Source organism: Vigna umbellata, chromosome 10 (genome assembly GCF_029865625.1).
Source record: "Vigna umbellata cultivar VRB3 chromosome 10, Vumbellata_1.0, whole genome shotgun sequence".
NCBI lineage: Eukaryota > Viridiplantae > Streptophyta > Magnoliopsida > Fabales > Fabaceae > Vigna > Vigna umbellata.
In genome coordinates, this window is record NC_142174.1 from 21,440,685 (window position 1) to 21,511,399 (window position 70,715).

Consider the following 70,715-nt stretch of genomic DNA (forward strand, 5'->3'; position numbering starts at 1 on the left):
CGTTCCTGCTGGGTACACGATGCGAAGCTGTTGGGCCTGATTCACGTTAGTCTCTCGATTGTCCTCTCTCACTCCAATACCTTCCAACACAGTGCTTACCTTGAATGCTTCATTTTAGGAAGATAAAAGAAAGGGTTGAAACCAACACCTTGAGTGCGTCGAAATACTGAGTGATTGTGGTAGAAGTGGGGTGGGAACCAAATCAAAGATGAAGGCGCGGCCCAAAGCGGAGTTGAACTTGCCGATTAGAAGACCCACCTGAAAGTAAAATCGGAGGTGGTAGTTAGTTAGATAGATATTTGGGAGAGTGAGAGTGTGACAAAGATGGCATTGGAGAATGTGCCTCCGATGGAAGTGCGGATTGGCTGGGACGATCCTCCGCCAATTTGAGTCGGGTTTCTTCTCCGCCATTGCTGATTATTCAATTGTTACTGTCACTAACAAGTCCAATACTTCATAAATCTGAAACACGTGAATCACCAGTTTTATGCTTCAAATTCCGGTCACTTCAATCCTTGAACCCTAACTGGGTTGCCTTGTTTATGCAGGTTCAGACAATGTTTTCCCCTTTTGGTAAACCCTCCAATCAATTTCTGACGTCATTTATTTAACATCTCCAGATTTTAAGAACCACTGTACATTACGATAAATACAATTTTTAATATATAAATTATATTTTTAAATTGATGCTGTGAATTGTTGGATGGGTTTCTTCTTTGGAGCGCGATTTAGGGTTGTTGTATTAGTTCTGTCACGGTTGGAGGCGGCTTGCAATGGTGGCGGCGGCTTGCGCGAGAACGAAGTTGAAAGGGAAAGTCGCGGTAGTGGAGGAGAGGAGGAGAAGAGGGTGGTGAATGGAGGACACTTTCAATCTCAGAAACGTGGCACAGCGTGAGAAACGTGGCAGAGAGTGCAGAGCGTATCTGGACATCGCCGTTTGCCACATCTACTAAAACTTAACGCCGTCCATTTTTAAGGACTAATACTAATAGTTTCAAAACTACAAGGACTAAAAACCATCAAAGTTTCGAGTAGGGACTAAAATCAAAATCGTGTGATATTAAGGGACGAAAAACATATTTAACCCTATAATTATTAATTAAAAAATTTTAAATAAATAAAAAATAATTTTGATTAATAAAAGTATTTATGAAAATGTTATAGTTGATTTAAATATAATTAAAAAATATTTGATAAAATATAAAATTTATTAAAAATATGAGTATAAGATTTTACGAAAAAATAAATTTTGTCTAAATTTGAATAAAAATAAAATTGTTTTATTTTGTTTGTGATTAAAAAAATATAAAAATTAAATTATGACTTTGTTTGTGTGTGAAAAACTATTACTTACACGTCACAATGGGTTATGTCACACAATTTTAATCTGACACGTGGACTTTTTCCAAAATAATAATAATAATAAAATAATTTAAAATAACTATAAAATGACATGATTTAACATGATTTGTAAAGTACTATAGAAAAATGATCAAATTGTATAAATCTTTTACAAATTAAAATTAAAAAAAATAATAACTAACTTAACATTTTTAGATAAAAATAATAAGTAAATGATTAATTAAACTATAATAAAACTTTTAAATGAAAAAAAAAGATACACTGTTTAAAACCATTATTAAAAACACAAACGTCATTGTAAGAAAACTTCAAAGAAATTTAGGAAATAGGTGATATAAATGCTACATTTTACTAAATTAACTCTGTAAAACACATGATAATAATAATAATAATAATAATTACTATTATTATTATTGTTATTAATTGAATATATGAAATTAGGCTAAAAAAAGTAATTGATATTGTTAATAAATGTGAAATAAACTCTCCACATATTGAATTTTGTTGGATCCATTATTCATGGTTCATTTTCATTTTCGTCAATTAGTTATTTGTGGTTATAAAGCATAATTGTTTTGTGCTATACTAACTAGTGAAGAAGCAGAAAAAAATGGCTCAGATTTCAGTTTGGGTTTCACCCTTTCGCCACCCTGTACCGATGGCCCTCGTCGCCGTCACTTCGCCCACTCCCTTCATATTTTATCGGAACGTTAAACCGCTTTCTCTCTCCTCTCCACTCTCTCACCTCTCTCTCTCACCGCGCTTTCCCAGGTCTCCTTCTCGCCGCATCCGCGCCTCCGCCGCTGACGACGCCGGCAAGCCGGCTGGGAAGATCTCCGACGAGTGGGGCGAAGACTACGAGCCTGAAGCCGAGGCGTCATCGTCCAAGCTTCCCGACTCTGATCCTCCCAAGGACGAGGACGAATGGCAGGAAGGAGCTGAAGCACCCGACGCCGGCGGATATATCGACGGTGGGAACGGAACTCCGGTCGCTGAGGCTCCGTCGGAGGAGGGAGTGGATGATAAGGTGGAGGGACTGAAGCGTGCTTTGGTGGATACTGTCTATGGCACCGAGTTAGGGATTCAAGCCGGGTCGGAAGTTCGTGCTGAGGTGTCCGAGTTGGTGACTCAGTTGGAAGCGGTGAACCCTACCCCTGCCCCCGTGGAGGAACCTGCCCTTCTCGATGGGAATTGGGTGTTGCTGTAAGTGTGAATTTCTTTAGGAGTTGTGGTTTTTGTGTGTGTGATTATATCGTGTTGTGACTATAGAATGTCTCATATGATTTATGTATCATTGCGTTTTGAATGAATTGTCTTCCAATCATAGATTAATAATGAGTGTTTGACTGAAGCAGTAGAAAAGCGTAAACAGATACTACCAGTATTCTGTGGCCCTGGTAAGAGAGGATTATAGGATTTAAACATGTTTTAAGTCGATGAACGTCTGGGGCTATTTTCAGAAGATCACCGTTTCTATGTAATTTGGTTAGGTAAGTTTGGTTGTGCTATGAAGAACTGGAAAAGTGCTCTGCTACAGTGCTTCATGGTTTACATTTCTGTGGAACTTTCTTCTAGTGTGTCAATGGGGGCGTGATCCATGGTGCTTGAGACAGAGGAGAGGAGGGGGGTACCTGCAGAGACTTTGATGCTCAAGTTACAATTTTATAGAATAGCGGTTAAGGTAGTTAGAATTTGGAAGACTAAAGGCTAAGGTGTATGGATAAAGTATTTGACTGAGGTCGCAATGAGGGGTTGGTGGCTCTTTCATCATGAGCCTGTCACATCTCTCACGGGGGTTTGTTGTATGATGTAGGATTTTTTTTCTTTTGACTACAGGGCTGCTTTATTGACAGAGAAGGCTCCCTGGTTTATGGCCAGATGACTTTTGTTTGAGAATGGCAAGCCTTTATCATCCACTACACAACTAATTGATAGGGGAGAAGAAGAGGAAGTTGTTGAGCCAAGATCGTTCTTCGTCAACCTAAACCTCTAAAACGTACAAAGGGCGTAATCATTGATTCTTTATGGCACAGAAGCGTTGTATCAATTGTTGATTGGAGTTTACAGGATAACTTCTAACGGAATTGTTGTGACTGCTGGGAAAGCATCGAGTTATTATTTTGTCCTCTTTGCATTTGTGGTTTTGGCTTAAAAAGTTAGCATCAAGATTTTTAGAATCGAATAGCTAGGGCTCAAAGAATAACTAGATTAAAGTGCGTGAGTGAGAAGCTGTTGCAAAAAAAAAAATCAAACTTCTAAAAGTTTTGTTAGATAGACGCTGCAAATCTACAAACTCTAAGGTTTTTAGTGTAATGATGGTTTTTCCACCGTCGTTTAGTTGAAGGATTTAATGAAGCAACGTCTACTAAACCGAACTATGTGGAAAAAGAGGTTCGCCGTTTTGGTGCTAGAAATGACTAATTTTTAGTCATTTAGATGGTTTGGGTGGGTCCATGCAAAACAAGCCCTCAAGAGAAACCCTAATTCGACAGAACATGCTTTAGCCCCCCTCTTCCTCCACCAGAGTTCCTTTCCCACTGGGAAAATTGTCTGATTGCTTTTTGCCTGGAAAATTATTTATTTGAGGTCCTTGACCAAAATCTATTATCATTATCCAGCCCTGGAAATGGCTTGCAACCAGCAAGTCGAGTTTGAAAGGAGAAAAGGTCATGGGGAAGTTTTACTTGAAAGTGTTAATGTTAGTATTGCAGTATTCAGAACCAAATGCCGACTTAATGAACTAATTAACCACATTCCACAGGGAAGAATGATAATGATTTTCTCTGTTTCTTTCTATTTTCCTTTTTTTATCACTATATGAATCTTAGAAGGGAGATTGCCATTTGTACTTTGGTTTCTTATATTTTCGAGGGTTTTTATTGGATTCATGTTTAGTTTAAAGGGCACATTGCTGGCTGATTAAAATTGAGGATAATAATCGGGGTAACTACTTACAAGTAAAATCTTCTACAGGAAAAACTCATAATTACAAACCCTTGAAGTGTTTCTGTTACTCCAACACTTAATGTTCCTTTTTACATTAAAATAAACTCAGAATCTATTGTAGTAGTTCTTAATTAAAGTCATTGCTTCTTTATTTGTCAAACTGTTTTCAGGTACACTGCGTCTTCGGAACTGCTGCCTCTTCTAGCAGCTGGAAGATTGCCTTTGTTGAAGTTGGACAAGATTTCTCAAACAATTGATACCAGTAGCTTCACTATTATAAACTCCACAACACTGTCTAGCCCTTTTGCATCTTTGTCTTTCAGTGCATCTGCCTCATTTGAAGTTCGAAGCCCTGCAAGAATTCAGGTATTCCCTTGAAAACATTATTATTTTATGAATGTTAAAGACAAGGTAGTAAAATGACAAAAGGTTATGGGGGTTAACATCTAAAGGTGAAAGGCACCAAAAGTGCCTTTCTCATTGATTTATTATTTTAATGTTAAAAGAAGAGTAAATATTTAACTATAAACATTAGCTTACCATATAAATTAACTATTTGGGCCATAAAGGTAATGTTCACAATAAAAATTAAGATGTTTCACTAAACCATGAGTTGGTTGCGCCAAAAGTGTCAAACCCTAATGCAAATTAGATGGTTATTTTACAATCTTTGGTAACTGATTATGGTGTTTCACCTGAACCTAAAAGACATGTCTGTACCGCTGAAGACAGTGATTTGATCAGCAAGACTGCAAGAGGTGCTGACGCTTCACCTTACTTCCTCAACTGCTCATTTTTATATCTTTGACTCTATTGGTTTATTGGCTAAAGAAAAAGAAAGGAGAGGTTAAAGGACAGTCTGTGCAGCTAATATGATGTCAAAAGAAAAATACTTACTACGTTTATCAAATTCCATGCTTTGTAATTTGCTGGTACTTGAAAGAGTTCATCCTTTTGTAATTAAGTGGTAAAATATATAGCCGCTTCAATTCTATCTCGCAAATGTGATATTTATGATGCTTATTGTTAATGATATTGCAATTCTTATGCTGCCAAATGTCGTATATTACTCTATAATTTGATAAGTGTGCATATGAACTTATTTTATTGCAGCGATCAGAAAACTCTTGTTAACATTTCTGAATGCAAGCAGGTCACTTTTAAAGAAGGTGCAATACAACCTCCAGAGATAAAGTCTAAAGTTGACCTACCAGAAAATGTGGACATCTTTGGCCAAAAGCTTAGCCTACAGCCTCTGCAACAATCCCTTGGTCCACTGCAAGGTCTGGTGGAAAACATATCGCGGGTCATTTCTGGTCAGCCAGCTCTCAAGATTCCCATCCCTGGCGAGAGGACAAGCTCCTGGCTTCTTACTACATATCTTGACCAGGACTTGCGAATATCAAGAGGAGATGGTGGTCTTTTCATTCTAGCCAGAGAAGGAAGTCCCCTTCTTGATCCATAGGAAAGTAATAGTAGTCTTTCTTCTTCTCCCATCCGTCCCCGTCCCTAAGAATAATCTTAAAGGTTTATTCAAAATGTCTCAATTCTTTTTCCTATAAATTTATATTTAAAAATGACGGGTTATGCTTTTCAGCTGCAACTCTACAATATATAAACTATCGGAAAGACAGTGTCAACCCCCTATTAGCTTCGGTGAAATATTGAATTGGTGAGGGAATACGAAATCGATTTTATGAAGCTACTTTTGAGATTGAGACTGTGTTGTCATAGTTGGGAGCTAAATTAAAATTATATGCTTTATAACGGAACGTTATTCATACCTTTCAAACGGAAAAAAGAAAAATCACCGGGGAAGTTAGTAGTTTTCCCGACAAAATTTATTTTGTTAGAAATTGACCTTATGTTTAAGGGCTCATTTTTGTGTTGTGTGCAATGTTATTTTTCAGAAAAGAAATCCGTCAATAAGACCAAAAGAATGGAAACATTAAAGCTTAATTTTTATGTCATCATTTATGTAGAAAACATAATCTGCCATACATAATCATCCCGAACTAAATGTATAGGAATTGATGACTATGTAGATGATGCATAGTTCCTAATGCCTATCCGTTTGCCAGAGAAGTTAAAATTGTTAGCATTTATCACGTAGCACTTAGAGAAAAATCTGAATCTCGTACCAACTTCTATTGAAGGGTATTTTTAAAATATATGAATACATTATAAGAATAAATACTTTTTGGTACTCATCAGCTTAACCTTTTCGGGCTTTGTTAGCCTCTGCTCAAAATCGCTTCATAGCAAATTCTGGCGAGCAAAAAATAAAACTAGAAAACCACTTTCCCGATTCCTGCATTTGGTGACTTAACAATACTTGCTATGTCTCCAACTGTACTTTTGCGTCAGAACAGTTAATAAAAGGGTAACAAGTGAATGTCACCTCCAAAGAAGAATGCATTAGAATATCATATAAACTCGATTGAATAACATATTATGTACCTGTATTTGCATAAACATGGTATGCCTAACCAGTTGACATAGAAAATATCAGACGACAAGTAGCACAAACCAAATTTGCTGGGAAAAACAAACTAAAGAACAGCACAATCTCCATATCATTATTCATTCAACAGAAAAATTATCCATTGTATTAACAACTAGTTCTTTTACTAAAAAATAAAAACAATCGCCTAACCGCTGGTTATCCAAAAGGAAGCCTGATGAACTATACAGAATACAAAGAGACAACAAATTCGCGTAAGCCACCACCATCATTTTCCACAAGGGTTAGTTATGCAGCATCCACTGCATAATGTCCTTCCTAACAACACCCCCTGACAAATTTACTCTATAATTTGATGCCACAATTTGAGGTGTAGAAAAGCTAAAGTGCCTGCCATGGATGGTATTCCCAGGAGGATTTGGCCGTCGCATCACTCTCGGACCTGTTGGATAAGGCACTGACCTTGCTGAGGTAAATAAATTCCTATCAGAGTCCCTCCTCAACGTCCCAGAACCTTTGTGATTGGAACTGCTACCTCCTGCGGCATGCTTTCCAATGTTTTCTGTGGGCCTAACACCATTCGAAGGTGGTGGACCACGAATCTGCGCCGATGGTTTCATTCGATCCAGCCACCGCAATATAAAGTTCCCGAAATTCCTACCTACTTCTATGTCCCTATATTGAATGTTCCGATGCACTTTGATTGCTACATCAAACACGCCACGGGTCCGTCTGCAATACACCGTAGAGAAATGTAAGTCCCTAACATATATTCGTAATTTCATGATAGAATCTACGCTTGGTTATATATTTATCAGCTAAAAGCAATTGAATGATCATTGATTAATGATTATCCTTTAAAACCCTGGATCTGGAGGTCACAAAGCATTTTCTAAAAGCAAACAATCCTCACAAAATCATTTCAATTTCCAAATATCACAACGAAAAAAAGTCATTTATTGCAATGTCGAACATGATTTCGCCGCGATTGATCTCATTTTTTTGTGAAAAAAAAATAAAAACACAATTACTGCCTACGGTAGATAAGAGTAAGAAAAGCATTGGGAATCGAAGAGAGGAACGAACCTGTGAAGAAATTGGCGAAGTTTAGGGTACTTAGGGCTTACGATCCTGCGTTGAATCCTGAGAGCGAGCCTGTATGTTCGTTTGAGACCCAAGAAATACGCGGTTCCGAGCGTTATCTCCCACAGCACCATTGAAACTCCTCTCTCTACAACTTTATTCCTCTCTTTCGATTTTCTAATGTTCTGGAACACTAATCTTGACAATTCCTTTTCGTCTTGCCGCCCAAGATTCTGTTAACCTTCTCATTGGGACTTCCAGAATTTTCTTTCGGTGACGCTTGTTCTTGCGTTTTTCATTTCCCCTCCTCTTCCTCCCACTTCGGCCTTCCATTTTTCCTTTCCACCTCTCAACTGTACGACCTTCTTCATATGGGCCTTCCAAATTTCTAGCTCAGCCCAATTTCCAAAATTAATGTTTTTGAAAATTACTTTTCACACCCATGGCTTCTTTGTGCACCTAAGATACGACAATATTTAATATGAAGTCCTGTAACTTAAAGATAACAATGTTGTGTTTAAAAATGTGTGAAAGACTAAAATAAACTTGAAAGTGCACATGTGTAAGGACTATAATAAGTGGTTTCTATATACAGGACCTAAAATTTTAAAAATTATACATATTGAAAACATGTTTCAGTTTTGTATTGATTCATGCACTCTCTCTTAACGCAATGAAGACATACTTTTATTGGGTATTTTTATAAATTGTGGCCTTTTTCTGTCAGAATTATTTAAATAAATGTACAAGAATTGTATGGCGTAGAAGCTTAGCAAAATAAGAAGTAGAAATAGCAAAGCCTAACTTATATATTGGGCCTTATGTCGGTGAAGCCTATTTTAGGCTTGACTAACAAATAAACCTAATTGTCTCTTGTTTCTCCAAAGGTCGTATAATTGTACTCTTATATCATCAAAGAGGCAAACAGAAAAGGGCAAAAATCTACCGGCATTTACTACCAATAATTTCTTTAACGTGCTCACATGCCACAAACTTAAAAGAACCTAAAATAGAAACGAACGTATCTAATATGATCTAATATTTCAAAACTAAAGTAAATGCCAATATTATATTTTTATTTCCCTAGGGATAAGTGATTAGGTCATTTGCTACGCTAACATGCCAAACAGGAAATACGTTTCATCCAGCTAATATTTTATAGCAACACATTATTTACCAAAATCCAACAAACTCATAAAACTAAATTAAATTTATTTTAATATGTTAGAGAAGTTCATCAAATACATTGTGTAAGATAGTATTAAAAATAAAATATTAAAATTATTCTACATTGAATTCTAATTTAATTTGATTTATCCTAGCGCAAAGACGTGGGAGAACCAAAAGAGCATCCCAAGCTGAAAAGGCGAAAACAAAGAGATGAGTAAAGGAAAAGGAAACACAATTAGAAAAAAGACAAGCAACTCAGCATAAAAAAAATAATAAAATAAAATAACAATAAAAGAAAAGAAATGCTTGAAAATAAAATTCATTCACAGTGGAGAACAAACACAATCTCTATCTCTCTCGCGCTGTCTCTATCTCACTCCCGTTGTTTGTAGCAGCCACGATGCAGAGACAATCCCTGGGTTCACCATCACCCAAACTCCCCAAACTAGAGACGCTCCTCTCCGACGAAGACGATGCTCCCAAACCTCACCGTCTCTCCTCGCCTCCTCCATCACCGCACAAGTTCGTTCACTTCATTCCTGTCCTCACTCTCCTTTGCTTCTTCATCCTCTACCTCTTCTCCCACGCTCCCTCTCCATCAGGTACTCCATCACTCATCTATTATTACATATTATATATATATTACATACTTCAATTTCTCAATTTCAAAATCCCTCACATCTTCCTCCTCCTCTCAGACTTGAATCATTTCTCCAGATTCAACCGCTCGCCGTCGCATCATCTAGGTAAGCAAACGCAATGCATTTCGAGATTCTTTTTTATTTTCAAATTATTTTTTATTCATGCATTTTTATCGATCTGTTTCTAGATTTGCCTGACAAGATCGGCGGCGACATTGGACATTACATGGATGTAAAACGAAGCGACGTTTTGGCGATCCGAACTTTGCAGCAGATTCCGAAGTCACGCTCTCACAGAAAACTCGCCGATTATTAAGCTCACACACGTGCTCGCTTCTTGCCTTCCGTAATCGTTCCCTCCATTCTATATTCTTGTTCATTGTACATCCATTCGCTTTTATTTATCGCTATAAAAATTATAATAAGAAATAAAAATCAATTTCACCTGCTCAGATCCTCCATTGTTTTGTTATCTCTATTTCTCTGCTAAGAAAATGAGTGAGTGAGAGTGTTCATCGTGTTGTGTTTCGGCGTAAGATAGCGAGCGTGCGCCCGGTGAGTGTTGGATACAGCTGGAGTTGGGGACCGTTACTGCATCCTCAGTCTTGGGTTGCGGTTAAATGCCAGCTGGAATTCGAAGTGTTTTTTTTTTTAATGAAGAAGGGAATTGAGGTGAGGTTTTGGCTGAAACGGAACGAGTTACCGGTGGGTGCATGGGAAGTCCGTGCAACCCGGCTTGCTTTGAGGCTAGGTCCACGTGTCATTGTACGGGGAAGTGTAATGGCAAGCAACGAACAGGAAAAGTGCTATAGGTGGCAAAAGTGTCGGTGCTTGAGTGAAAGACTCATGAAATAAATCAGTGCTTGCTTGGACTCATTCTTCATTTGTTTTGATGTATGTTATGTGTGTGTTTGGATGAAACGTGGTGGTGGCACGAATAATGGCGAGTGAAGTATGTGTATGATCAGATGCAGACGATGATGGCGTGTGTCTGGTACGTGGGGCATTCCTGGGGGTTTTGATTGGCTGGTCCCTAATGATATTCAAATATGGATAGGATAGGCATGATAGAATATATCATCACATCAATTTAAAGATATACATCGCTTTTCTGTCTGTGTAACGTTTATATGGCATTCACGGGAAGAAAACACGTATCAATATAAATAGTCCAGGAACCCTGAGATGATACCAGAATGAATTATTATTATCAATATAAATAGTTTTAAGCTGTTTTCATCATTTTTAAATTGTTCATTAAGTATTTCTTTTATTTTGTAAAAGAAATGTATTTTGATAGTATAAATAATTAGCAAAATTAAGGTAGATTATGTAAACTTTTAATTTATATAAATAACACTAAGTGTTTAAAAATTACAATAACAACATATGTTAATATCAATTTCTTTTTATTTTATAGATTTAAGTAAAACATTTACTTTAAGGATATACTGAAATGTACGAATTAAGTTTTCTGAAATAAAAAATAATGAATTTGTCCAGTATTATTTTCATTCCTGAGTAATATTTAAAATAATAAAATTACACTAGTCTCTCTGAAGTATTGACTATTTATTAATTTAGCATATTTTATTAATGTTTGGAGAGTATTTTAAAAGATGTTTCGATATTAATTGACAGGACCTATCATGTTTAGTAAATTATTTAGTTTACAACTATTTATTTAAGTGAATGATAACTTTAAAGATAAATTAATAAGTTAATAGCTATTTAAAACTTGTATAAGTGGTAATGCAAGAAATTATAATAATATTATTAATGCATAAAATAAAGTACGAAAAGGCAGTAAAAATAAATTTGAAATTTATCCGACCTACTTGGTTTTACACCAACTAATGTTAAGATCATGTAATTAGTGTAAAAGTGTCTTAGAATATTACACAAGCATTAAAAACTGATTAATAGACATGTATAATTGTTGACTGGCTACATCGCCCATTTGGCAAAAGAGTCCCATTCTGGAAGAAAAGATTGAGTGAAATGGGTTTGTCTAAATTTTTTATACTTGTCCACTTTCTACAATTTTCGTACAATTTGATGTATAGTGAGTGGACTTGGTCAAAAAAAAAATAATATATATATATATATATATATATATATATCACTTGGCTATTCTTTTCAACAATGGTCATCATCACAAATACATTGACAAATTGAAATTTTACTAAAACTTTATCGTACTGCTTGATAATTTCTAAATAAATCTACTTGAGTAATATATATATATATATATATATATATATATATATATATATATATATATATATATATATATATATATATATATATATATATATATATATAATTACATAACATTATGTCGAGAATAGCCGTACATGAAATACATTATTGAGGTTATGTAGTGACTATATCCACAAAGTCATGTGGCGAACATAACAATGATGCAAAGTTCTTCCCACTGACATCTATGTTGCAATTTCTTTTCTCAAACGCACTTTTTTCTATGTTCACTTTTTAGTTGGAAGTGGGGCTAAAGTCGAAATTTGCGTAACGATTAAGCTTACTAATTTGTTCAATTTAACTCATTGACAATTAAAAACTTCCTCCTATGATAACATTTCATCATTGATAGATTTTATATCTTGTTTGTTTTGTCTCTTCCAAACTCACTGCTTTCATCTAATATGTATCCACTGTACCCACCGCAACTTTTCCTTTTGCATTTATTGAAAATTAAAACTTGATCATGACATCAAAGTATAAATAAAAAAAAATGGTCCATACGACCAACTACACTTATCACCAAAACAACAATTTTCTTTATTAAATAAAACAATGTGGGCCATGGCTTCACGAGAGAATTTGGCAAAACTATATAACTCGTGAACATGGACATTCAAGAGGTTGTCTCAGCGTTTAAAAGATATGGACATTCATGTTCCTCCGTTTAAACGACAAACATATAATGCGTAAAAGTTTGTTGATGTCAAAATAGTACTCACTATTTTAATATAAAATTTAAAATGTTAAAATACACATATGCTGTATATAGACTAGTTAAAACTTAATTGCAGCTTATGAACTATATTGTAATTAAAGAGTAGTTAAAAATATTCTTTTTGGAGTAACAACAGTTTCTTTGTGATGTTGCTGAAATTACTCATAGATGATTTGGGTTCTGGATCGCATGTGGTGGAATGGACAAAATGTATACATAGAACTATGGTTAATATCGAAAACGCCAATCATCAATCAATCGAACGGTCTAATTTCAAAATCAATGATTCTTTGAACCGAATTTTTTTTATCAACTACTCTTGAAGTGAGTTCTTCTAAATTAATCATCTTTTATCATCTCTTAGACATCACCTATAACTGCTATCGAACAATATAGCCAACCAATTACAAAATGGTCGGATTAACAATTAAGTAACAAATCAACCTGTTAGTGGTATAATTGAGTTATGATTAGATCAACCAAAAAAAATAAAAACCCATAACAAACTTTTATAAAAAAAGTTTAATATATAAGTTTGATATAATATGCATATAACATGCATCACTGCATTAGTTGTTGACTGATCGATCATCTAGTGAAATTAACATCGAAACATTTTTTACAGATACTACCGAAGCGGCGGTTCTTGATGGACAAGAGACTTTAAAAACCTAAAAGACAATAAAAAAAACATAACAGAACAAACAATTTGAAAATTGACACAATCCAATCAGACTAGGTGATGACCCGACACTCATTCTACTACATCCGAACAATTTAGACACAGAAAACTCAAAATCAAACAACTTAAACTTTGGATAACACTCTAACACACAAAAATCAACCATACTATGTGTTAGAGACCAACCACAAACCCATTTCCAACCATCTGAATCAGAATATAGGGTTAAAATTACAATTGTATATAAAATGGTGAAGTAAAGTTTGGGACAATGTTAGAAGGAGAAGGAAATGAATCCAATTGTATACAAAGAAATTAGAGTTAAAGAGGAAAAAAAATTAGATTTTGTAGGAGGAGTCACGTCATAAAGTTCTATTATTTTACTTTATGTGATTTCATCTTCTTGCAAATTTTATTAACAATACAAATACTTTATAAGACTCATTTTCAATGTAAGCATAGTCTTTGCAAGATTAAAATATTTTCGTATTTAAGACTCATTATTAAAAAAAAATTAAGACCCTTTTCAGTTACTTCAAAAAATCTTTTTAATAAGGTTCCGGTTTTAAACTTAAAATTATGAATGACTCTTCCATTTGAGATCATTTTCATAGGTATAATGGAATATTGTAGTTGTTACTCAATTTTTTTTAAGAAAGAGGAGTAGAGAAAATATAGGTAAAGTTATGAGAATTTAGTATGGAAAATATAATAAAATATAAAACTAAGGGTTTAAACCCTCGTATCGTCTTCATATTTGTTGGGGAATCTCAAGTGGGTCATCGTTTTTTTAACTGTCTCAATCGGGTCCATATATTTGTAAAATTGAGCCAATTAAGCTCTGTTCGTTAAGTTTTCATAGACGACGTTAAGTCTTATATTACGTGAAATTTTTTATTTAATTTGTTATTAAATCTTGTATAAGTGTTATATGACGTGTTATGTTATATTATTTAATTGTTCAGCGGAAAGGACCCTACGCCAACAGCGACAGTGATGGTTATTGACGGTGGTGAGCGACGACGATCGAAATTGTTGCGGGTGGCACCCTGGTAACACAGTGAAAAATAAAACATTAGAGAAATTTGAAAGCTTTTGAGAAAAATAAAAAGGAAAAATGAATTGAATCAGAAAAATGAAGAATTGAATTGGAAAAATGAAGAGAGAGGAAGAAAGAGATTGATAAGATATGGAAATTATGAAATGGAAAAGAGAGATTTTGAAATGAAAAAGGGAAAAGATGAATCTGAATTAGGGATTCTGAAATGGAAAAGGGAAAAGATGAATCTAGAAAGGGAAAAGATGAATTCTGAAATGGAAATGAGGAAATCTGAAATGGAAAAAAAATTAAAATTTCGGGAGAAGGTGTTTTCAACACATGGTTCCGGAATCTTCTTCCACCCTATCATCCAGAGAACGAAACCCACTTTCAAAATCGAGTTTTGGAAAAAACCCAAAAGGAAAACTGGGAAAGATCACGGTAGAGGCATCGAATTGCTACGTATTCGGGCTTGTGGGAGAGGGTTCAAGGTGACACTGTGAGGGAACTTCGGACGAGGTCTCTTTTTAGTGATTGTATTATTATCTTGTTCTGCTGCCATAGTAGTTGTTTCTCTTTCAACAGCCAAAATCCCCATGTCTGTTGTAGACTCAATACCAAAATTGTCGTAAACACCAACATCTTCATGCAGCGTCCCATTGTAGAAAAAATGAAAAAAATGGAAAGGGTTTCTGAAAAAGAAGAGAAGCTTTGGGACGGTGGAGGAACGAATGAATTTGATGATTATAGATATGGTTATGTGTGTGAGGACACAACAAAGTGACTAGGTAGGTTAGGGTTTGTTGAATAATGTTTGGTTTGACCAAAAAAAAAAACCCGCGATTTGAAGATTAAGAAAGTAAATTAGAAGGATGAAAAGGTGTTGATATTTTAATGATGTTCAAATAGGCAGAAATAAATTTAAAGGGGAGTAATGGTGATTTTCAAAGCAGTTTCTGCAGTGCTGAAGCCATGGAAACGAAAGGAGTTTATGTAGTGAGAGAGATCAGTCACCGAACAACAGAAGAAGCAGTGATGGTGTTTTGGTTATAATTTTCCCGGTTGAGCCCTGTTCCCTTTTTCACTCAGCTAATTAAGTTTATAAGTTTATTTTACTTGTGTTTTCAAAAAAGTTAAATTCCACTTAATATAACAGTTTTACATTAGTAGATTAAGTGTGCACCACGTCTGCAAATTTTGATGCCGTTTATGAAAACTTAACGAACAAGGCTTAATTGGCTTAATTTTTCAAATATTTGGACCCAATTGGCTCAATTTTACAAATATATGGACCCGATTGAGACAGTTAAAAAAACGATAATCCACTTGAGATTCCCTAACAAATATGAGGACCATTTGAGAGTTTAAACCTAAAATTAAGATACCATTAATTGAAATTCAGTGTGAAGGATGTGAAATGTGAAAATTCAAGTATATAGTTTTTTTCATTCACAAATATTAATTATTATTGTTATTGTTGTTGGTGATGATAGTGTAATAATTGTTGTTGTTGCCAGGATTGTACTGTTACTGTAAATATTATTTGAAGTTTTTTTTTCTTTTGTTTTGAAAAATCTAATTAAATCATGTTAAATTTTGCATTAATTGGATTGAATTTTGTAATATATTATTAAGAGTGAGTTTAAGTATGTCATTATAATGTAAGAAATTTCTCATGTTGTATTGTATCCTTATTTCTATCAAATAAAAAAACACTTAAGTTATTGTAAGAACCTAGAAAATATAGTAATAGAGTAGATAGGTGTATTAAAATAATGAGACGAACATTTTACTTTAAAATAATCTTATAGTATAAATAGAAATTTATAAACGCGTCTCATTACTTTAAGAACACTCAATCTCTCTAAAACACTACTCCCTATTTTCTCTGCCTTCTCTTTATTCTCTCAACTGAGTTGTCTAATTGACGATCAGGAGGTGCCTAGACATTTACGACGTAGAGGGCTACACAATTGACTGATCAATTTCTTGATTCTAGCTGGTAAGCTATTTTTCCCCTTTCTCCGCATGTTCTTGAGTCTTGATCATGCAAATTGTGCTGTTGCATGTGTCTTGTAGCTTTCTTCTTCAATTCTCAGCTTAATTTAGGTTCTAAGAGTTGTTTTCTATCACCAATTGGTGATTTGTAGGGTTTCCTAGAGTTACCTTGTAGTGCAAGCATCGTTTTAGGGGTTTCTAGAGTTGGGTGGTACTTCTCTGAGGTAAGGAAAGCTGGATTTTTTCTCTGTTTAGTTAATTATATTATGCATGTGTGAAGAGTATGTTAGTTATATATATCTGATGAGTTGAATTGTTAACTTTGATGTTATAATGAATGTGCTTATTGTGGCGGTTGTAAGTGTGTGTGAAGAAATTATGAATATGAACTGTTTGGGATGATGATTCTGATGTTATAGACTAGATGAAAGGTAAAGATCTGGATGAAATGGGTTTATGAGAAAGTTGAGTGAAGTATACTGGTTTTTAGGTAAGTTTTAAGGAAGTGGAGTAGTGAAATTTTGAATTAGGAGTTATAGGCTGTATTAGTAAGTTAGAATAGGTTAGATAGGTCAATTAGGACTTGCTTAAGTCCTTAAGTAGGTGAAAATAGTGCCAAAAGGGGTAGAATGGGATTTGAGTCTCTAAGTTGATAAAATTTGATGTTTTAGAGCAGAATTTGATCCATAAACACTATAGATTGAGGTTAGGAAGGTTTAGAATCACTTAGACAAGACTAATTAGGTATATAATACAATTTAGGAGTGTTAAAAGTTGGAAAAAATAGATAGAATTGGTAATTGGGGTCTGAGTTGCATAATTCTACAAATTTTTATTCTGTAGATTATGCACACTCGTTGTGCGAATAGATTCGCATAGCGAGTCGCTCTAGCAAGATGCCCTCTGCCAAGGGCATTCGCACAATTAATTGGTGCGCTGTGCGAATGACTTGAGAGGTTTGCTCTTTGCTTGGACATTCATGCAACGAGTTGGGTCGCTATGCAAATGGTTGAGGAGGGTTGCTCTCTGTCTAGTGATTCGTATGGCGAATCAGGGCGCTATGCGCCTGGTTGGGGTCTGGGACTATTACCAATTTTATTCGAATAGCGAAAAGGGACGCACAACGAGTGGTTGGGAGGGTTGGTTTCTATTTGGGCTTTCGCATAACGACGTGGGGGCGTTATGCGAGGGGTTGAGGTCTGGTACCTTTGCGAGTTAATTCGCACAGCGAGACAAGTCGCTATGCGAGAAACTTATGGTTTCGCCTTGCGAATTGGGTGCGCAGAGTGAAAGGTCTGGAACAATTTGCTCTTTATTGCTTTGTATTGAGTTGAATTAAATTAATTATGGCATGTATTGTGAAGTGTGTTTGAAGGTGTATGTCAGTATATAATTGAGAATTATTATGAGTGCAATTACAAATGAAAGTATGTGATTTAAAGGGGTGAATGTAAGTTTCAGTGCAGGATCTCTTGGTGAGATTCCAGGTTGTTTAGAATGAATGTAGGCACTCAGTCTTGGGAGTTATCCTGAAACTCCAATGGTCTTTCATTCTCAAGTAGAGAGGATTGAATCATGTAGTGAGGAGTAGCAAGAGGTCTTAGTCATGGGGGCTTCCAGTATGCCTCAAGGCCCGGAACAGACTAATCTCGTGAGGGTGGTAGGGTGAAACCCATTGGCAATGACTTTGCAAAGTAGTAGAGGCCACCACGAGTGCATGACCCGCCATAGCTCGATAATCATTCTAAGCCCAGACGAGTCAAGTTTAGAATATAATATGATAGGATGTGTGATTTAGTTGCTTTGCTATAAATTATCATGTGTATGTTATATGCTATTATAATGTATGTTTTCTTGTGTATCTAGCTTACCCTTCTGCTTGTGTTTGTATTTTGTATGTGTAGTGTTTTTCTTTTGCAATGATCATCCTATGGATGTGAGCTTAGGGATATGAAGTGTCTTTGGAGCAGACTTTGGAGGGAGATAATGCGGTTGTCTAGTTTAGTTAGGTTGTCCATTTTATTTGTATAAGTTTTGAAATACTCCATTATATATAAAATTTTAAATTTTATAGCCATTTTGAAGGACTGTAAGATTAACTCTTTATCTGCAAATCTTTAACTGTTCTAAAATATTATAATGATGACTACTATTTTATATAATTTTTACTATATATATTTTGGGATGTTACAATTATCACTCTAAAATAAGTATTTTTATAAATATTTTGTCTAATATTCGAATACAAACCTTTTCCTTATTTGATACAAAAATACTTAGAAAAAACCATAAAAAATAAAATAAAAGTTACTAAACACATAGTTTTGATAACCACAGACAACTTTAAAGAAATGAAAAATGAATTAAAATTATGTCGAAACATTTTTAATGCTTCTCAATAAAAAAATTATAAACTAAATTCCTAGAGGTTAACATTTGCCATGAACGTCTAATAATTAAAGATGTTGGGAATAATAGCTTTTTAGATCAGTTTTAAGTTTTCTAATTGAAACTTAAGTAGGATAGTTACTTTCTCTAAATGAAATGCTTTTTCACAAGTAATGATTTAATTATATTCAAAGTTGTATAACTACTTTTGGATGAATTAAACCCACTACTTTTAGATTTAATGAAATTACGTATGATATTTATATCCTTTTTACATTATTCATAAAAAAGATAAAAGTTCGTGAAAAAAAAAACTACAGTGAGTAATTATTAATTAAATTTCAACAGGTGTGATTATATTTTAACAAGACAAACATGAATCAATTTATACATTTTAAATATAGTAAGTTTTTTTTGAACTAATTTATTTTTAATTGTTACTACTTTGATGTCAAGTTAATATTTCTGATCAGACGAAATTATATTTATTTTTCTAATTATATGAACACTTTTTTAGAAAAGCTATACATTTATATTGTAAACAAAATATCCTATCACAATCCACAGCGTATCATATTTTAAGAAAAATCTTGATTTTTTCAATAATTTGTAAATATTAGTAATCATATTATAGACATTTAGAAATTGGGAACATACCTCTTATAGCCATTGCTATATATTAAGCTCTATAATATTTTGCTAATAATAAATATAGAGTATCTTAGTATTTAGAGAAAGAGAGTAATCTCCAAGTTTCAACCTTATCTTTGAAGTATGTGAATAATAGATTATTTTTAGATAGATTATGAACTCTTCTTAATTACTATACCATGATAATAATAACAACCCTCCATTAATATAACAATAATTAAACAAGCTTATGATAGCTATATTGTGAATAATTTCGTAATTTCTCTTCATTACAAAATAATTATGGACAATCAACTACAAAATAAATCTCATAATATGAGTTAAATGATATTTTCTTTTCAACCTGATTATCTTACAATTGTTTTCTTTTTGTGCTACTTTCAACATAATCATCAAACTATAAAATTTCCAATTATTATTGATCAATTAATTTTAATGTCTCATCAATATTAATCTATCCAATCACCGATTTACAACATAAAAAAAATCTCAAATTATATTTAAAAAAATTAAGTATGAAAGTTTTCATTTGACAATGCTACTAAATGTAAATATTGTTAATTAATATACTGAAAAGATTACACGTAAAAAATTATATTTTATTACTTCTTATAAGACTTTAATTTATGTTATCAGTATTCGTTTTATTATCATCAGTTTATGTAATAATAAAATTCAAAACCAGTAGAAACAAATTACTGCTTACTATTATTGTAAAATTTAATCTGTGTTTTTATTTTAATGATATTTTTTATTTAAAACAAACGCTAACAAGTTTTAAGAACGTTATAAATGAATAATATTTTTTTCCTATTAATTGAAATATATATGCATATACATATTTTATATTATACAATAATTCTGAAGAGTTAAATATAACTAATATAAAAAATTGTCAATAATTTAAATTATTTTTTAAAAAAATATATAAAATATTAGGAACTTAATTTCAAATTCAACTATATTTATTAGTTTTGCAGTCTCCACGACATTGATTAGAAGAGAAAAAAAAAGTAGCATTTTGGTTCTGTATTTTTGTTTCAAAATTATGTTCGGTTCTTGTACTTACAAAGGAATGAATTCAATCTTCCAATTTTAAAAAACAAGGGGTTCTAATATTATTGATATCTAAATTTATTTATATCTAAATTTAATATTTAGTGAGGATTAACTTTACCGTTAGAAATTTTTTAGAGGACTAAATTCATATAATATGTATTGTTAATGCTTTATTTAAAAAAAATTTAGTCATGATTTTTTACCGTAAAAAATTGATAAAAAAAGGATTAATTTCACAATTTAAAATATACGTAAACAAAATTAACAAAATAAATATAAGGATCAATAATATAATTTAACCTTAAAAAAATCACTTCGATAATTTCTACACTTTGAAAGATTAGTTTTGATGAGTAATTGACACTTTTTGTGATTCTGAGAGACAAACTAAGTAGTGGACGCATGGTAAAATTGATGTATCAAATTCTACATAATTTTATACTTTCATGAAAAGAAATGACATCAAAGTATTTTCAAAAGCACTATTTTATATTTTTATTATTATTTATTCAAATTAAAAATTTTCTGGAGTTTCATTTTTAATTTAATTAGCGGATTTTGGTTTTATAAATTTTAGTATTTTTTTGTTAAACAATAATATGTAAAGAAAATCAGGTATAAAATATATTGTTTGCATATCCTAAGTGAAGTGTTACGAAGCAACAAAATGATATAGATAAAGTTACACAGGCTAAGTTTCTCAAAACATGATATGGTGCAGTTGATGGGAAATTTAACAAAAGTGCTTGATCTCTTATAGTGACGATTCGGGAATTTGGACACATCGTGAACATTTTCTCCTTCTGAGGCTCAATTTAACCAACAGAAAATTATAGTGTATATCCCAGCGAGTGTTGGATAAAGCCTCTTTCTGTGTTGGGAAAATCATGTATTTTCATCTATCCTTGTATATACTCGTTATTATTAATTTTATTTATTTTTGTATGATTTAAGCCTTAGCGTACTTCATTTTCTATTTCTGCTAACGTAACCCCTTCGTTTCTTAATTATTTATATATTTTTTACACGGGCTGTAGTTCTTATTTGTGTGTAGTTTCAATTCCTCCCCTCTTCTCGACTACTACCACCAAAATAAACAGGAGAAACAAATTATTTCACAGCTAGGAAACTATATTATAGAAGAAAAATAAATAATTGCACTCATGTCCAACCGTAAATGAGTCCTACATTCACTTCAGATGTGAAAAAAACAAAGGTCGTTAATCATCCTGAAACACTTGGGGAGAGGTTCGGATAAAGTCTATATGTACATACAAAGAAGCTAATCAAAGGATCAAACCCTGAGCAGGAGCAGGCTTAGAAGGCTTCTGCTCACTTGCTTCTGCTGCTTTGGGTGCCTCAGAAAGGACTTGTGCATGCTGATCTTCCACACTTCGTTTCTGTTCTTCACTCTCCACTTTCTCTCTAGTCTTCTGTCCTACTTCCCCAGCGGCCTTAGAAACCTTACTAAAAGCACCTGTGACCCAGGATGCCCCAGTAAGCACATAGCGATTCTTCATTATGGCAGAACCAGCATTGCTCACTGTCTGTTCTGCAGCTGCAAAAGCTGATTTGGTCTTTTCTGAAACCTGAAACTTTTGATCCACATCTCGAATTCTATCACCCACAACTGTAGCACCAGCACTTATTTTCTCACTAAGCCCAATTTTCTGATCAAAGGATGCAACTTTTGCTGAGGCTGTGGATGATAACTGGTGCTTCTCGTCAAAAGCTTTTGCTTGGTTGACAGCATCTTTCCCTAAGATAAAGCCCTTGGCTAGCATGCCAGAGACCACATCCTCTGCCTTCTGTAAAGCAACTTCAGCACCACCAGGAGTTTCACTGTCCTTTTCCTGCAAAAACATTTATAGTTGTAAGACCAAAACAAGAAAGTTACTTGCGTACAATATTTAATTAGTAGTTAGAGGGTCTTAGCAGGACTCACAGGACTCACAAATGATTTGAAGGCAGTGGGTGGAAGCTGGTAATCTGGATCCAGAGTTATTGTAACTGACATATCCACTATAGTTGCTCCCTGAGAAAAGTGAATTTAGGTCATATTTGGTCATACATTGCCAAATTGAACATGTTGTATGTCATTAGTGTAATCACAAGCAATTTAATAGCCACATAAAATAATACAATCAGATACATGTCCCACAGTGTGAATTACAGCTAACTATCCATACTTCAAATGGCTATTCTTTTGAAACAACACAATTTCAGATTAGCATCAGTAAGATTGTTGAATAAACCGCATCAAACTCCATTTGTATTCAATCTCACTATGGAGGATGATTGAATTTTTTCAATAATTCCATTGGAAAAGGTAATGTTGATTCAAAGCAGAAAATGAAAAATTTCCAGTATTAAGGAACACTGCAATATCTTCAATCATCTAGAATTCCATAATTCTCAAACAGAACTTTTTTCCGGGTAGCTCAATAATACAGCCTTAAGTTTTCAAAAAGCTGAACATTTCATCACAATGTATGCCTTGTAGATAATGACAAACAATTCTGTAGCTCTAAAGCTTGAAATCTCAACACTAATAATGAATGTGACATTTTTTGTTGTTGAAACAAATTTAATATGATACAAACATTAATATAATGAGAGTAAGTGTATTACCGAAAGCACACCAATAATGAATGTGACATTTTTTGTTGTTGAAACAAATTTAATATGATACAAACATTAATGTAATGAGAGTAAGTGTATTACCGAAAGCAGTACAGCAGTCTCAGCTCCATGCGGTTCCTTGAAGGTAATATAAGCAGTTTGGGATCGTTCATCATGGCTGCATTAATATACATAAATTTATGATTTGTAAAACAAAAATTAGAAATAAGAACAACCTACAAAGGGGATTCATGAAACAGAGCAAAATAACTGACCTGCGTAGTTCAACATATTCAATGTTACCAGAAAATGAAAAGAACTCCTTAATGTCTTGTTCAGTTGCTCCCAAGGAAACATTAACGACTTTGACCGTTTTTATCTGAGAAAATAATACAAGTATTAAACCTCTGAAACCTGAAATTATAGAATACCCTCTTCTTCATAGGCAATAAATTTCTGAAACTCATAAAGGACAAATTCAAATTTCAAAGCACATTACTCAATGAAAATACTTACTATTAAAGATAAAGCTTCTTATGGTGTCTCATGTAATAACTTACAAACATGTCTATAATTTATTTTTATAATCTATGTCTTATGAAGCCTTAAGTAAACAGAAAGTTTAAGAACGAAGTGATTCATAAAATGATTTTGAAAATTGTAGTAGTTTTTTTTCCACATTCTCCCACAGCTAAGAACATGCACCTACATACAGCCTTTAAAAGGATGTGTCATTATTGTGTGCATGTTTCCAACAAAACAATTTTATTTGAAATTTATTATCTATAGCATGAACATAAAATTATTTCACAATCAATCATCCCATATATGAAGTTTCCAAAACATCTAGAAAATAATTCATAGCATCAGTTTTCGTATTTCACAAAACTTAGAGTACCTATGGTGATCTCATTGAGTGGTTCCCACAGTTTATAGTATGTTTCCTGTTTGATTTGGATTGAGTCTAGAATAAGAATAAATAAGTTTAGTGGCTTGTATCTTAAGTCTTAACTCATCATAATACACATGACAATGTTATTCAAGGTCTCCTTTCTCTCTTCTTCACTCTACCTCCTTCCGTAACTCCTTCCCTAACTAAATCCTATTATTTCAACAGAGGTGATCTACCATTTCCAATTTCTCACGATTCAATACTTTGTCATTTCCAAGTAATTGCATTCCCAGAAAGCCTTATTCACAACTAAGATGAATTTTTCATTCTCATATCATGCTTTTTTCATAGGGCTCCCAGTGATGGGAAAAAATGTCAACTCTTAAAGAAGTAATAAAACATATATTATGTGAAACAATCAACATGAATAGCTGTCTGGGATCCCCTCAATCTTTGTTGCCTACACACAGTCAAACTTTTCATATCAATATCTCGTTAAAGGGAAGTTAACCATGATACAAACCCCTAAATTTTCACAAGCATTCAAAATAACACTGCAAAGGACAAGCAAGAATTCTCAGTTCTATTCACTCAATACACCGAGACTGTTTTGCTTTAAGCTCGAAATCAAACATTGAGTACCATTCAAGAAACAATTAACTGCACATCATTCCAATCATGTTCTCTACTTTCAGTAACTATGTAATGCAACAGTTATGAGTCCTTCAAAGTTCTTTTACCCAAAATAGAAAACGCTAAATAATCGCTACCAATCAAAATACACAAATTAAACAATCAAAATATAATGTAAAAACATTTGAAGGTTTAAATCCTAGCCATGTAAGATAAATTGATTGGTAGAAAAGCCTAATTAGCATGTCAGAAAATCTTAAATGCGAGACAAATTCGTAAAATACACTTGCAGATTGAGAGGCAGAAGCGGTGCGATGAGAACTCACCGACATCGGAAATGATTTCAGATAGAACCTCCAGTGACCGGAAACGCCGCGTAAGTCAGCTTTGGTGGTGTCGCAGGTGGTGTTACGAGGAGCGATGCTAGTGAAGATGAAAAAATGTTTCGGGATTTAATAGCGATTCAACACACGTGAATTGCTAGCTCGGTTAGACTCGCACGTGGAAGCTTAGAGGAGCACGTGCCTAGTCGTGTGTTTGATGATTTCAAACTAACAAGATTTTGCGTAAATAAACTTACAATTATTGAATATTTCAGACCATTTCTATCATAAGTTTTTGTAAGTTTGATGAGCTTGATAATTTTTTAGACGAAGTTTTTGAATAACTGAGAAAAGTACTAAGGGAAAAAAAGTGAAAGAAGATGAAAATAAACATGTTGAGGTTGCCTTTAATAATATGAACTTTAACTCAGGTTTTATATGGTATAAATTACACATTATTATAATGGGGATTGTGAAATTAAAAGTTTTATAATTCAAAAATAATTATCATCTCGTGATCTTTCGGTGTGTGTAGAAACACCTTGCACAATTAGGATTTTTATTTTATAAAATAAAATAAAATAAAATCCTTGAACATTATGGTTGTGGCAAGCATGAAGCAGTTGACATGTATCATTATGTATGCATGTGAGTTTGTCATGGGTTTCACGAACACTCAATCATCGTACACCACATACATACTCCAAAGAGGTGGTGTTTTTTTATAGTATATAGATCCAATATTCTGATTGCTTCCAATCTTTTCCATCTAAGTTTTAGCTTTATAAAATTAAATGTGTCATTTCTAAGATACTAGTTTATAAATATAATATTATCTGAAGTGTGTTCATATGTTGTTCGTGGAAAGTATTGCACACTACATGTATCCTAAGGAAATATAAGTAGGTATAAGTATGAGAAATTTGATAATTAAAGATAAAATTAATTATAATACGTGAAGATAAGATTAATTATAACATATAAGTGAATATAAACATAATATTAGAATTGAACAATTATATGACTGTTAAGAATTGACTACCAAAATCATTTTATGTATATTATTTTTTCTGATTAGAACCACTTAGAATAGTTGACTACTTATAGTTAGTTCTACTATTGTGCATCACAGGACGTTTTGTATGAAGGTGTTGTGCACTTTGGAAAAACTGGATATTCTGGTGAGCATAAGGTAAATCCTACTTATCCCATTATTTTGGGGCTTAAACCCAGGGATAGTAACTGGTAAAGAAAGATGGATGTATGTTGAAAATTTATGAGTGTTTGTTGTATGTTCTTTTTTCTGCTATCAATGCAGATTCATTATTTCAAGCATGAGTAATTTTTTAGAATGACATGTGATGGTTGTGAACTATTAAATTTTATAAATTCAAGTCATTATATATATATATATATATATATATATATATATATATATATTTAAATTTAATAATTATTTTTTTTATTATTTATTCAAATAAAAATTAAATATAAACAATCAGATCAATAGGTATTATGTAACATCCCAATAAATGATAATTACCATAGATCAGAAGTAAATTACATTTACAGTAATTATAGTGCAGTCTTAAGATTTACAGTAGCTGCTCTGAAAGGAAACAGCACATTCAGCAATTTACATCAACTGCTCACGCATTTTAAACTGAATGTGCAGCACTTTACAGTATTTAGAAATTCATAAAAGGTACAAAACCAGTTACTGGACAAACGTTCTGCAGAAATATACAGTCAACGTCCCAAAATGCTATACAGAAAGACTAAATACTACTAATACTGTATGAACAGCGCTGCAAAACTATACACAGAACTATCAAAAATACAGCACTGAAAAGTGCTAAAGCTAATACAGAAACGGGTCTCTACTGCTCAGCTTTAACTTCAACTTCCACAAGGTTGGCATCCTCCAAATTTTCTTCTTCCAGTATAGTTTCAAGGGGTGCCTCACCATCTGCTCACATCCACAACGGATGATCATTGCATTGACAAGACGGACATACAGAAACAGTAGACAACACAAGGAAATTGCAAGGGTAAGCTTAGGTAATTTAATTCAATAAAATCAACATAATTTAACTTATAAAATCAGTCATACAATTCATACAACATTAAACACATATCCATTCAAACAGTAACTCATCCAATTCTCATAATTAAAGACTGTCCGGACTGTAAGATCCATGTATCTACAGGCGTTCTTTGCACCCGGGTGATGTAGTAACTGGGATACCCTCAACAGCTGCCACCCGAGGTTAACCCTTATCAGCCCAAGTACTATAAGGACTAGGGCCTCCTGCCATTCCCACGCATGAACTACTCTCCTCTACATGAGGATGAGCAATCATGGAATATCAGGATGAACAGCCATCAGTAGCTTAATCCATGGTCATACTACACTACTTCTCATATTCACATCATGGAGACGTTCCTCCTTGGAACTGCTCTTTCATAATCCAATCCAATAAATCCATTCCAAATACCATTCGCATATTTTCACAATTTCTCTTATTCAAATTTTCATTCTGTGTTCACTCTCTTTATTTTAAAGAACGTTCATCACTCAATAAATAGGGACGAACATAATACAGTACTCAAACATTCACGTTTCTGAACAAAAGAAACGTACCATTTATCAACTTAACTACATTACAACACTTAATAATTGGAAGAAAACTGATCTGAGAAGAGATGAGTAATACTTAGAAGAATCTTAAATCTAAAGACTCCAGGTAGAATCCAAAGGATAAAGCCAATAAGAAATATTTAGATAAACAATCAAATGTAATTGAATTCAGAAAAACAACACTGCCAGTCAAAGGCTGAACGTTAATTAACAATTTGAACGAACGTCATATACGTTCGCTCACGAAGCAATAATAAGACGAGCGTTCAATTATAAAAGCAAACATTGCTCAGGACGAACGCCAGGTCAATGACCGAGCATCAAATAGAACGAACGCACATAGAAACGAATGTGCACGGAAACGAACACGCATGGGAACGAACGTTCAGTATCAGACCGAACGCTAACTGGGACGAACGCTCAATCTAAGATTGAGAGTTCATTTGGACGAACGCTCAGTATAATACTAAGCGCCCCTTATGACGAACGCTGGTAAACAAAACCGAGCGTCCTAACTATACTTCACTTTACATTTTTAATGGTTGGACCCGCTAGGCTAAGCCGAACGCTCACCTAACTCTTAACACCAACAACGCTCGTTCTTGATCAGGTCCTTTCCAAAGGAAAGAGCCCTTATTCTAAGTGATATTCCAGGGAAAACCGAACGGTATAAGACCGTTCGATAACGAGCGTACATGATCAATCAGAGAAGATCAGATTTCCAGATTTTTCAGACACTATACTTCACAGTTTTTATACGATTTGTAACTTAGAATTTTCATCTTCACCATAAATCTTATACATTACAGAATTCATATTATCTCCTCAAACTATACAGAGTTTTCCATCTTTCCAGTTCAAACATATCACCATCAACATACAGTAAAAATCATCTTTCCAAATTATACAGAATTCAATCAAATCTCAACTCATACATATCATTCTCTGCATACAGTTCAAACAATAACATCATCCACATACATTTCCAAACTTTATCAATCATATACAACCAGTACAACAGACTCGTACATGCATACTCCAAAATTCATACAATTCAAACATCCAGTACACTTCATTACTGTCATAAACATCAACCGAGTATTAAATCAAATTACTCAAGCTTCCCTTACCTGTTACTGCAGTGTACTTCCAATTGCTCAGAATTTCACTCTTTCACTCACGGCTTTCTATCCAGAAATTCACTGAACCACTTCTACTAAATCTAATACACCAAAAATCATAACAGATCAGACTTCTAATCCTGCATGCAACCAGAATTTTGGTTCGCATGAACTAAGTGGACAATTGTGCAGAAACGAGAACTTACCAGTTCAGTTCTCAATTCTGTTCGGATCAGAATAGTGCTCACGGTGCAGGGAAACTTTCTCCTATGTCTGAAATGAGATCAGAGGGTTTGATGGTAAGTTATCTTAAAGAGGAGATGAACAAGTGCAGAGAAATTTCAGAGAGAATTTGAGGTTAGAATTTTCGAGAGAAGGAAGGTGATTGCATGCAGAGAATGGGAAGAGTTTTCCTGAAAATTTACTTCCTTCTTTCACAGAAACTAACTCCCATTCTCCATACACCACTTGTCTTCCATTATCATTCGCAGAGTGCTTCCACTGTGACACATGGCAGACACATGCAGTGGGAATGTGAGTGGATTTTGACGTGGCAAAACGCATCATAAGAGTGATCAGAGAGTGGTTTTGTGTGCTAATTAAATCAGGTTCTCACATTCCCCCTAACTACAAAAATTTTCGTCCTCGAAAATTCTAAAGCTTACCAGGGAATAGATGTGGATATAATTCTCTCACAGCTTCTTCAACCTCCCATGTTGAGTCACCAGTCTTTGCATTCCACACCACTTTCACAAGACGAACCTCCTTCCCTTTGTAAAGTCTGGTGCGGCTGTCTTCAATGCAGACTGGTTGCATCTCCAGTGTTCTATCTGGCCGAAGTTGGATATCTTCTAACTCCAATACGTGTGATGGATCCGCTATATATTTGCGGAGTTGAGAGACATGAAAGACTGGATGAAGGTTGGACAGTTGAGGTGGTAAAGCCAATTCATACGCCACTGCTCCAATCTTCTTCAGAATTAGATAAGGTCCAACATACTTGGGAGAAAGCTTCTTTGGACGAAGGACTCTTCCCACACCAGTGATTGGATTTAACCTCAGAAACACGTGATCTCCAGCAGTGAATTCTAAGGGTCTTCTTCTCTTATCTGCATATGATTTCTGCCTGCTTTGAGAAGTCTTCAAACGCTCTTGGATCAGTTTCACTTTCTCTGTTGTTTGCTGGATTAATTCTGGTCCAGTGACTGCAGTTTCACCTTCTTGGAACCAACACAAAGGAGTTCTACACTTTCTTCCATAAAGAGCTTCAAACGGTGCCATTCCTATGCTTGCTTGATAACTGTTATTATACGTGAATTCCACAAGCGGCAGAACCTCATCCCATACTCCCATATGATCTATAACGCAGGTCCTCAACAAGTCTTCAAGAGTTTGGATGGTTCGTTCAGATTGACCATCCGTCTGAGGGTGATATGCAGAACTCATTTGAAGTTTGCTTCCCAATTCTCCTTGCAATGACTGCCAAAAACGAGATGTGAATCTCGTGTCTCGATCTGATATAATGCTTGAAGGAACTCCATGCAGTCTAACAATCTCATTAACGTACAGCTTGGCCAAGTTTGTCATAGACATCCTTAAATTAACAGCCAGGAAGTGAGCACTCTTAGTCAATCTATCCACAATCACCCAAATTGAATCATGGTTTCGGACTGTACGTGGCAGATGAGTCACGAAATCCATAGAGATGCTGTCCCACTTCCATTCTGGAATTTCCAATGGCTGCAGTAATCCTCCTGGTCTTTGATGTTCAGCTTTGGCTCTTTGACAAGTTAAGCAAGAGGACACAAAACGTGCAATGTCACTCTTCATACCAGGCCACCAGAAAGACAAACGAAGGTCATGATACATCTTAGTCATGCCAGGATGCATGCTAAGACGGCTGTGATGTGCTTCCTCCAATATGATTCTCTTCAGCTCGCCATCATTAGGGACACACGTCCTTCCCCGGTAACGCAACATGCCATCTGTTCCTGCATTGAAGTCCTTATCTTTACTCAAACTGAGCGCGCTTAATATCTTCACCAGCTCTTCATCTTCACGTTGCTTCTTCCAGATTCGGTCAAATACATCACTGGAAATTCTGAGATTACAGCATCTGATAACATCCGTTCCCAAGTCAAACTGCAATCTTAGATCTCTAAAGCTTTCCACCAAATTCAGCTCCTTCACCATCATTGCAGAGACCCTTACGGCTTTCCTACTCAAGGCGTCAGCCACCACATTTGCTTTCCCAGGATGATACAACAATTCGAATTCATAATCCTTCAAGAATTCAAGCCACCTCCTTTGCCTCATATTCAACTCCTTTTGATCAAAGAGGTACTTGAGACTCTTGTGATCACTAAATACTTGAAACGTTGCACCATACAGATAATGTCTCCAGATTTTTAAAGCAAACACGACTGCTGCCAGCTCCAAGTCGTGTGTGGGGTAATTCTTTTCATGGACTTTCAACTGCCTGGAAGCGTATGCCACTGCCTTTCTTTCCTGCATCAGTACACAGCCCAAGCCTTGATACGACGCATCACAATATACTTCAAAAGGCTTGGCTGTGTCTGGAATCACCAACACAGGAGCACTTGTTAATTTCTTCTTCAGTTCTTGAAAGCTTTCCTCACATCTATCTGTCCAAGCAAAAGGCTGGTCCTTCCTGGTGAGGTAAGTCAGAGGGGCTACTATCTTAGAAAATCCCTCAATGAACCTCCTATAGTAACCAGCGAGTCCCACAAAACTCCTAACCTCCGTGACTGAACGTGGACTCTCCCAATCCAGCACTGCCTTCACCTTGGCTGGATCCACTGCAATACCACCAGCAGACACAACGTGTCCCAAAAATTGGATCTCCTTCATCCAGAATTCACACTTTGAACGCTTGGCATACAGCTCTTTCTCCCTCAACACGCCCAAGACAATTCTCAAGTGGTCTTCATGCTCTTCCACGTTCTTGGAATAGATCAGGATGTCATCAATAAACACCACAACAAATTTATCCAGGTACGGTCTAAAAATTCTGTTCATATAATCCATGAAGATTGCAGGTGCGTTAGTCACTCCAAAGGGCATCACCACATACTCATAATGGCCATAACGAGACCGAAATGCAGTCTTCTGAATGTCCTCCTCTTTAACTCTGATTTGATGATAGCCCGACCGTAAATCAATTTTTGAAAATACGCAAGCACCATGCAATTGATCCAGCAGATCGTCTATCCTCGGCAGTGGATACTTGTTCTTGATGGTCAGCTTATTAAGTTGCTTATAATCAATACAGAGACGGGAGCTGCCATCCTTCTTCTTTACCAACAATACAGGTGCTCCCCACGGTGAAGCACTTGGACGGATGAACCTCTTGTCCATCAATTCCTCAATCTGTTTCTTAAGTTCCACTAATTCAGCTGGTGCCATTCTGTAAGGTTGAACCGAGATGGGTGCAGCAGTGGTCACCAAGTCAATCGTGAATTCTACCTCACGAATGGGAGGTAAACCAGGTACTTCATCCGGAAAAACATCTGAAAACTCATCCACTACTGTTCTCCCTCCACTGTTATCAATATCAGATGAACACCCCATCTCATTGCCTTCATATGTCATGATAAGGAAACAGCTTGCTCCTTCCATGATGTCTTCCTTTAACTGCCCAAGAGTGATTGACAGTTCTTCATCTTCTTCAGCTGGAAAGACTAATTCCTTCTTCCCACAGTCAATGAGGATCCGATTGGTAGCCAACCAATCCATCCCCAAAATTACTTCTAAGTCCTGAAGGGGTAGGCAAATGAGATTAACCTTATATCTACGCCCCTCAACTTCTATAGGACATCTTACACAAACTGTAGATGTCTTAATCCCACCAGCTGCTGGGGTTGACACCACCAGATCAAACTGTAACTCGCTCTCCACTAGCCCCAACTTCTCAACACATGCCTTCGATATGAAGGAATGAGTTGCCCCCGAATCATACAACACATCACACGGTTTTCCAAACAGTAAGCAAGTGCTGGTGATGAGTGTACCTGAACGAGCAGCTTCAGCACCAGTAATAGCATACACCCTTCCTGTTGCTCGAGCACGTCCACCTCTACCTTGTTGAGCTCTTCCAGCATTTGGCGGTCTCATTACCGCACGGCCTCCCATATTACACTCCTGATCCGAGTGTCCATTTCTCCCACATTTATTGCAATGCTTCACTCCAGTCAATTGAGGACAAGCCCATCTCAAATGTGGTCCTCCACACTGATAGCACGTTAAAGTCCTTGGCTGTCCAGTTTGGCCAACAGTGACCAAGGCCTGTGATCCACCAGATGATTGAGTTGGACGAACGTATGGGGATCTTCTTACGTTCGTATTGTTTCTGGATACAACCTGCCCCCTATTCAACTGCTGTTTCTTCTGTTGCTCGGCCTCAGCAACGTTCTTCTCCAATACCTTTGCTCTTTCAACCATGGCAGGGAAAGATCTGATACATAAGCAGGATATTAAAACCTTCAAATCACTCCTCAGCCCATTTTCAAATTTCCTGCACTGCCATTCTTCACTGGTTGCCATGGTATTAAAACGGACCAGATGCTTGAATTTGTTGGTGTATTCTGAGACAGACATACCACCCTGTACCAACTGAAGGAACTCCACCTCCTTTGCAAACCGCACACTGTCCGGGAAATATTCTTCATAAAATTTTGCTCTAAAAACCTCCCAATTAATGGGATTCTGCGCGTCCCTCATTATGGCTTTCATACTCGCCCACCAGTGACTAGCCTCACCGGTTAACAAATATTCTGTAAACGCCAACCGGTTGTCATCTGGACATCTTTTTGCATCATAGATCCGTTCCATATCCCTCAACCACTGATCCGCTTCATCCGGCAGTCCTTTCCCATTAAATTTGGCTGGGTGGTGTTGTAAGAAACTCTCCAAACTCCATTCTGCATGGGGTGCAGCATTAGAGGAGGAGGCTCCTGGTGTGCCTCGGCCAGCTGCCAAGATGTCCATTAGTTGTCTTTGCGTTGCTTCTGAGTGAACACGAGAAGCCTCCATACTTTGCATTGCTTCCTGGTTTTGCCTCATCAAGGCAGCATTCTGCTCAACCAAAGTTGTGTTTTGTTGTTGAAGCCTGTCTATGACTGCCTCCAACACACGAGCACTAATTGGTGCATCAGATTCATTCGGCTGAGGTGGGGGAGGAAGTCTAGGAGCCATTCGTTTTCTGGATCAGAGAAAACGTACGTTAGCTATGTTCAAGAGTTAAAATTTAATAACTCATCAAACACATATCAAGCACACAACGAAAAGCACAGTGCACTCATACCCTATATGTCCTTAAAAGAACAAAACTGCTCTGATACCAATAAATGTAACATCCCAATAAATGATAATTACCATAGATCAGAAGTAAATTACATTTACAGTAATTATAGTGCAGTCTTAAGATTTACAGTAGCTGCTCTGAAAGGAAACAGCACATTCAGCAATTTACATCAACTGCTCACGCATTTTAAACTGAATGTGCAGCACTTTACAGTATTTAGAAATTCATAAAAGGTACAAAACCAGTTACTGGACAAACGTTCTGCAGAAATATACAGTCAACGTCCCAAAATGCTATACAGAAAGACTAAATACTACTAATACTGTATGAACAGCGCTGCAAAACTATACACAGAACTATCAAAAATACAGCACTGAAAAGTGCTAAAGCTAATACAGAAACGGGTCTCTACTGCTCAGCTTTAACTTCAACTTCCACAAGGTTGGCATCCTCCAAATTTTCTTCTTCCAGTATAGTTTCAAGGGGTGCCTCACCATCTGCTCACATCCACAACGGATGATCATTGCATTGACAAGACGGACATACAGAAACAGTAGACAACACAAGGAAATTGCAAGGGTAAGCTTAGGTAATTTAATTCAATAAAATCAACATAATTTAACTTATAAAATCAGTCATACAATTCATACAACATTAAACACATATCCATTCAAACAGTAACTCATCCAATTCTCATAATTAAAGACTGTCCGGACTGTAAGATCCATGTATCTACAGGCGTTCTTTGCACCCGGGTGATGTAGTAACTGGGATACCCTCAACAGCTGCCACCCGAGGTTAACCCTTATCAGCCCAAGTACTATAAGGACTAGGGCCTCCTGCCATTCCCACGCATGAACTACTCTCCTCTACATGAGGATGAGCAATCATGGAATATCAGGATGAACAGCCATCAGTAGCTTAATCCATGGTCATACTACACTACTTCTCATATTCACATCATGGAGACGTTCCTCCTTGGAACGCTCTTTCATAATCCAATCCAATAAATCCATTCCAAATACCATTCGCATATTTTCACAATTTCTCTTATTCAAATTTTCATTCTGTGTTCACTCTCTTTATTTTAAAGAACGTTCATCACTCAATAAATAGGGACGAACATAATACAGTACTCAAACATTCACGTTTCTGAACAAAAGAAACGTACCATTTATCAACTTAACTACATTACAACACTTAATAATTGGAAGAAAACTGATCTGAGAAGAGATGAGTAATACTTAGAAGAATCTTAAATCTAAAGACTCCAGGTAGAATCCAAAGGATAAAGCCAATAAGAAATATTTAGATAAACAATCAAATGTAATTGAATTCAGAAAAACAACACTGCCAGTCAAAGGCTGAACGTTAATTAACAATTTGAACGAACGTCATATACGTTCGCTCACGAAGCAATAATAAGACGAGCGTTCAATTATAAAAGCAAACATTGCTCAGGACGAACGCCAGGTCAATGACCGAGCATCAAATAGAACGAACGCACATAGAAACGAATGTGCACGGAAACGAACACGCATGGGAACGAACGTTCAGTATCAGACCGAACGCTAACTGGGACGAACGCTCAATCTAAGATTGAGAGTTCATTTGGACGAACGCTCAGTATAATACTAAGCGCCCCTTATGACGAACGCTGGTAAACAAAACCGAGCGTCCTAACTATACTTCACTTTACATTTTTAATGGTTGGACCCGCTAGGCTAAGCCGAACGCTCACCTAACTCTTAACACCAACAACGCTCGTTCTTGATCAGGTCCTTTCCAAAGGAAAGAGCCCTTATTCTAAGTGATATTCCAGGGAAAACCGAACGGTATAAGACCGTTCGATAACGAGCGTACATGATCAATCAGAGAAGATCAGATTTCCAGATTTTTCAGACACTATACTTCACAGTTTTTATACGATTTGTAACTTAGAATTTTCATCTTCACCATAAATCTTATACATTACAGAATTCATATTATCTCCTCAAACTATACAGAGTTTTCCATCTTTCCAGTTCAAACATATCACCATCAACATACAGTAAAAATCATCTTTCCAAATTATACAGAATTCAATCAAATCTCAACTCATACATATCATTCTCTGCATACAGTTCAAACAATAACATCATCCACATACATTTCCAAACTTTATCAATCATATACAACCAGTACAACAGACTCGTACATGCATACTCCAAAATTCATACAATTCAAACATCCAGTACACTTCATTACTGTCATAAACATCAACCGAGTATTAAATCAAATTACTCAAGCTTCCCTTACCTGTTACTGCAGTGTACTTCCAATTGCTCAGAATTTCACTCTTTCACTCACGGCTTTCTATCCAGAAATTCACTGAACCACTTCTACTAAATCTAATACACCAAAAATCATAACAGATCAGACTTCTAATCCTGCATGCAACCAGAATTTTGGTTCGCATGAACTAAGTGGACAATTGTGCAGAAACGAGAACTTACCAGTTCAGTTCTCAATTCTGTTCGGATCAGAATAGTGCTCACGGTGCAGGGAAACTTTCTCCTATGTCTGAAATGAGATCAGAGGGTTTGATGGTAAGTTATCTTAAAGAGGAGATGAACAAGTGCAGAGAAATTTCAGAGAGAATTTGAGGTTAGAATTTTCGAGAGAAGGAAGGTGATTGCATGCAGAGAATGGGAAGAGTTTTCCTGAAAATTTACTTCCTTCTTTCACAGAAACTAACTCCCATTCTCCATACACCACTTGTCTTCCATTATCATTCGCAGAGTGCTTCCACTGTGACACATGGCAGACACATGCAGTGGGAATGTGAGTGGATTTTGACGTGGCAAAACGCATCATAAGAGTGATCAGAGAGTGGTTTTGTGTGCTAATTAAATCAGGTTCTCACATATTATCTATATCCGAATAACCTAATAATTAAAATGGTCAGATTGGATTTTAAAATATAAATGTGAGTTATGATGGATTGATTATATCTTATTGAAACTCAATTCTTTAATGTTGTTCAGCTTTATAAGAAACTCACCTTAAGGAAAAATTTATTGAAAATGTAAATGTGAATTTAAATACCACGAAAATTTAAGTATAAATCTAAATTTCACTAAAAATAATAATTTTGAGTCATTATCTTTTTAAGTTATAAGTATTGTTAATTTTTAATATGGGTTAGACTAAGATCTTATTATGGCATGTACTGGTAAAGTTTTTTTTTTTGTAAAAAAAAATCATGAATTGTATTAAAAATCATTTTAAAAGTAAAATATATATATATATATATATATATATATATATATATATATATTATGATTATAATATAAAAAAAAGTTGTTGAATGAATTAAACTTGTCTTTTATAGAAAATTGTTAAAATTATCGTAATTTAATTAACTTTTATCTGTTCTTTTATGTGGATATTTTTGTGGCGATAAAAAATAATAAATATAATTAAATTATTTTTATATAATTACTATCTCAATGAAAAACACTTATCAAAGCATAACAAACAAGATTATAATAAAATATATGAACAAGTTACAAAAATAATTTACTCTCTATTAATTATTATAACTATACAGTAAAAATATTTTCAATTTGACATAGTTTAACTGAACTAAAAGAACAGATAATAGACTACTTAACAAAATATGCAGACAAGGACATTTACAAAAATCAATCTTTCTTATTAATAAATACATAACGTTTTCATTTAAATAATAATTTCAATTTTTAATACCATAGAGGTACGGATATAATAATCTATCTTATTATTATTATCACTTCTTACCATCATATTATTATTATTATTATCATCTTTTTTACATTATATAAAGATAACTAACGTTAACATTATTCTTAAATGTTTTCCTGTTGTTGTGAGTGGTAGTGTTGTAACAAATGAATTGTTCTTTTTATCTGGCATGATTACACAATTCTGAACTACTTTCTTTTGTACTTTCTTTTGTACTTGTAATGGGCAACTATTGTTGTTTTAACAATATCAAACAGGGTGTTTCTTCCCGCACCTCTAACACTTCATCTTGTATCTCCAACTTTTTCAAAAATAACTTTTTAACCTTAGTAAATATTTTGTTTACTGTTTTTCTTTCTATTTAAAGTAATCCTATACTAATTTAACTCTGCACCATTTTAATAAAATTTTTAAAGGTTTAAACCCTCTCTTGGTCCTCATTTTTGTATGAAAATCTCAGTTCGGTTCTCATTTTTTCATCTGCTTTAATTGGGTCATACTTTTTGTAGAAATGAACACATTTTACCCTAGTCGTTAACTAGTCTAAGACGACGTTAAACTTATCTGAGCTGTATTTTTTCTTTTATTGACGTGGCATTGTGCACTAAAATTGAATGACTCTTGTGTTTTATCCAGGTGGACGACCAAGCCCTAACATTTAAGGGCATTCCCTCTCATCCAAAGTATATTTTCGTCTTGGGAAAGAAGAGGTTCGTCTTTCGTCTTTCGTCTTCGCCAAGCACACCTGTTGTCTTTCGTCTTCACCAAGCACTGTGGTGTTGAGGTGTTGGTAAGGATGTCTCGTTCATCTTCCTCTTACAAATGTTTGGGTTCGGCCATGCAACATGTAGTGGTAGTCTTAGGAGGTTGGGTACAAAACCAACATGCTTCTGTGGTCAGAATGCAGTGTTCTGTATTGCGATAGGGGAAAAAATTTTGGGGTTGTCCTAACTTCAAGGTCAGTTTTACATAAGCATAAATGTTTGTCTATTTATTTGGGTTTTCACGAAGGAGTGTGTGTTCTTGTTGAACAGGGTGGGAGTGAAGAGTTTGTGGGCTGCAACTTCTTTCAATGGTGCATTGAAGAATGAAATGAAGGAAATGGGCTGAATGTAGAAGAAAGGAGTGGTAGTGTAAGAAATGAAGAAGTGGGTGTGATGAGCATGGAACACAGTGTGTTGCAGATGGAAGAAAGATATGGTGAAAAGATCATAATGGCTTTTATAGAGAAAAGTTTAGTTAAGTTGGAAAAGTGGTTGAAATTCTTAGTGGGTATGATCTTTGTGATATTTGTTTTGAATGTAATTGTATTAGCAATGTTGCTGAAACTTGGTTGATATATTGTCTCATTTGATTTCATTGTTGAAACTTAGCTTTTATGTAATGTGTTTATTTATGAAGGTGAGTGATTACAGTGATAATGTGTCTGATTTAATTTCTTTTAATTATATTGATAATTTAAGTGGAATAATCATAAAGCAAAATCATGACTGATTAAGTGGAATAATCACAAACATCATAAAGCAATGAGAAATAAAGATCATGAGTGATAACGAAATTGGGCAATAATCACTTTGTCATAACCAAAATCCTTGTCTTACATCATAACAGAATGTGTTCAAAATGATAAGATCATTGTCTTACATATCCAAAATACATCAACTTTCATATCCAAAATACATGAAGATTACATCATAACAGAGTGTGTTCAAAATGATAGAGCAAACATTTGCTACAAAATAAAAATAAGTTCAGTACATTAGATCATTCATCAGATTATTCATCAGATACAGACATAGTTGTTTCGTGAGTAATAGGAACTTGTGTTGTTGAAGGTTGGCTAGGTTCTGGTTGTTCAGGACATTGGTCAGTACCAAGAATAGTAGATTCTTGAGTTATTGGAACATCTGTTGGTGGAGGTTGGGTGACTTCTGCTTGTTCAGCAGATTGGGCAGTAGGAACCTCTACTGTTGGAGGTCTTTGTAGACAACCTTTTTTATTGTGTCCAAGTTCTTTGCAGATGGCACATACTTTTTTGTGCCCACCCTTTCTTAATTCAATGTCATTCTTCTTCAACTCCCAATCCTCCAGTCTTCGTTTCTTCTTGAGCCTTCCTGGCATTGTCCTCTTCTTTGGTGGTATATATCTGAATAGGGTGTAACCTACCAAACATGTTGACCATTGATAGGGTTAATAATTGTGTTGTAAGTCTCTTCATAGGTAGACTTCCTAAAGTAGTGCCGATGTATTTTTCTGCATTTATATTAAAAAATTTCATTGCATTTATGACATGACTACAAGGAATGCCAATAATTGCCCATTTTCTACATGTGCAGTCCATGCTGTCAACATTCACAACAAATTGTTGCCCAAACACGAAATGAAATACCTTACCTTATACGTTCAATCAGAAAACCAACCACGAAACGAAATACCTTACCTTAGTTAGCGTCAACTATCGGTAGGATTCTCTTCGTCTTGCCTAAGATTGCAGTTGGTGATCATCTTCCGCTTCGTCTCGCAACAAGGAAATGAAATCCTCAATTCCAATTTCAAATCCCTAATTTTGATATACCTAAAGTGAATAAAGGAAAGTAAATAATGTCACATCACCACTGTTTATTTAATCAAAACACTCCACGTAAATGAGGAACATGCATCAGCACATTCTCTCTGCACCACGTGGCCTTAATTTAACGTCATCTGAGACCCGTTAACGGTTAGGGTAAAATGTGTTCATTTATACAAAAATATGACTCAATTGAGACAGATGATAAAATGAGGATTGAATTAAGATTTTCATACAAAAATTAGGACCAAGGGAGAGTTTAAACCATTTTTAAAACATTGTCTATTATTTATAATTTAATAACTATTTAATTTAATTTAAAAATTTAATATTATATAATATTTTTTCATATTTTAATAATGATTAAAATATGATTTGTATTATATAATAATTATATTACAAAAATTAAAATTAAAATTAAAATAATTAAAATAAAAGTAATAAAAATAAAAAAAATTCTATAAAAACTAATTTAATATATATAAATATATTAAATTAATAAAATAAAATTTTGAAATTTTTAGATTCTTATTTATTATTTTTATTATTAATTCTTTTAATATTACTACTATAATAATATAAATTATATTTTAATAGTTATTTAAAATATAAAATATATAAAATAATATTAATTTTTAAATTGAATTAAATAATTAATAAAATATAAATAAAAAACAAATTTTTATCGTCGGAATTGGAAATCCAATAACATAGTTATAGATACCAATATCCGATGACATTTTTTTTAAATTTTATTTTCTATTTAAAATTTATTAATAATTTAATTTTTCATATAATAATTATATTACAAAATTAAAATTAAAATATTTAAAATAAAAGCAATAAAAATAAAAATAATTATATAAAATCTGATTTAATATAAATATATTAAATTATATTAAAATATTAAATTAGTAAAATAAGATTTCGAAATTTTTAAATTTCTTAATTATTATTATTTTCTTTGTTTTTTTAATATTACTACTATAATACTACAAATTATATTTTAATAATTATTTAAATATAAGATATATTAAATATTACAAAATTTTTAAATTAAATTACATAATTAATACGGTATAAAAAAAAAACAAATCTTTAAAAACTTTTTGTCAGAATTGGATATCCAATAAAATAGTTATCGGATACCAATATCCGATGATTTTTTTAAAATTTATTTTTTATTTAAAATTTAATAATAATTTAATTTTTCATATAATAATTATATTAAAAAATTAAAATAAAAATAATTAAAATAAAAATAATAAAAATATAGACAATTATATAAAATCTGATTTAATATATAAATATATTAAATTATATTAATATATTAAATTAATAGAATAAGATTTCAAAATTTTTAAATTTCTTAATTATTATTATTTTTAGGTTAAATATATTTTTAGTCCCTAAACTATTAAACGAATTTGTTTTTAGTCCTTCTTTCAAACTAAGCTACATTTTCATTATTCTCTTTAAATTTTTCTTCTTCCAAAACTAACAGCGTTAAAAATCAGTTGAGGTGTCTAACGGTAATATGTCCCATTATTTTTTTTCTGACCCTGAATCAATTTTTTAGGCTTTTCTCCCTCCCTCCCTCTCCCTCCTTTTTCACGCCCAATTTCTCTCCCTCTCGATCCGCAACACGCCGTTTCTCTCCCTCTCGATCTGCGACCGGTGCAAATCGAACTCAAACAAGTACCCTTGCTGCATCAAATTCCCAATCACAGAAAATGCAGAACCCGGTTGAAATTGCCTGAATTGCGAGACACTTTACTCCATCCACTGCCTCAATAAAATAATTCCACGTCGGCGACAACAACACCGTTTTTTCGGCGAGGAAGAATCTCAGCTTCGGCAGCCTCGGTCTTGTGATGCCGCAAACGTTAACACAAAGGTCGAAGCCCAGAGCGGCGACACCCTCCGCCGCAGGAAATCAAAGTTGCAAGTGCCAGCACCGGACAATCTTTGCTACGACACAGTTGCAGGGTTCATGGATGGAGAAGGTCAGAAACGTCATCACAGGCCAGAAGACCACGTAGTCCCAGGGAGACGCGGCGCAAGCGGATTCCGATTCATTCACTCTGCTTCGTTAATTCCTTTTAATTCCAATTTCGCCTTGCTTCTCCTTTCTAACATATCTCATAAAGTGTTATTACATTTTCTTAACCTAGTAAGATAATGATATTATTGATATCAGGTTTTGCGGTGGATGAAAATGAAGAATGCAAAAAGAATTGGCGCTTTTAAGGAGTTCATGGTTGGACGAAGCAGCGAAGCCACTTTTTCCTCTGCCTTCGAGAAATACGAAGCCATAATTCCATATCTTGGGGTTTTGGATAAATTCATGCTTCACGATGTTTATTTATGTATATATTAATTGATTTGCGATTTATTCTTCTGCCTTTGATCCTTTTGTTTTGTTATCTTCAGAATCTTCAAACTGCTCAAAAGCAAGAAGCGGCAAAGCATTGTGGCGGCAAAGCGGTTGTTACAGTGTGTGGGTGTGGGGTGAGGGACAAATCGACAAGGCAAGTCGTAGCAGTGGTAGGAGGAGAAGCTGGGCGTTAAGATGCAGGGAAGAAGAATGAGGGAGATGGAGAGAGAAAAGCCGGAAAGATTGATTGAAAAAAATGACGTGGCATATCACCATTTGTCACTTTAGCTGATTTTTAATGCCGTTAGTTTTGGAGGATAAAAAATTATATTTTTTTAAAAAGAACGATCAAAATGTAGCTTAGTTTGAAAAAGAGACTAAAAACAAATTCGCTTGATAGTTTAAGGATTAAAAACATATTTAACCCTTATTTTTATTTTTATTTTTTAATATTACTACTATAATAAACTATATTTTAATAGTTATTTAAGTATAAAATATATTAAATAATATTAAATTTTTAAATTAAATTAAATAATTAATAAAGTATAAATAAAAAACAATGGTATCGGAAATAGAAATTCGATAACATAGTTATCAGATACCAATATCTGATGACTTTGTTTAAAAAATTATTTTCTATTTAAAATTTAATAATAATTTAATTTAAATGAAAAGGTTATATTTTAATAATTATTAAATTATGAAAAGATATTAAATAATATTATATTTTTAAATTAAATTAAATAGTTATTAAATTATAAATAAAAGATAAAGTCTTAAAAATTTTATTTAAAAGTGTGTAGAGTTAAAAAAGTACAGGAGTAGGATTACTTTAAATGGAAAGAGAAAAAGTAAAAAAAAATATATACTGAGGTTAAAAATAAATTTTTAGAAAAATTGGAGGTGGAGGATAAAGTAGTGGAGGTTCACGATGAAACATTATACCAAACAAGCTACGAATTCTACATATTTGGGCCACTATTATTTGACTCATCTAGCTCCCCAGCCTGGACCCGTGAATTATTCATATTTGGGCAACTTTAATTGTGTTTAAAGTAGCATACTCATATTATTTGCTATTTTGGGGATTTTGTCTATTTTCATTCAAGAACTAAAAGGGCCTTTATTAAAAATAATATAAAAGTGTACTAAAAGGTCACGAATAAAGTTTTTTTTTTTTTATGTAAACATAATGTTTATTATTTGTCATGAATTTACGAGGTTATTTATGTATTTGAATATTGTTTTAAGAAAGACTTTTAAAAGTTTTGGTTAAGGAGTGATTTTTTTTCTTAAGTTGTATGATTTTTTAAGTTAATGAATAGTTTTTTAAAATCTTAAATAAAAATGATTCCGGTGCTTGTATTTTTATAAACACAACTTAAAATTTCTCATATTTTTCGTGTTCTATTATTTTTATTTTGATAATATAAGTGATTTAATGTTTTATTTTCATAAATAATATATATAGTAATTTTTACGATGAATTTGGTGTGATTTCTCTTACTTCGAATTTTTTTATTTTCATTTTTTCTAATAATTTTTGACATAATATAATTTATTTATAAACTTTATAATTATATACTTTAAATTTTATAATTATATATATCTTTTTATTTTATATTTTATAATTTATTAGTTTTAATTTGGTTTAAAAATAATTTGTTAAATATAATAAATATTTAAAGAAGATATCGTCACTATAACTTTTTTTAGTAAAATGTGAGTCTAAAATAATTGTCACTTTATATAATTAAGAATAAAATCTAATGTTATATACTCAACTCACATATTTTAAAATTTTAAAAATTCAATGAAAAAATTTAAATAACTTTTTTTAGAAAAAAACTTAAAACATGAACTACTTAATAATGTCTCGGTAGGTCCCTATTTTCGGCGTGAATCTCAAATAGGTCCCTTTTTTTTTTGGCGTCTCAATTGGGTCCCCATTTTTGTAAAATTGTAACAATTAGGGGTCTGCCGTCAAATTGGACAAACGGCCGTTTAATTGTTTCTTACGTGGCATGAACAGTGTTTTCAGTAATGACACGTGGCATGATTCCCATCTGACACGTAAGAAACAATTAAACGGCCGTTTGTCCAATTTGACGGCAGACCCCTAATTGTTACAATTTTACAAAAATGGGGACCCAATTGAGACGCCGAAAAGAAAAGGGACCTATTTGAGATTCACGCCGAAAATAGGGACCTACCAAGACATTAAACCTATTATAAAACTTAGTCATGATAGAACGACATTTTTTGAATACATTGGCTGATTAAAAAAAGCAGAGAGGAAAAGTCCCCATGTTATTATAATCTGCTCCGCTGGAAGGAACACGTGTTTTGTGGGTCCACGTGGACGTGCCGATAGGGAATTACAACCAAGAGTTCCATATTTTAATTTATACCGATGAAATCCTCACTCACTCATCATCACCATCCAACATTCTTCAACTCTCTAAATCGCATTAACAATTTTGATCATTGCAAACTACAAATCTCGGTCTCCGGAATTCGCCACATTCCCCCAATCCACGTATCCCAAACACTAACTTTACTTCCCTTCTCAATTCCAGAATCTTCTCCTCCAACAGAGAAATAAAACTTAGGGTTACACATAGTTATTCAGTTAATTAATCATACAAAAATGAGCTTTCAGGACATCGAGTCTGGACGGCCTTTTGCTTCCGGGCGCAACCTGATCAACGGCAAACAAGATCCTACGCAAGCGGTGGCTTCTGGCATATTTCAGATCAACACCGCCGTCTCCACGTTCCAGCGACTCGTCAACACCCTCGGAACCCCCAAGGACACGCCCGAACTCCGCGAGAAGTTGTAAGATCATCATCATCGTCGTATCTTCATTCTCTCTTTCTCTCTATCTGCCTCGATTTTGTTGTTTTGATTGATCGGAATGCAAATTGCTTGTCGTTTAAGACATCGATTGGATTGAGCTTTGTTGCTATTACGGTGATGTGGCTGACGCGTATTAGCATTTTGCAGGCATAAGACAAGACTGCACATTGGACAATTGGTGAAGGATACTTCGAATAAACTTAAGCAAGCTAGTGAGATTGATCACAATGCTGAAGTTAATGTAATGCTTTCTACTTTAATTCAACATGCAAAGCGTCTTAGACTTGTTTTTGTCTTTATCAGATTCTGTAATGAATGAGCTTCTTTGTAAATTATTGAGTTTATTGCTTAGCTGGCACTTTTATATAACGCGGTCAAGATTAAAGGAGTTTTGGGGTTTACTTTTGAGTGGATGCATGTGTTGTATTTTTGATAGATTATTATGTAATGAATTATTGGTGGTGTGATCTTGAGTTTTTTTTTCCTTGAAGGAAGAAGTGGCGTTCAATGACCTGTTTGTATTTGCAGGCGAATAAGAAGATAGCAGATGCTAAGCTTGCAAAGGATTTTCAGGCGGTGTTGAAAGAGTTTCAGAAGGCTCAGCGTCTTGCAGCTGAGAGGGAAACAGCTTACACACCTTTTGTTCCACAAGCAGTTCTTCCATCCAGGTATAATGAACTGTTTTTGTATTGTTTGAATCAGCCAATACATGTTATAATATGTCAACAAATATTATTAATTTGGTTTTATTGTTGTAAGTAAAATATTCTGTTTGATTAAATTAAGCTGTAAATATTCTGTAAATTAGAGAACCGGTCTTTACTTCTCTGAGAGGATCATAGGAAGATCTATTCTTTTTTCCCATTTTGTAATCATCTATTTCGGCACATTATTATCCCCTTTCTATAAGAGACAGTTTGACTGAAAAATTATGCGCATAACTATTTTCGTAGTTGGAGTTTAACTATGTATGAGGCAAGATGCTCCCTGTGTTTGTGTATGTGACTTGTATATAGAAGCAACTTTATTGCTTGAACGTTTGGAACAATGAACTACAAGGTTTCTTTTGGTGAACAGTTGTGTTTCTCTAGTTACCTGTTTGCTGTTGTTTCTAATCTTTATTACCTATTCGTAGACTGCTAATGATATGGACTTTCCTTCCTGTTTGCAGCTATACAGCTGGCGAAGTAGCCATTAGTTCTGATAAGACTCCTGAACAGCGGGCCCTTCTTGTCGAATCTAGAAGGTGATTTCTCTCATTTATAGTGAACGAGTGATTTGCAGATTTATTTTCATGAGATTATTATTTTTCTTAAAAGATTAAGAGCGCTACTTCTACTATGGATACTGGATAAAATTGCAACATACTGGCAAGATCCACTTATCATTTGATTTAATTAAAAACTTAGCATCAAATTATTTATCTGAAGGTTGCTTGTCAAATTCAACTAATTTCACGTTTCATCTGTAATGGCAAAGTGTCGTCTTCTGTTTTTTCCTTGGTGTGGCAAAAGGATTTGGTGATTTGATTATGGGCCGGTCTACCACATTACTAAGTTCGATAGAAAAACTAACTGAACATGAATTTGTAATATTTGAACACACTAATTTTTAAGTTTGACCATTTGCATTATTTTATTTTCTAAGCTCTTGTATTATTGATGCCACACAGACAGGAAGTGTTATTCTTAGATAATGAGATTGCATTCAACGAGGCTATCATTGAGGAAAGAGAGCAAGGCATTCAAGAAATCCATCAGCAAATTGGTGAAGTGAATGAGATTTTCAAAGATCTTGCTGTGCTTGTCCATGAACAAGGAACAATGATTGGTAACTTACTTTTTCACCCATTCGCTTTTCTAAGTGCATATATTCCTGTATTAAATCTATTTTTAATGTCTAGACTTGATTACGTTATTTTTATGTAAAAAATTTCCACTTCTGTAGATGATATTGGGTCCAATATTGAGCATTCTCATGAAGCAACTGCACGAGCAAAATCTCAACTTGCCAAAGCATCAAAGACGCAAAGATCAAATTCATCTTTGGTAATATATAATGTCTCTTATTTATTATTGGGATTTTAGGTTTAGATCCCCTTTGTGGTCATCACATAAATTTAGATGCAGAATTTCTTGAATAGATATAGATGTTTTGGGGGCTAAATGAATTGAAGCCTTCATAACTTCAGTTTGAACTTTCGAAAGGCTACATAATATGAGTAATATTTATAAAAAGGACAGAGGCCTTGTTTTACACAGTTTAAGTCGATATTTTGGGCTTTGGTCGCCTCTTGGATGGTTTTCTGTTTCCATGGTGGATACCATTTTTCTTCGTGTTGAGATAGGAATTTGTTTTAGGGGGCGGGGTTATGGCACGGTGGTGAATGATTAATAATATAACAATTTCCTTATGTTCAATTTCTAATTATGAATGACGGATACAGTGTATTGTCCTTTGATCCCACCTATTCTTTATCCTTTTAAATCTTTATATATTTTTCTTTGTTAAACGCGAATGTTCTTGTTTGTTTTTATATGTAGACGTGCTTGCTTTTGGTGATATTTGGGATCGTGCTTCTAATCGTCATCATTGTCCTTGCTGCTTAGTCAAAGACTCAATTTTATTATGAATTAGATGCACTATTTACAGAGCTGCAGATAGGATCTCCCTCGCTGATGATTAACTCTGAGTGACGATTTACCAGATCTCATGAATGACCGGGACCTTGCCTCATCTGGTTTCAGTACGTGACGTGGGAATATTAACATTAGTGTATCGTTATTTTTCTTTCGGGTATATCTTCTCGGTTCTTTGTTGGTGCTTGGGCTTTTTAAGGATGTGTCACAACCACAACCTGCTTGTTGTGTTGGTTTTTTTCCTTAATAAAAGAAATATTAACGTGTTCTTTTACCTGTGAATGCAAGTTGAAAGATAGCATTGTTAACTCTACTTGGCAGTATCTATATAATTTATTTATTTTTATTTTCCGCCGTTGGAGCTGTGGGCTTCCTTTCCCGAATTTGGAACTTTGTAATCGTTCTACAATTCTCCGACTAGTTATTGATTATGAATTCTTAAAATTTTAATAAAATTAATTTTAACTTATAGATATAATAATCTAATATATAAATTACAGTATATATATATATATATATATATATATATATATATATATATATATTGATTTACTTTAAAAAGTTATTTATTATTTTATAAACTAAGTTAATCAATTCGATTGAAATCTATTTAAATCGTGGATGCTGTAACATCCCAAAATACAATAATAATCATAATTTAGAATTAATTACATTGCATAATCAAATAATGCAGTCTTACACTAAAAAGAAAACAACGATCATAAACTGAACGGCTTTAAGTACAGAATTTAATACATTAATACTGAGGTAACAAGAGTTCGGGATGAACGGTTTTACAAAACCAAATAACCGAACGTTCAAAAATCAAAATTAACTAGCTCTCATTTATTAATAACCGGAAGCTCTCTAAGGCTCGGCCTTGACTTCCACATCTACCAGATTCTCCTCTTCAATTATATCTTCCAACAAGGCATCTCCTTCTGCTCACATCCACACGGATGATCATTGCAATTGACAGGACGGACGTACAAGAAGACAACACAAGGAAACACAGGGTAAACTTATGTAATTTAATTCATACATCAACATTTAAAGTAACATTCCAAACAACACAAGACTATAGTTCAACATGTATAACCATACAAAAATATCTCTAGACGGACCGTCCGGACTGTATGAATCTGTGTAGTTATAGGCGTTCTTGCACCCGGGTGATGTAGTAACTGGGATACACTCAACAGCTGCCACCCGAGGTTAGCCCTATCCAAAGTACCCCTAAGGACTAGGACCTCCTGTCGTTCCCACACATGACCTACCCCCCTCTACGTGAGGACGAGTACTCACGGAACATCAGGATGAACTGCCAGCATTAGCATGCCCACAATCATACTTTACAAAATTCCATATTCATCCATACATGAGTCGTTCCTCCCTAGAACGCTCGTTCAAAATCCACAAACATTATTTCATCTCATATATGTTCATTCCTTATAATTCTTCACTTTAATATCATTTTCGTCTTCCATTTCAATTTCATAAAATAACGAGCGTTCAGCCCTCTTCATAATGAGGACGAACGTTAAAAACGAGACCGAGAGATCATCGTTTCAGAAAAGAATAAAACCGACATTTAATATTTAACGAACGTCATTTACCACTTGAATCAGTTGAATGAACTAACTCTAAGAAGATCCGATCAATACTCCATAATAATTTAGGTACAAAGGCTCTAGGCTGAATTCAATTGGATAGAGGCACCTCAAGACGATTAAATGACCATAGCGAGAACAGTTCAATTATAGAAACCGACTGTTAGTCAATGACGAAACGCGGTACACGGAGTTACTGAAATTTGGACGAACGCTATTTCCACCCGTTTGGTAAGTAACGACAAGGACGAGCGTTCGGTATAAGACCGAGCGCCACTCGTAACATACGCTTTGGGTCAAGACCCATCGCGGAGTTGTACTCATAATAGAAATAAAAATAAAGGTAATATGAGATGGTGAAATTAGGATTTAGGAATAACTGAGTGTTCAAAGGTATATTTATAAAGTTTCTCAACTCCTCACATAATACTCAGGGCATCTACGTTTGGCCGAACGCTCAAACGTAGCACTAATACAAGAGGGCGTTCGTCCTTAACTAGGATTCTTTCCGAATGAAAGAATCCATTACCAAATCATTTTCATTAGAAAATCGAACGGTCAAGGACTGTCCAGTAACGTACGTACACACTCATAAGGGAATTTCTTATCATAGTCAATGTTATCAAATTTCAGTTTTAACATATAGTCTCACCCATCTATAATCATACCATATTCAAATAATCATATCTTATATCATTAAATAACAGAAATCTCATACAGTTCATGCATCATAACATAGCCCCATTATTTTCATATCCAAATCAATTCAACGAACGTTCATGCAACACATATTCATATAAATTAAATTAATAAGCTTCCCTTACCTCTGAGCGTGAACGAACGTTCTCAGATATGGGCTAGGGTTTTCCTTCTAACAGAGGTCTCAACGTTCTTCAACACGTTCTACAAACTATAACTAACATAGACCAGACAAATACTCAGAATGATAGATTCAACTCATGCAACCAAGAATTTGGGTTTGCATGTTACGGAAAAAGGCACGAATGGAGGAAAGATGAACTTACCAGTTCAGAATCTTAAACTGATCGGTTCAAACGATCGTCCTCTACGCCGGAAGTGTAGAACTGGTGCCGGAATATTGATCGGAGGAGAGAAAGGGTGAGTTTTCTTAGAGAGAAGATAGGGTTTCTAGAGAGAAGAAGGAGGAAGATGGAAGATCAGATTTTGGAAAGAGAGTGCATGTAGAGGAGAGTGGAGTGTTTTTCTGAAAATCAAAGTTTTGCTCCACAGTCGAGAACGAACGTCCCCTCTTCAGTCGACACCTGTTTTCCACTAACTGATTTCCGGTTCTCCTTCGCTTGACACCTGGCGTTCATCATCTGAGTGTCGAGCCTCCCTCTTGACACGTGAATTCCACTAAGGACACGTGCTTGGATTTTACTGGTTTCTGACTTTTGATTTTTGCTGGGTCTGACACATGCTAAATGAACGACACAAGAAGACTCGCTTTAATTTAAATCAATTTTTTTTTAATTTAACATAATCTGTAAATTAAATAGACTGCTTAAATGAATATAAAAAAATTACTCAATTTAATTTAAATCACTCTTTTTGTAACTTAGCTTGATCCGGGTTATTTTGGATTCATTTATAATGTAACCTTATTTGGACAGTTAAATTGAACACTCCATGTAACCAAGATTCAGAGGATTCACGCCATTATCATAATTTTAAAAAATTATAACAGTCCTCAAATCTAATTTTATAATATTTCAAAAACAGTCCTTGCAATTCATCTCTTCCTTTACCACCTCTCCCGTGAACCTCTTTTAGAACTCAATGTTCTGCCCATCTCTAGTTTTAGAAATCAATCACGTGCATAAGACAGAGGATTAGATGTTTACCTATAGAAGTTCATAATGTCTTAAAGTGATAAACTATTCAGATTGTAAAGTTAAGAAATTCATATTTAAAAACGTCTTTCTTTTTGTTTGACTAGCGGTATCATTGGAAAAGTTAAAAATAATATGTGATTACTATTTTTACTATGAAGGTTGAGTTTGGAGTATGCTTTGATAACAATTCAAGTACACGGAGACATATCCATTTCGTCAATAGTTATTTATTAATCTTATCATTTTGTAATTCCTTCACTAATTAATAAATAATTATTACTATTTTTTATAAATTTTGCTTTAGGATTTTATTTTGCTTTTGGATTCAATAAATTATAATGACAATTTCTTTTTTGTTCAACATAATCAACAAAACAAAAATGTCAAGAACTAAAGAAAATATTTCATTTAACACCAAAACCCTCTATACCAAAGAGTTTTTGTCCATATAACCAGCTGATAATCGATTACAACCATGGTGTAATCGATTACCAGAGACATTTTTACTTATACAGGGTGAAGTCGTGCCCCTTACACGACTTCAGCACGTTGTAATCGATTACCAAGCATTGTAATCGATTACAACGCCTAAAGTCATTTTTGGGTGCACGACTTCAACTCTGATCAATGCTATAAGGTGAAGTCGTGCATGGGGGGCACGACTTCTTCATTTGAAGTCGTCTGGGGCCCTCCACGACTTGCCTAATTTCGTAATTTGAAATTTTTTTGCCTAGATTCGTAATTTCTTCTTCAAATTTGCCTACATTTGTACAAAAACTGTTAACAATGAAATCATTGCTAATATATACATACATCATTGTTATAATACTTATATTATTTGTTTAAACCCTCGGATCGTCCTCATATTTGTTGGAGAATCTCAAGTGTGTCCTCGTTTTTGCAGTTGTCTCAATTGGGTCCATATATTTGAAAAATTGAGCCAATTAAGCCCTGTCCGTTAAGTTTTCACAAACGGCATTAATAGATGTTATGCTGTATTTTTTTTAGATGGCGTGACATTGTGTATTAAATTGAATGAGTTATGTGTTGTAGAATCAACAATTCCACGTGGAAAAATAAATTTTTTATGGTTGGTAGCCCTAACATTTAAAGGGAACCCTTGACATCCAAAGTGTTATACTTCTTGGTCTAGGGGAAGAAGAGGTCGTGGAAGCACTATTGAGCTGAGGAATGTCTCGTTCATCTTCGTCTTGCAAATGCACGGGTTAGGGGCTTTCAATAGAGTAGTGGTAGTGGTAGCAGGTTGGGTGTAAAACCACTTGCTTTTGTGGTCACAATGCAATGTTCCACATTGCGAGAACCCCTAAAAACAAGGGTAAAAAATTCTGGGGTTGCTCTAACTTCAAGGTAAGTTTAATGGAAGCATAAATGTTAGTTTTATTTTGGGTTTTGATGAGGGAGTGTGTTTTCTTCTTCAATAGGGTGAGAGTAAAGATTTCGTTGGCTGCAACTTCTTTTAGTGGTGCAATGAAGAAGGAATTCATGAAGGAAATGTGCTAAATGTAGAAGAAAGGAATGCAAGTGCAAGAAATGAAGAAGTGGGTGAAAGTTTCATGAAGATGGAACAAAGTCAGATGAAGATGGAACAAAGTCTGATGAAGATGGAACAAACAAATGTTGAAAAGATGAAAATAACTTGTTTAGAGAAAAGTGTTGTTATGTTGGAAAAGTGGTTGAAGGTGTTAATGAGGATGGTCTTTGTTATATGTGTTTGTAATGTAATTGTAATATTAATGTTGATGAAACTTGGTTGATTTGTTAGTAGAATTTTATGTATTGTAATTTGCTATTTGTAATGTTATTGTGTGTTTTATTTGTAAAGGCGACTGATTAATGTTAAATACTATCTGATTTGATTTCTTTAATTATAACGGTCATTAAATACAGGTATGATCACTTATAGTGAATAAGGTAAAGAAAGTGCAAAAGAAACATCATAAAGCAATGGTCAATAAACATCATACAGGAATGATCATCAGATCAATAAGAAATGGTCAATAAACATCATAAAACATTGTCTTATAAGCAAAAGAAACCTGATAACAACATTGTCTTACATTATCAAAATACACCAAAAAAACTGATAAAACATTGTTCCTTGATCATTAAACATTACATCATATTTAAAAGACTGTCTTCAAAATGAAAGTGTAAACATGTTCTACAAATTAAAGATGAGTTCATTGATAAGAAGGAAGCACAGCAGATTCCTGAGTAATAGGCACATATGTTGTTGGACCTATTGTGACTTTTGTTTGTTGAGTAGATTGGTTAGTAGTAAGCACAACTGTTGGAGGTCTTTGTGGACAAGATCTTTTGTTGTATCGAAGTTGTTTGTAGAGAGCACATGTTTTTCTGTTCCCACCCTTTCTTAATTCAATGTCATTCTTCTTCAACTCCCAAACCTCTAGTCTTCGTTTCTTCTTGGACCTTCCTAGCATTGTCCTCTTCTTTAGGGTAATACATCTGGATATGATGTAATTTCCTAGACATGTTGACCATTGATAGGATAAATGATTGTGTTGTAGGTCTCTTCATAAGTAGACTTCATAAACCAATGTCCAATGTAGTCTTCTGCATTTAAATTCAAGAATTTCATTGCAGTAATGACGTGAGTGCAAAGAATGCCAGTAATTGTCCATTTTCTACAACTGCAATCCTTGTTGTCAACATTGAGAACAAATTACTCCCCAAATTGAGAAATGTGTCTGACTTCAAATAATTTATCTGATGACCACCTGTCATGAATAAAAATTGACAACACAATTAACAACACAATTAGCAACAAAGTAGTGATAATGTGAACACAAGTTAATTGTATGATTAAAGTTACATTGGTAACCAATATCTGGTTAACCATGATTCCTTTTGAAATTTGTTCAGAACCTTAGGGCAGATAAAACCTTGATATGATGCCATCTTTGTCTGTTGGTAGCCCATCTATTCATAATGTAAACCCTAATATCTTTTAACATGGTAATAATTGGCTTAGATCTAATATGAACTAGCACACTATTGAAGCCCTCACACATGTTGTTCACAAAAGTGTCACACTCTGATGTAGGGGTGAATCTAGATCTTAACCAAAACCTGGGAGAAGTAAATGTCAGTAAATATAATTGTCAAATGTGAGTATATAAAGTATTTATAACAGTGAATACATACCTAGGTGGAATGACGATCAAGTATTTAAATGGCTCTAAATTGACTTCTTTAATTTTCCTCATTTTAGACTCCCATTGTTGTGGATAAGTGGCTGTTGTTGCCCTCCACGTTAGACATTTAAGGTCTTTTCCAGGATATTTCTTTCTGAAGTTTGAATACAAATGTCTAATACAAAATCTTTGTTCTACCCCAAATAGAAGATCTTGAATAGCTGACAAAAGACGTTAACATTTTAAAATAGTCAAGCCAGCTGATTTATATGTGAAATATATTCTAATTAACATTTGTTTTGACTGACCTTTTTTTGGTCTGAAATAAATGTGCATGATGCACACACAACTTCCCCACCAAGGTCCTGAATGAGAAGCTTCAAGAACCAAGTCCACAAGTCTTTGTTTTCTACCTCAACAACAACATATGTTATAGGAAAAATTTGTTCATTTCCATCTCTTCCAATTGCTGTTACTAACTCCCCTCCATACTTGCCTTTCAAAAAGCATCCATCCAACCCAATAATGGGTCTACAACAAATGAAGTTATCTTTGCATGCCTTCAACCATGCATAAAAATCTATTGAATATACACTCACCGTTACTATTTTCAACCTTTGTTTTGACTGTTGAACCTAGATTTGTTCTCAGAAGCTCATGACCATAATCATAAATTCTTCTAAATTGTTCCTTTAATGACCCCTTAACATTATATTTTGCAATAGCTCTTGCCCTAAAAGCCATATTTCTACAAATTCCTACATTCCATTTCCTACTAACTTTGTCCCTAATTTCCATGACCTTCATATTAGGGTTTTCTCTGACATTTTTTTTCTTCCTTTCACTCAACCATTTCGAAGTCATCAACTTTACATTAAATCTCTACTAAAGCTGTGATCATTGATGAGTGCATATTTATGCCCACATTTATGCTTTAAAATTCAAATTTTTGATGGGATAATTATGCTTAAATGGTTGATTTTAAGTGAATTTGTGATGATTGGAATTGTTGGATTTTGGGAAATAAAGAGACGTAAAAAGTGAGTTTTAGTGCATAAATTATTCTTGGATGTTCTAATGTTTATTTGTGCAGCTGAGAATATGAGTTTTATTGGTCCAAATGGCAATTCAAGGCCCAAAATCATATTTTATTTGGAAAATTCAGAAGGGGCTAAAGTGTAGATAGAGGAAATTTCAAGGTATTTGTGCAATTTTTGAAAGTCAGAAAATCTAAAAGATAAAATTCAGTTGTTGAATTTAATTTGGGAGTATAACCAGAAAATATCTTCCAAATAATTTTATCATTATCTAAATCTTTTAGTTATTTGAAAGATATAGGATATAAGATAATTAAGTTAATATCTATCAAATATTCTTTAAAACTGATTTAATCTAATGAATATTTGAAAGATATAATATATCAACAGAAAATATCTTATCAACAAATTATTCAGAGTCCAAGCCCAATCAAGCCTATAGAAAGAGACCCAAGGGAGGTAGAAAGGGGGACTTCATTTAATTCATTCATTCTCTAATACTCCTCTCACTTTTCTTTCATCTTGTATTCAACTCCATTCATGGAGAGCTAAGCATCTAGGGTTATTCTGCTGTAATTCCATAACGGATTCTGAGGTTACGTTTAGTTAATGCAATTACTTTGATTATTGATTTAAGTTGTTCTCTCTATGTCTTTCATCTCTCTATCTTGTTAAAAGTAAAGATTTTTGCATCATAATGTGTTTGAATCTACATGCATATTGATTATATTAGTTCTAGGGTTTCTAGGTTTAATTGAGAATTTACTTTGATTTAATTTAGGAACTTTCATATGATTAAATGATTATTACTATCAATTGAGAATGTACTTTGGTTTATTAGTAATAATTTCAACTATAATCAATTGAGAATTTACTTTGATTGATTAGCTTTTAATTTGGTTAGGAGATTTAAGAATAGACATGATTAAACACAATAAAATTTGATTGAGAATGTACTTTGGTTGAATTTATTATGAATAATCTAGAAAGGTTTTGCATTTGATTGAGAATTTACTTTGGTTAAATGCATGATCGCCCTCAAATTAATTAAGAATGTACTTTAATTAATTTGAAACTTAAACAATAATCAATTGAAAAATTATCCGTGAATAACCGATGATGAATCTATCTTGGAAAAGCAGTGGAATTAGCCTATTTAATCATAACTGTTTTTAAGTTTCTTATTTATTCTTTAAACATTCTTCAACCATTAGTTTTATTCATAAGCATTGCATAACATTCATAAGAGTCAGATATTCGAAAGCAATTCCGTGTTCGTAGGGAGACGACTCAGGGTTACTTTAGCCCTATCTACTTTCTTGGATACTACTTGGCAATACTGAAGTTGCCTTGAAAAGTAGTATTAATTTGATAGCTTCAATGACAGCGTATCAATCATCAATCACTTTTCTTAGCTGCCATGACTTGGCACCACACATATAGGCACAATAAGCATACCATTTGCGATTCGCATTCCCCCCAAACACTTTACAAAAACCCTCTTCTTGTCATTCTTAATGAATTTTATATTTCTCCTATTACTGAGTGCCTAAGTACTAATCCCTTTTTCTCAGCTAAATAGGTTCCTACTTCCCATTTATATTTCCCCAAACTTTTAGGCATACTAAAAGTGGGAAACCAACTTTTCGGGATGAAATCATCACCCTTCTCACTATCTGGACCACTAACCAACTCATCTGACAACCACTCAATGTCAGACAAGCCACGAACATCATGAATGGAATCATTATCAGTTGTCCGTGAACACTCACCTACTAGAGTGCAAGGTTCTTCTCTCACATTTCCTTTAGAAGTCCCAATGTTACATTGAATGGTGACATCAACTAGACTTTGTTGACTGACAGACTCACATTCAACATCCTCATGCACATCCTTATCTACATCTTCATCCTCATTAACATTGTCATCTACATCTTCATCCTCATTTACATCTTCAGCCTCATTTACATCCTCATCCTCAGCCTCATCTGCATCCTTATCCTCTTCTACATCTTCTAGCTCAAAATCATGTACATATGTACCTCGGCCTCCTCTACATCATGTACCTCAGTCTCATCACCATCACCCTGACCCTCCTCCACTTGTCTTGCAACATCACCTTCATCATGAACATAAGCATCAACCCAATCAATCATTTCTATTATGTGTGGTTCCATGCTATTATGAACCACGTAGAGATGAACTTCATCATTTAACCTTGCAATGTTCACCATCTGCATAACACCCCGATCATCAGTTAATAATTATAACCTATCTGGTACCACTGACTCACCTCCTAAATTGTACCAAAGTTCTTTGACGTTTATATGACCTAAGTCTTTCCCTGAAGCTAATATGCCAAAATAGCTCCACAGGTCTGGATCACAAGACCATTGTATTGTCTCTCCATAAAATTTTAACTTCCCATTATCATCACTAACAAAATGTCCAGTATGGTGGACCACAACTTTAATACGTTCATCATCCATATATGAAGCACAAGCTTTTAACACTTGTACATTATGGAGGGAAAATTATTATTATTACACTCCCTACCAATCAAATGGGGGAACACTCACTAAGGAAACACTCAGACAGACAAGGGACAGGGGAACAAACTAACATCCCCACTATGGAAACACTCACATAGTCAGGGGACCACTACTTCTAGACAATTCAAAAATGAAAAATTGGGACCACAATCTCTACATTGTACACATTTCAACATGCAAAATCGGGACCACAACGCATAAATAGTGACAGAACAACACAAAAACCCATTTCCGATTACCCATCCCTAAAACCAAGACGCAGTACAAGTAAACCAAAAAACCCATCATACGCAAAAATGCAATAGGTCGTAAATGCAACACGATAGGAAACTAACCTTAACTCGTGTCCACTTTCACTTAGGTTCGTCCACCTCCAACTGATTGTCTTCGTCTTCTCTAAGATTGCAATTCCTCTTCTCACACTCACCAAATCAAATCCTTAATTCCCTTTCTCTAACCCTATTTCAGTAAAAAATTTCCTAATCTGAACAAATCCCTAAAGTAAACAATTAAATTTGTACCACGTCAAAAACTCTTTATTTAAATAACAAATTTCACGTAATATAACACTTATACATCAACATATTATGTGTGCACCATGTCAGCATCTGTTCACGCCGTCTGTGAAAACTTAACGGACAGGGCTTAATTGACTCAAATTTTCAAATATATGGACCCAATTGAGATAGCTGCAAAAACGAGGACCCACTTGAGATGTTCCAACAAATATGAAGACGATCCGAGGGTTTAAACCTATATTATTTTACACTTGTTAATTTAATTATAATAATTTTGTTTTCATTTACATTGCATGACCGAGTATTTGTTTTAGTAGTATGACAAGATGCATCTTTAAAAAAAAAATCAAAGATAAATATTACAATACTAATTAAATTTTAATTGAATGGGATGATTTGAGATGCATAAAAAGTATTAAAGTTAGTAATATTCAATAAAAATAATCGTTAATAAAAATATAGATTAATAATATATAATAATGTAAAATTTGATTAACAAAACATGCGATAATAATATATAAATAATGTAATATGTTAAAAAATCAATTTTAATAAAAATATTTGTGTAATATTTATATAAATAATAAATTTTGTTATAATTTAAAGACACCTTCTTATTAAAATTAAGATTAAATTAAATTAAAGAAAAATATATAGAGACTAAATTGAAATCAAGACAACGATACATAATAATATCTTTAACACCCAAGAACCTTCGAAAGAACTCTATGCATAGTATGTTTCATACATTTTACTTTTTAATATAATTTCTTTCAAATTCATGAAAATTTTATGTAATCATTCTTCTATACCTATTATGGTAGAATATTTATATGATATTTTTTTTTTCTGATTTTACACTTATAATACATATTTCTTTTATTTTTTTAATATAATTATTGAATTACAATACCTATTGTATCGGTTTGACTTTTTATAAGTGAAAACAAAATAAGAAGTTGATAATAAAAATATTTTGGCTTAAGCTTATTTTGTCTCCAGTTTTGTTGAATTTTGTCAATTAGGTCACTCCTTTTAAAAGTGTGTCAAATTGGTCCTCACTTAGTCAATTTTGCTTCAGTCCTTCCCTTAAATACACATCAACGACGTTAACTTTTTTTTTTCTCTCCTATGCTCTTCTACTGCGTTGTCAGTGTTATCTTTTTTTCTTCCTTTTGTAATACCAAAAAAAGTGTGAGAGAGAAAATAATGCATGAAAGGGTCACCCTCCTTATTAAATAAAAAAATTATCTTTATTTTGTCAAACAAATATCAATTCCACGAATAAAATTCCTCAGAATGACAGTAGCTTATTTTATACAATTTTTCTTCTATGAAATTAATTGTCATAACTCTGTTCAATCGGGTACTCCTCAATCTTCCAATATTGATCATACCTCTGTTTTCCATTCACACCTGTGGGATCCTCTGTATTCAGGGTTGCATGTGCTATAATATTAAAAACACAATTTTCTATGATCATTTTTCTTATCTGTGACTGAGTTTGAAGTATCAACATGTATTTGAATTCATTTGGGTACTTTTAGTGTTTTCTCTTTTTCATCTGGGTATGTTCATAACATTGTGAGCACTGGATACAAGTTTATCGGTAGCTTTGGATTTTTTTTTTTGATAATTCATTGATGGGTTTCTCTCTATCTAAACGTTTCAGGAAGTTATATATTCTAGATTATAATACTGAGATTCAGAGGTAATGGATTTTCTTCTTAAATTCAAGCATTGGATTATAATTCAGTGTTAGTTATCTCCTCTTTTCTTTTTCCTTGGTCTGTAATATTAGAAGATTTTATTTTGATTTTTTCTCATTGATTTTAATTTTCACATTATCATTTTTAATGGAACCTGTATTTGGATTTGCTAATTTTTGACATGAACGTGTCACATGCTTGTACAATGGACGGTGACCCTTCAAACAGTTTTGGTAGTGATGGCTGTTCTTCTGTTCAAACTGAATCACAATCAAAATTAGAATCAAAAGGTCTTGAATTGAGTCTTCCAAATCCTTGTAAATCAGCCCCCTAAGGTTCTCAACCTGAGAAGTCCTCTATGGCAGGACACTATTTTTGGACAACACAAAGAATTCTCAAATTCTTGGACTATCGAGGAAAGAGATTACTAATTCTGTGCGTGATTCTATTGATACATCATCTAGTACATATGGAACACCTCAATCTTCTTTTGTTGAAGAAAGTTGTGGGAGTGTTAGAAAGGTCTATTCCAGTGGCACAAAGAGAATATATTTTTTGACACAAGTCATTCCATATGGAAAAAGGTTATCTAAAGGGTCATTGAGAGGTGTGTTGGGAATCTAAGTGGATTCCAAGTCCCATATTTGATAGAAATGAGAAAGTAGAACAATATATAAAGATGAAAGACCCATTAACTCATTGTCTTAAGGTTTTGGGTAAAGAGTGGTGTCAATTCCTTATATAGGTTGCTCAAATGTTATGGGTGTTTATGTAACCCACAAGGAATACTATTGGGATATGGAATTTGGTAGATGGTTAACTTCAATGGAGAAGAAGATCCCTTGGCACACCTAAAAAATAACATCTATTTCAAAGTCCATTGTTGTGGTCAGTCGTAAAATAACATCTCAAAAACTTTTTATGGTACTGCAAAAGAAAGAAGACACACTTTTAAAAGGAGAGACCTAATTGATAAAAGGAAAATGATTCTTTGACACACCTAAATTTTTTACATCCATTTGACACTACCCTTATTTACTTTTTACTCTCTTCTTTCTTGAAAAGATACAAAACTTTACACTTTTAGGACTATATTATCCTTGTACTTTGTGTCAAATGAATGTAAAAATGTGTCATGATACTATTACACATTAATAAAATTTAACAAAACTGGAACAAAATAAACTATTAAACCGAATATTTACTATTTGATTCAATACATTTTCATTGTTATATTCAAATAAAGAATCTAAATTTCTTTTAAATCATAATAATTATTTTGGTTAAATTCCTAATATTAATAATATCAGATTATATGAAAGACTTGACATGTCACAATAATTTTTTTTTACAAAAAATAATTTTAAAAAATAAAATAAAATTTAAAAAATCACAAATTAAACGTGTCATATTGTTAATGTTATTAATAATTGTTTTAAATTTTTTTTAATTAAAGCACTTTTTTAAAAGTTAAAATACATTAAGACAGAACCAACTTGACATACGTGGACTATCTAATTAAACCATATAAATATAAAAATATTGTTTTTTGACTTCCTGTACTTTTTTCAAATTTTTAGTTTCATTTAGAATAACTCTCTTCAAAATTTGAAATCCTTGTGGATGTGGGTGGAACAAAATGAAAAGGTGCTGATTCAAATTTGTAAACGTATCTGCTGGCTCGATCGTTTGGTTTGGTGTTCCCCTAGACAATTGAGCATAGCAAAACTTGATTACAGAGTTCCGAATCTGATCGCAAGCTCAATAAACATAAATAACGTACCGGTTCTTATTCATATTTCAGAAGACCAAACGCTGAAAAATCAATTTGGGGGTAACGATGAATAATTCATCACCGGCTCATTCTTCGCTATCGACGACGGCGGTTGTAGGTGGTGGTGGAGGAGGCAGTGGCAGCAACGCTACTGTATCCGTTGACGATTTTATTTTTCCGTGTGATCCTATGTCATCGGTTGAGCGTAAAGACGAAGCCATGTCAGGTGGGCTTTATTCAATCCACTTCCTTTGTTGTGATCTTCATTCAAAATTGAAGCTTTGCGGTTATTTGGCCATTGTTATGAATATCATACCCGTCAGCTATTAGGGTGAAGTTCATCGAACGGTCCCTTTCTGACTATTTTATTTTAGTATGATTTCTTTTCAGTGTCTTTAATCTCAAGTTTACTTCCTTCTTCTTTGTTGTACTTATTTAGCATTGCAATCACTGAGATTCCTGAGTTACTCTCGATTATTGTTTACAGCTAATGATTTTGGCGTTCGGTACAGATTATTAATTTATTGTTTTATGTTCTCCTTTGGGGTTTCTCGGGTTTGAATTAACATGTGTTCTTAAATTACATTATGGCTAGGATTTATATCATTCAGTCCTTTCTGATCTGGTTTCCTATGTTCATTCACCATGTATTGGTTCTGAAAAGAAGGAAAGGGAAAGATAAAACTATGGTTTACTTGGAGTGCAACATCATCTTTCCGTGTAGTTTCAGATTGAAATTAAATGTATTCTGTTGTTTGTTCTTCCTGAACTTGCCCATGAGGTCTTCATTTTGACATTCTGCATTCTTATTTCAGTTTTAAAATCAGATCTCATGGCTGCACTTGACAAGGAAGTTAAATCGTTGGTTGAAGATAACTGGAAGTTTGAAGGGCCTCGGTCGCGGATTCACCTTGTATCACATCGAGGTTGCTTGTTTATCGATCTCTTAATGATTTTGTTATGATATCTTCAGAGTTTCTTAGAATATTTTAGAACAATATTTAGGTACAATTTTGTTCTGTTTATTAAAACATAAAATGAGACCACCATAAAAATCTTAGTTTACCCTTGCATTTAGTCAATTAATTCTACCTACTTCAGTCGATGGTTTGATGCTCATATCCTTGATTTCATGGTGTTAGATATCAGTATTGACGTGTATTTTCATGTGATACGTATGCAGTTATGCCTTGGCATAGCAAGGGCATCCTATTGCTCTACTCAAGCTTCCCTGCCTAGTTAGGTTAGGGAGAGTAGATGTGATGTGTTCAGTCTTAACCCAACCGGGGAGGCTCTTTCCATGATCTGAACCTGTGATCTCTAAGTCACAAGGTAGCAACCTCATTGTTTTTCCTAGACTTGCCATTGGTATGACGGTAAAAAAAAATGTATATTATGATATTATCTGAATTCTAAATCACATTTATATTCATCAACTCGTATTTTTCACAACCTGTATGGGTTTTGGCTTATGTTTCTATGCTGTTGTGTACTCCATTATACTTTGATGAACATATGAACAAACAGAACTCGATAGAGTGCCTTTGGAGTAATTTGGGTTAACGTTGGAAACCTAGTTTTGGAGTAATTTCCATTTTGCAAATTGTGTTTGCAACAAATACCCAAGTTTTGCTTTTATGAAACTTGGTCTAAGCCAAAATTTCTGTGTGCAAATGTACTTTTGAGGAAAACTACGCGTGTCATAGATTTGAGTTAACTCTCCAAACCGAGTACGGAGCACCCCGAAGTGGAATCCAAAGATACCCTAGTATATTTGAAAACATTTACTTTATTGTGCCAAAATGGATTTCTGATCATTGTCTACATGTGCTATGATTTTTACTTTAAACTCATCTGTTCATATCAGAGTCCATGTGATAGGAGATTGAGAGTATATGAAAGGAGAAGGAAGCGTTAGTTAGCCTAACTGTCTTGACAGTTAGGAAAGGCGGGAATGGGTTTGTATAAATAGATAGGTGTGTTAGTTGTGGGAGGACTTTTAGACTGTCAGTAATCTGTACAAGAAGTGTTAATCCTGTAGGGAGAGGTTAGGCTCTCATAGTGACCTTATAATTGTATTCTTTCTGTTGAATAGTAAAACGAGAGGTTCTACAGTGTTCGGTTAGTGCATTTGTGGTATTAGTTTAGGTTTCATTGATCAGAAACCTATCAATTTGGTCCGACCTGCCGGAATTGGGTATGAGAGCAAGAATGGAGAGGGATACGGAGGGAAGATTGGAAGCGATCGAAATTACGATGGAGGGGATGAAAGCAGAGTCCGCCGCAGTACAGAGGGATTTACAACAGATTATGAGGATCCTGGGTACTCAGGTCAATAACTCGGAGGAACATTCTGATGATAGCTCCGTGAACAAGAACAAGAATTAACATCGAGTAGTGGGGGAAACTGGAGACAGAAGGGTCGGCGACCGCAGTGAGGATCAGAGACCATGGCGGAAACGGGTAGAGTTACCCACGCTCGACGGGATAGAGCCCCTCAGTTGGCTCAATAGAGCGGAACGATTCTTCGACATACAGAAGGTGACGAGCGATGAAGAGAAGGTGGAGATTGCGTATGTTAGCATGGAAGGAAGTGCGACCTACTGGTTTATGTTCTGGAAAGAGAAGGCCAAGAACCATTCTTGGGAAGGTTTGAAGACGGCCATGATCAACCGTTTCGGAGGAGGATTCAGGGGAACGGTGTTTGAGCTACAAGCAGAAGGACCGACTTTTTGGCCAGTAGGGGTCTTGGATAATAGACAAGTTCAACAGGGAGAAGAGGTAGTGTGCCAAGTCTTGGTAGAATGGCAAGAAGGGGGCATAGAAGGTGCTACTTGGGAAGACAGGGCAACTATCCAGGACCAATATCCTGAGTTCAACCTTGAGGACAAGGTTGTTGAGGTGCCGGAGGGTAATGATAGGAGATTGAGAGTATATGAAAGGAGAAGGAAGCGTTAGTTAGCCTAACTGTCCTGACAGTTAGGAAAGGCGGGAATGGGTTTGTATAAATAGATAGGCGTGTTAGTTGTGGGAGGACTTTTAGACTGTTAGTAATCTGTACAAGAAGTGTTAATCCTGTAGGGGGAGGTTAGGCTCTCATAGTGGCCTTATACTTGTATTTTTCTGTTGAATTGTTGAATAATAAAACGAGAGGTTCTCCAGTGTTCGGTTAGTGCATTTGTGGTATTAGTTTAGGTTTCATTGATCATAAACCTATCACCATGTGACAGTTTTTTTATGGGGCCTGATGATAACTATCCTGATTCTTGAGTAATAGTCACTAATCATGTGACTTAGGAGCAGTAGTGAGCAGAAGTTGGAACCTATAAGCAGTATAGATATTTGACAGACAATAGCTTGTCCTGTGTTAGTTACAAAAACCCACAGCTCCCTCTCATCCCATTCGTTGGAGCTTCATCAGTCCTCTTTTTCTTATTCTTTGTGTCGTGTATAACTTGTATATTGTGAGATTCTATTGTTTACGTTACCATTTACTGCTTCACTATATGCTGAGTCCTAACATCCTGCATTACTTGCTCAGTATCTGTTGAGTTACAATTTGAAGCTCCCTTGATTCAGTTATTCATAGAAAATAACTGATGGAAGTTATGTATTAGGGTACAGTTGATAGCAGGGTGGGTAAATAAGAAAGGAATATTGTTATGTCTAGTTTACGATCAGAATATTCTCTACAGGAGACTTTTATCTCTAGACCAACACCTGCACGTGATTTCTCTGTTTTGAATTATATTTTACTAGTTTATGCTTTTCAATCGGTGTTCTAAACTTTCAACTTTGGTTTGCATGTTTACCATATCACATTTCGTTTTCTGATTTCTTTGACACAAGTAGAATAATATGTAGCCAATAATGGCTCATTTTATGGTCCTCGCATCATTGTTTGTCTTGTTGAGTATCCGGTTCCTTTTTGTCAGAAAGGAGACGAATGTATCCCATTTTTGGCTTTGCATTGGAAGCCCGAGCCCGAGGCACTACTTATGCTTTGTTTGTGCTGAAAATTGTTTTGCAGGTGATCATCTCTATAGGCCCACAGAAGTTTCAAAAAATTGGAATTTGACTCCCCCAAAATAGTTGGAACACTCACCTCAAAGCACTGTTCCTCCAAACTGAATTGATTATGGTCGTGATCTGAAGACAGATACAAATTGTTATGCCATATGTCTTTTCCACCTGAAAACACAGCTGTGACTCTATATCTTCAGACTCTGGAAGAGCATGATTATTGCAAAGGAAGGTTCTTTCCGTGCAAGATCGTCAGTCACATTTTGTGTTAGTCTTTCTAGTCCGGATTGAGAAAGCTGGTGTTTTAATATTTATATGATATTATTGTTCTAATTTTGAGGGATCAGTTATTAATTGCAGTTGATTGTTGTAAACTGGAGGTATTGTAATGGATAAGCCAACAAATGGCTAACGAATTCACTCGTTTGTTTTAAAATTTCGGTAAAATTGACAAATAAAATCATACCTTAACAGCTATATTTCAATACTTTTATTTACTATACTGAAAAAACATGTGTTTCTACTAGTATACTGAAGAAACTTTTAACAGAATTTAGTTGAATATTTCAAGAAAAAATATCAATTTAAATTAACTTCCATTAATTTTTTTTAGGCATTCTATACTAAAAACAAAAAATACTCGTAGTATTTAGAAAGAATAATACATAGGGAAAATAAATTTAAAACTGTCAATTATAAAATATCTTTTAAAAACTAACAACTTTGTTTTAAAATGTGTCTTATTAGATCTTTTTTTAATGACTTAACATGTTAAGATATTTGCTAAAGATTGTGATCCTGAACATGCAATGTAATTAAATTCATCGTCCAAAGAACATGATTTATTTGCAAACAGTATAATTTCCTCAATTGTTGCCAGTAAGTTTCTAATGATATTGACATTTAATTTCTAACTATAACCCCAAAAAAAATTATTCTGTCCCCCTCAAAATTCCAAAATTTGAACCCTAATTATTTTGTGATGTCTACAAATAACGAAAGTCAAGACTAAGCTAAAAGTTAAAAATAAGAATAAAAATGTAGTGAACTTAAGCCCCCTCCCCCAAGAACATATATCACCAAGCTCTTTACCCTAAGAGCAACAGATTGTTTTTAACTCACAAAAGGGTGATGCAGAAGTTCTAACACTGTTGCTCTCTTCCTCCAATTCTTCTCAAGACACCTCCTCACAAAATTTTGAAACTCTGGTGATGCTTTTTCTGGCATCTCCAGCTTCTCACCAAAGCAAATTGCACACATCAAAGTTGCCCAATCTGGTCTCTGCCCTGCTCCAATCAATGGAAAATAACCCAAAAGACATTCCAACATTACTACTCCCATTGACCACACATCTCCTGCAAACTCATCTGCATTTTCACCACCCCATCTTTCTGGATCAATCCTTTCTGGACTCATGTAAGCACAGGTGCCTGCATCGTACTCATTTCCTTCAAACCTACCTTCCACCACATGACTCACTCCAAAATCTGCAATCTTTACCTCCCCTTTATCGTTCACAAGTAAGTTTGATGGTTTAATATCTCTGTGCACAATGTTCATGCCATGTAAATACCTAAGTCCTTCCAAAACACGCCTACCCAACACCGAGATAACCTTTTCTGACAGTCTATGATGTATTCTCAATACATCATTCAACGACCCTCCTTCCATGTATTCCATAACAAAGCTAATGTCACCTCCGTTGTCGCCATCATTATTGCTATTACAACTGTCAAAAACTGCATGACACTTCACTATATACGGTGAATCCACTCGTTTTAGAATGTCAGCCTCCAGTTTAGCGGTTTGGCGAATGCCAAAGCCATTCTCATTCAAACGTAGCACTTTCAAGGCATAAAAGGAGCTGGTTTTTTTGTGATAAACTTTGTAAACTGTGCCACCATTACCATGGCCAAGAACTTCTCGCTTTTCAAGATGCGAAAGATCCTTAATCATGCCGGGAGAAGAGTGTACATGAATTTGGTGAGGGGAATCTGAATTTGACGATGGGATTGAAGGAGATTTTGGTAATGAAAGCCTCAGAGCTTGCTTGTGTCTCCTCTCTCTGATAACCAATGTCATTTACGTGGTTCACACTTGAAAACACTCTCTGAGCCTAAACAAAGAAAAAATAAAAAATGGGGTTTAAAGAATGGAAGAAAGGGAAATTTTTCCATAAAAGAAAGCCACGTGCTTGACTGTAAATTTTGGCTTACAAGAGTGATGACAAGTGTTACCGAAATGAATGGACAGGTGAGGTTTTGGTGGTGATATATCAGAGCTTACATATCACTGCATGGTCGTGATAATTGTTGTTTATTTATCTTTTTTAACAATTTACTTGAATTCAGTTCCAAATTTAGTTAAAATCTCAAATTTCATGGTTCTGGTTAAACATGTGCATCTCTAACCCTGCGGTGTTTGTTAAAGTTAGGATGAAGGTGGCCATCATGCACACCTAACTATAGTGTGTAAGTTGGAGAAATCATTACAAAGGAATGATGGTGCGATTGTGGAGAATGGAAGCATGCAAAGCAGTGACATAACCCCAAATGATGAAATAAATAGAATTAATGCCCGAGCAGTCAGGATCCAATTAAATAAGATTTTTCGTATCAAAACCCTAACTTCAAGGCCAAACCAAAATAACATTGTGGTTTTCACTCACCATTTACAAATTCTGCATGTTTTTTTTAACCTATATAATGACAAGAGTTGCAGAGATCATTTAATGTGAGTGTGCAAACTGGAACTTTGATGAATAATATGGTGCCATGGCTTTGAAAGAAATTTGAGAAAATATGTTTTCACACTCTATATATATCAGCCATTTAACTAGTTACTTTTAAGGATAATATAATTATTAAAAAGATGTATTTTTATATTTATAAGGAAAAATAGATGATGAAAAATAAAATATAAAAGGTCTGCAACAAATTATCTTCCTAGAGATGAGTGTTCAGGGTAAAAAGAACCAAGAATAATAGTTGCAGATAAATTTTTTTATGAAGGTAAATTAGTATCTGCTCACTGCATAATAACAATATATATAACACACTGTCTTTGTATGTGAAGGAGCAAACACATTTTTTTCATGGCGAGTTCGAACACGTTTTATTAAAAGTTACAAAATGAGGATAGAGACTTATCAAGAAGTGGATTTATAATATTCTGTAATTGTAATAAAATTTGAGTCATGAATAGAGTCCAATAGAGTATGTTGTTAGCATTTTGTTTTCTTATTAGATATGCATAATTTCGAAAGGTAAAAGTTACGTGCAAAAAACTGTGTACATTTAATAACTTAATAAATTAAAATATCAGTACAAATCTTAAGTTGTTGATGTAAAAGATATTAAAATTCTTTAAACAAAGTTTTAAATTTAAACGGAAAACTAGAGAAAAAGTCCACTATATTTTTCTTAGCCAAATTGTTCAACATAAATTGGTAATTGATAAAACATGCAATCCTAACTTTTTTTTTTTTTTTAAATACAAAGAAGTATTATTGCTGGGTTCTGATGGAACACTTTGGGTGTCAACTTATGATATTTAACATCATACAGTCATGTGTAGAAAACAGTCATCCCAAGCAATGCGAATTCCTAAGTCAATAAAATAATTAATACATCAATCTCACATGTATTAGTTACTATAACAAAAATCACTTCACGCTAGAGCCAAAACTATAGCATAAAACATTAAAATCGTAGCCTAAAATTTAGGTTATGATTTTCCAACTGTGGACTAGGTTTGTATGGTCGTAAGTAATTAGTCATGATTTTTTATATAATTAAATTTTCAAAACCGTAGATTAAAATCTTAGGAATGATCACGGTTTTCAATCTATTTTTCATCACATTTGTTTTATGCTTTAGACCACGCTAACATATGTATTGTCTTTGGGTGACACATTTATTAAACCATTGTTTTATGTGAGAAATAATTCTTTTAATTTTGTATAAATTGCTTATGCAAGACTTGAAGATGAGAAATTTAAAATATATATTCTCAAATCACAACATTCCATAACCTCACACATTAAGTGCAAACATCACTTAAATGACTTTAGACAAAGTTATAATTGAAACATATACTTGAAGGTTGTAAGAATCCAGAGTACATGACTAAAATAAATAATTGTCATGAAGTCATCTCTAAAAATCGTCCTATCAAAATTTAAAATTACAAAAGTAAAAGAATTACCTATGTAAAACTATTTATTTACTA

At 34.1% G+C, this 70,715-nt stretch overlaps 8 protein-coding genes, 2 long non-coding RNA genes and 1 pseudogene across 12 annotated transcripts; 4 read left to right on the forward strand and 7 right to left on the reverse strand.

Annotated features, from left to right (window-relative positions):
* The first annotated feature begins 1,937 nt into the window (after window positions 1–1,937).
* Window positions 1,938–5,904, forward strand: LOC124821438 (Plastid-lipid associated protein PAP / fibrillin family protein). The gene is made up of 3 exons (XM_047293319.2): window positions 1,938–2,565; window positions 4,479–4,674; window positions 5,462–5,904. Exons 1-3 carry the CDS (start codon window positions 1,973–1,975, stop codon window positions 5,771–5,773), a joined length of 1,101 nt encoding a protein of 366 aa, XP_047149275.1. The 5' UTR covers window positions 1,938–1,972; the 3' UTR covers window positions 5,774–5,904.
* Window positions 5,905–6,861: 957 nt separating this feature from the next.
* Window positions 6,862–8,186, reverse strand: LOC124821439 (uncharacterized). The gene is made up of 2 exons (XM_047293320.2): window positions 7,859–8,186; window positions 6,862–7,504 (listed from the first exon to the last, which is right to left on the reverse strand). Exons 1-2 carry the CDS (start codon window positions 7,987–7,989, stop codon window positions 7,057–7,059), a joined length of 579 nt encoding a protein of 192 aa, XP_047149276.1. The 5' UTR covers window positions 7,990–8,186; the 3' UTR covers window positions 6,862–7,056.
* A 1,151-nt stretch (window positions 8,187–9,337) lies between these two features.
* On the forward strand, window positions 9,338–10,118 carry LOC124821437 (ribosome maturation factor). Its single transcript, XM_047293318.2, has 3 exons — window positions 9,338–9,627; window positions 9,724–9,771; window positions 9,855–10,118. The coding sequence occupies exons 1-3, from the start codon at window positions 9,426–9,428 to the stop codon at window positions 9,980–9,982; spliced, it is 378 nt and encodes a 125-aa protein (XP_047149274.1). The 5' UTR covers window positions 9,338–9,425; the 3' UTR covers window positions 9,983–10,118.
* A 4,581-nt stretch (window positions 10,119–14,699) lies between these two features.
* Window positions 14,700–15,341, reverse strand: LOC124821436 (uncharacterized; annotated as a pseudogene).
* Window positions 15,342–21,597: 6,256 nt separating this feature from the next.
* Window positions 21,598–25,089, reverse strand: LOC124821435 (binding partner of ACD11 1-like). 2 transcript variants are annotated; one of them, XM_047293315.2, is made up of 5 exons: window positions 24,937–25,089; window positions 23,361–23,464; window positions 23,188–23,263; window positions 22,418–22,498; window positions 21,598–22,316 (listed from the first exon to the last, which is right to left on the reverse strand). In XM_047293315.2, exons 1-5 carry the CDS (start codon window positions 24,940–24,942, stop codon window positions 21,750–21,752), a joined length of 834 nt encoding a protein of 277 aa, XP_047149271.1. In that variant the 5' UTR covers window positions 24,943–25,089; the 3' UTR covers window positions 21,598–21,749. The 2 variants fall into 2 exon arrangements, with proteins under 2 accessions (XP_047149271.1, XP_047149270.1); XM_047293314.2 differs by having other exon boundaries at window positions 22,409–22,498.
* A 1,500-nt stretch (window positions 25,090–26,589) lies between these two features.
* LOC148192164 (uncharacterized) lies at window positions 26,590–29,643 on the reverse strand. Its single transcript, XR_015782528.1, has 3 exons — window positions 28,902–29,643; window positions 28,705–28,796; window positions 26,590–26,902 (listed from the first exon to the last, which is right to left on the reverse strand). It is a non-coding gene; the product is annotated as an uncharacterized LOC148192164 (long non-coding RNA).
* A 610-nt stretch (window positions 29,644–30,253) lies between these two features.
* LOC148192165 (uncharacterized) lies at window positions 30,254–33,909 on the reverse strand. Its single transcript, XM_088100026.1, has 7 exons — window positions 32,587–33,909; window positions 32,182–32,472; window positions 31,891–32,085; window positions 31,598–31,659; window positions 31,175–31,366; window positions 30,649–30,811; window positions 30,254–30,289 (listed from the first exon to the last, which is right to left on the reverse strand). Exons 1-7 carry the CDS (start codon window positions 33,907–33,909, stop codon window positions 30,254–30,256), a joined length of 2,262 nt encoding a protein of 753 aa, XP_087956152.1.
* A 293-nt stretch (window positions 33,910–34,202) lies between these two features.
* LOC148192166 (uncharacterized) lies at window positions 34,203–36,907 on the reverse strand. The gene is made up of 3 exons (XR_015782725.1): window positions 36,514–36,907; window positions 36,317–36,408; window positions 34,203–34,515 (listed from the first exon to the last, which is right to left on the reverse strand). It is a non-coding gene; the product is annotated as an uncharacterized LOC148192166 (long non-coding RNA).
* Window positions 36,908–45,157: 8,250 nt separating this feature from the next.
* LOC124834187 (syntaxin-22-like) lies at window positions 45,158–48,576 on the forward strand. Its single transcript, XM_047308828.2, has 7 exons — window positions 45,158–45,570; window positions 45,739–45,832; window positions 46,120–46,259; window positions 46,763–46,837; window positions 47,264–47,421; window positions 47,539–47,639; window positions 48,135–48,576. The coding sequence occupies exons 1-7, from the start codon at window positions 45,383–45,385 to the stop codon at window positions 48,198–48,200; spliced, it is 822 nt and encodes a 273-aa protein (XP_047164784.1). The 5' UTR covers window positions 45,158–45,382; the 3' UTR covers window positions 48,201–48,576.
* Window positions 48,577–62,266: 13,690 nt separating this feature from the next.
* SAMBA (valine-tRNA ligase) lies at window positions 62,267–66,901 on the forward strand. 2 transcript variants are annotated; one of them, XR_007028464.2, is made up of 4 exons: window positions 62,267–62,688; window positions 63,278–63,388; window positions 63,646–63,794; window positions 66,493–66,901. XR_007028464.2 is itself a non-coding variant. In XM_047308830.2 (3 exons), exons 1-3 carry the CDS (start codon window positions 62,529–62,531, stop codon window positions 66,552–66,554), a joined length of 333 nt encoding a protein of 110 aa, XP_047164786.1. In that variant the 5' UTR covers window positions 62,267–62,528; the 3' UTR covers window positions 66,555–66,901. The 2 variants fall into 2 exon arrangements, 1 of the variants encoding a protein (XP_047164786.1); XM_047308830.2 differs by lacking the exon at window positions 63,646–63,794.
* A 529-nt stretch (window positions 66,902–67,430) lies between these two features.
* On the reverse strand, window positions 67,431–68,567 carry MKK10 (MAP kinase kinase 10). Its single transcript, XM_047308831.2, has one exon. The coding sequence runs from the start codon at window positions 68,565–68,567 to the stop codon at window positions 67,599–67,601; it is 969 nt and encodes a 322-aa protein (XP_047164787.1). The 3' UTR covers window positions 67,431–67,598.
* Between the last annotated feature and the right edge of the window lie 2,148 nt (window positions 68,568–70,715).

Bases quoted from the DNA above. Each gene is read 5' to 3' on its own strand.
- LOC124821438 (XM_047293319.2), top strand. From the start codon at position 1,973: ATGGCTCAGATTTCAGTTTGGGTTTCACCCTTTCGCCACCCTGTACCG. The intron at 2,566-4,478 runs GTAAGTGTGAAT...AACTGTTTTCAG, and splicing joins GATGGGAATTGGGTGTTGCT to GTACACTGCGTCTTCGGAAC. The intron at 4,675-5,461 runs GTATTCCCTTGA...GAATGCAAGCAG, and splicing joins GAAGCCCTGCAAGAATTCAG to GTCACTTTTAAAGAAGGTGC.
- LOC124821435 (XM_047293314.2), bottom strand. The intron at 23,264-23,360 runs GTCAGTTATTTT...ATATTAATGCAG, and splicing joins GAATATGTTGAACTACGCAG to CCATGATGAACGATCCCAAA. The intron at 22,499-23,187 runs GTAATACACTTA...CACTTTTCTCAG, and splicing joins AGACTGCTGTACTGCTTTCG to GGAGCAACTATAGTGGATAT.
- LOC148192165 (XM_088100026.1), bottom strand. From the start codon at position 33,909: ATGGCTCCTAGACTTCCTCCCCCACCTCAGCCGAATGAATCTGATGCA. The intron at 31,367-31,597 runs GTATGCCAAGCG...TTACCTCACCAG, and splicing joins GTGTTGAGGGAGAAAGAGCT to GAAGGACCAGCCTTTTGCTT. The intron at 30,290-30,648 runs GTCCCTAATGAT...TGTTAATTTAAG, and splicing joins GTTACCGGGGAAGGACGTGT to GATGTCTATGACAAACTTGG.
- MKK10 (XM_047308831.2), bottom strand. From the start codon at position 68,567: ATGACATTGGTTATCAGAGAGAGGAGACACAAGCAAGCTCTGAGGCTT.
- LOC124821437 (XM_047293318.2), top strand. From the start codon at position 9,426: ATGCAGAGACAATCCCTGGGTTCACCATCACCCAAACTCCCCAAACTA. The intron at 9,628-9,723 runs GTACTCCATCAC...TCCTCCTCTCAG, and splicing joins CCACGCTCCCTCTCCATCAG to ACTTGAATCATTTCTCCAGA. The intron at 9,772-9,854 runs GTAAGCAAACGC...ATCTGTTTCTAG, and splicing joins CTCGCCGTCGCATCATCTAG to ATTTGCCTGACAAGATCGGC.
- LOC124834187 (XM_047308828.2), top strand. From the start codon at position 45,383: ATGAGCTTTCAGGACATCGAGTCTGGACGGCCTTTTGCTTCCGGGCGC. The intron at 45,571-45,738 runs GTAAGATCATCA...AGCATTTTGCAG, and splicing joins CCCGAACTCCGCGAGAAGTT to GCATAAGACAAGACTGCACA. The intron at 47,422-47,538 runs GTAACTTACTTT...CCACTTCTGTAG, and splicing joins TGAACAAGGAACAATGATTG to ATGATATTGGGTCCAATATT.
- SAMBA (XM_047308830.2), top strand. From the start codon at position 62,529: ATGAATAATTCATCACCGGCTCATTCTTCGCTATCGACGACGGCGGTT. The intron at 62,689-63,277 runs GTGGGCTTTATT...TTCTTATTTCAG, and splicing joins TAAAGACGAAGCCATGTCAG to TTTTAAAATCAGATCTCATG. The intron at 63,389-66,492 runs GTTGCTTGTTTA...ATTGTTTTGCAG, and splicing joins TCACCTTGTATCACATCGAG to GTGATCATCTCTATAGGCCC.
- LOC124821439 (XM_047293320.2), bottom strand. From the start codon at position 7,989: ATGGTGCTGTGGGAGATAACGCTCGGAACCGCGTATTTCTTGGGTCTC. The intron at 7,505-7,858 runs GTTCGTTCCTCT...GGTGTATTGCAG, and splicing joins CTTCGCCAATTTCTTCACAG to ACGGACCCGTGGCGTGTTTG.